The 72,089-nt window shown below is 43.6% G+C and overlaps 1 protein-coding gene and 1 long non-coding RNA gene across 3 annotated transcripts; both read right to left on the reverse strand.

Moving 5' to 3' along the window:
* Window positions 1-10,289: 10,289 nt before the first annotated feature.
* Window positions 10,290-21,988, reverse strand: LOC137435393 (uncharacterized). Of its 2 annotated transcripts, XR_013624460.1 has the most exons (6): window positions 20,577-21,988; window positions 18,351-18,507; window positions 11,795-11,949; window positions 11,552-11,704; window positions 10,706-10,835; window positions 10,290-10,478 (listed from the first exon to the last, which is right to left on the reverse strand). It is a non-coding gene; the product is annotated as an uncharacterized LOC137435393 (long non-coding RNA). The 2 variants fall into 2 exon arrangements; XR_013624459.1 differs by lacking the exon at window positions 20,577-21,988 and having other exon boundaries at window positions 18,351-18,527.
* Window positions 21,989-35,496: 13,508 nt separating this feature from the next.
* Window positions 35,497-42,707, reverse strand: LOC137434706 (uncharacterized). Its single transcript, XM_068127854.2, has 4 exons — window positions 42,603-42,707; window positions 39,606-39,678; window positions 36,588-36,718; window positions 35,497-36,436 (listed from the first exon to the last, which is right to left on the reverse strand). The coding sequence occupies exons 1-4, from the start codon at window positions 42,669-42,671 to the stop codon at window positions 36,119-36,121; spliced, it is 591 nt and encodes a 196-aa protein (XP_067983955.2). The 5' UTR covers window positions 42,672-42,707; the 3' UTR covers window positions 35,497-36,118.
* Window positions 42,708-72,089: the final 29,382 nt, after the last annotated feature.

Consider the following 72,089-nt stretch of genomic DNA (forward strand, 5'->3'; position numbering starts at 1 on the left):
GCGCTGACATGCAATTCATTGCGGACGAAACGGCTCAGCTCTTGAAAGACGGCATCATAGAACCTAGTAGGTCGCCGTGGCGCGCCCAGGTCTTGGTGGTGCGCAGCGAGGCCCATCGCAGACGCATGGTAATCGACTATTCCCAAACGATTAACCGCTTTACACAGCTGGATGCCTACCCCCTTCCGGGGATGGACGCGCTAGTGCAACAGGTGTCCCAGTATTCGGTCTATAGCACTCTCGATCTCCGTAGTGCGTACCACCAGATCCCTATCTCTAGGGCGGATCGTATCTATACCGCATTTGAGTCGGGGCAGCGGTTGTACCAATTTACGCGATTGCCTTTTGGGGTAACGAACGGGGTCGCTTGTTTCCAGAGGGCCATGGATGACCTCGTTGCGCGGGAGCACTTAACCGATGTTTTCGTCTACCTCGATAATCTTACGGTTTGTGGATATGACCAAGGGCACCATGATGCTAATCTCAAGCGCTTCCTCGAGGTCGCGCAGCGGTATCACTTAACTATGAACGAGGATAAGTGCCAATACTCCCTACGCACGATAGATCTTCTGGGGTACACCGTGACCCATGGCTCTGTCGCTCCGGATAAGGAGCGTCTGCGACCTTTGCTCGACATGGCCCCTCCCTGCGATCGGGCGTCCCTGAAGCGCGCCCTTGGGCTGTTCGCCCATTACTCCAAATGGGTGCAAAGTTTCTCCGCGAAACTTCGCCCCCTTGTGGCCCGCGACACCTTCCCCCTGAGTTCGGCCGCATTGACGGCCTTTGAAGGCCTTAAGACCGACATCGCCCGAGCCGCCATGGCGACAATCGACGAGAGCGGCTCGTTCGTCCTCGAAAGTGACGCCTCGGATCAGGCCATCGCGGCGACCCTCTCCCAAGGGGGGCGTCCCGTGGCTTTCTTTTCACGGACTCTTACCACCGCTGAGCGGAGGCACTCGTCCGTTGAAAAGGAAGCATATGCGATCGTCGCGTCTATTCGGCGATGGCGCCCGTACCTACTCGGGCGGAGCTTCCAAATCATCACGGACCAGCAAAGCGTTGCGTTCATGTACGACACCTTACACGCCCAGCGCATTAAGAACGAGAAAATCACTCGCTGGCGTATCGAACTCGCCGACTTCTGTTACACCATCAAATATCGCCCGGGGAAGGATAACCAGGCCGCCGATGCCTTATCACGACCGGCTACATGTGCTGGTATCACCTCTTTGGAGGGCCTACGGGTGCTGCATGCCACTGCGGGCCATCCCGGCATAACGCGTTTCGCTCATTTTGTGCGGAGTGGGAATCTCCCATACTCGATTGACGATATCCGCCGTATCTGTCGCGACTGCGCTATCTGCGCGGAAATCAAACCGCGTTTCTATAACCCTCCCATGGGGACTCTGGTGAAGGCTACACTCAGCCTTCCATACAAGTCTTTTGTTTCCTTCAAGTCGACTGACTTGTCCCTGAGCATGATCTTGGTCTTCTTCACACCAGACAAGTACATCGTGTTGTTTTCTTTTTTCACGGGTGCAAATAAGCTGACTGTTCCGTTGATTCTTTCGTCAACATACTCTTCGTACAAGTGTTGACCAATGTTGTCGATATTCAGGATTTGTGACGTGTGCTCCTCTGGGACATAGGCATGTGTGATCAAGTTGTATATGCTATTTCCTTCTGTGGTAAATGGATTGCCATGACTCATGATAGCAGCCTTGATCTTTTCAACCGCTGTATTGTTCAGATTCACTGCCCTCGGACTAAGTTCGTGGTGTTCTGTCACTTTGTCTGTTTTGGTGTCGAACTGATCTTTGAATTCTCTGGTCAGCCGTGACAATTCTGGAGAGGCCATAAAGAATCTCTGCCTTGCATTGGCATTATTGGAGATGCCTGGAAGTCCAGAATGAACCTTCATTGCTCTGTTTTCCTGTTCACAAGCGTGGTCTGCACCGATTGATACAAAGGGGATGCTAGATTTCGTTACTGAGATATTTCCATTCTCGAGTTCCCTGTATGTAGCCGGATGCGTCTTCCTCAGGTCATACATATCTGCTATGTATCGCGGCCAAAGACGTTTGTATTTGATACGATCCATGGAGAAAAATAGCTTGCTGAGTGCCTCACCAGATTCGAGGTGGAGTTTGAGATCTGCGTCCCGAGAAGCTTCCACAAAGAACAGAATTGTCTCCACTCGATGCAGGTAATTCATCAAGGACTTGAACATGGCTTTTTTGGATTGTTCTGTTTCCCAAGTCTTGAATATGTTCACAACATCAGCTGTAGTGATGACATTCAACAGTTTTGTGTTGGCTTCTTTCACACTTGTGGCTTTGGTGAACTTGTCCTTTTCTGAACATGCCTCGTCTATTCCTTCTGACATATCTGAGCAAACGGCTTTCAACTGTGGATAATCTTTGAAGAACAGGTCCAGCGCCATTTCATAAAGTGCTATATATGAATAAATATGAGCACGGAGAGTGCGTTTGTAATGCGAACATCTCAGGATCTGCCTTGTTGTTGAAGGTCCGTAGAGGTCGGCCTCTATCCACGCGTCATCAATACCTGAGTTCTCAATGGAAGTACCCAGGGCTCTCAAAGCAGCCATGACCACATGCAGCTCGCCAAGCCGAGGTACAACGGTACCTTTCAGGTCTGGCCTTGCATCCAGCAGCCTTATCACCTTTTCATAGAGGGCCATATCCCAGGAAATGACTGTAGGGTGGCTTGTACCAACAACTAAGTTCTTTAGCTGAGTTGTCTGAGAGATGACGGTCAGAAGAGTCGACCACTCGTGTGCTACTTCAGGTAGAAGGGGTAAGACTCCGACTTGTGTCAAACTGTGACTACCCGACAGCAATGAGTGGTATCCTGCCCAACCAGGTATATATGTGCTGTTTGATTTCTGCATTCTGGTGATCATAGAAGCAACCAACCATCCTAGATGTGTAAGGTGATACGCTGGTGATATACCATCCTTGCTGATGTGGAATGTGTCTGTTCTCTTTATGGTTTTCGGCACCGGCTTGTCACAATGAAGCATAGGAACCTGGTACGGGGTCACTGACAAACTGGTAGTGTCAGCTATGCTCAGTTGTGGCGCCAATGTTTCTCCTTGAGTGTCACGTTTTTGATAAACAGCAATGATTGTTCCATGGGTTGTCCCTTTGCCATCCACGCTGTCTTCAGCAAAGTCTGTGTTATCAGCTGCAAAAAACACAAAAGTTCCCTTCTTCAAAAATGGAGGAACATAAAGTCCTTGGAACTTCAGGGTGTTTTCCACAATGGCATTTGCTAGGGCTGTTTCGAGGTGCATAACACGACTGTACGAGACACAGTAACCTTGAGAGCAGAGACTTTCCAGGAGTTTCTTGTTTCTTGTGTCATGGTGAACTGCCAAGGCTAATCCTAGAGACTGTGGAGTTTCTTGTGATTTGGTTGATCGGAAGGTCGCTGAATCAGTTTTGGGCCTATAGTTCACTTGCTTGTCAGATTTGAATCCACCCAATAGCATCTGACTAACAGTGAGTACTTCTCTGTTAACGTGAGTGGTTCGTTTTTCAGTTTCTAGTGTTTCTGTTGGCCCCACCATAACCCATCTGATCATTGCGTGGAGTGCTGCTGGAACATCATCTGTGCTGCTAGTGACCTGTATAGCATCGGATGAGTTTTCCTGTTGGTGGAAGTTCCTGATAATTCTGCGCAATGCCTTTGCTGCTTTATAGATAATATTCAGATCGTCTACTTCACTTTCTATCATGGCAGACTGAACCATATCGGATTCGCATGCATCTGAGGAGTAAAGAACAGAAGGTTTTCTCCTGTCCTTTTGCCTAACAGACGTTACGTGTGGTAGTTCTAGAAGAATTCTCTCCTTGAGCCAGTGTCTACTATATGCAGGGAAGTGGTGCGCCAATGCATCTGTGCCACCAAGCAAGTTGATGTATGTTGTTTCAATATGTGCCATGGATAAGTATTGTTTATTCTGAGTTTGACAGTCGACAAGGCTAATCAACTCAATCAAACATGATGTTTGAAACGGATGACCTCTCTCTGTTGTTCCCTTGTTATCCTTGGTACGTAACACATGGAATACATTTGTTGTCCAACATGACTTGTGGTATTGAACATCGATTGCATGTGCATCAGTGGGTGAGATGGATGTGTTTAACCTAGTTTGCAGGGGGAGATTTCCAGACAGCTCCACAGCATCGTGTAATGCTTTCCCACCGTTTTCTGTTCTCAATGTGTACAATTTTTGCTCGTTATCTTCCTGGCAGAAAAAGCAATGTTCCTTAATGAATGGAGCTGTTGCAGAACGTGTAAACGGACTGGTGGTGGAAGTTGATGGTTCGTCCAGTTCTGTGCTTTTTCGCTTTTGTCCACGTTTTTTCTCTGTGTAGGAGCCGGCTGAAATGTGATATTGATGGCGGTCTTTGGCACGTTGTACCTTCTCTTTGTTGGTTGCATTTGAATAACAGATACGATGCCAAACTGCATTATTGAATTGCAGACTTTCACTTGTTTCATCCTTTAAGCGACTGTGAATTTTAACATATTTTCCATCATGGTAGGCTGCTCTATCATTAAGGGTTTGTAGCAAGTGTTCAAACGAGTCCGGTTTGGGCTGCTGGACAAGCGTTCCATATTTTGCTGAAGCGGTTTGACAAATTATGCAGTGCTGCCACTGTGTGGGCTGAGTCGTAACTTCACTCATCTTCTCTCAAGACCTGCAAATATATAAAACGACAACAGGTAAGTAATTGTGAGCTTCATGAGGTTTATTTTAAATGAACTATTAGGTCTGATATAATGACTATCCATGTACATGAACTGAACATGTTGAAATGATCCCATTTATGACTATGACTGTACTGAGGCGAAACATCACTCAATGTGGTATACATATTCAGAAAAAAACATGTTTCCTGAAAGTGGCCATCTTGAAAATCCGCTGTAGGCTGCCACCTGGTATCCCAGGGTAGGTGTAGATTATTTTAGATGGCTTCATGTGATTCCTCATCCCCAAAAATGTGGGTATAGGTGTTGGAATCAGCACTCTAGGTGGTTCGGATGTTGAGATATCGCGAAAAATAGGTTTCTGATGGTGGCCATTTTGAAAATCCAATATGGCCGCCAAAGAAAAATTTTCGCAAATGGAAACATGGTTTTTCGGATTCCTGGTGCTATAAGCTTTCCAAAAATGTATAGGTTTGCTAATCTCCACAAAAAAAGAACGAAATTATAAATCTGAACATAATGAACCTGACTAATAGTTTTACCGTAGCAGTCCCTCTTAAAGGTATATTTGGATTTTGTGATTATGATAAAGTTTTGTATGGGCTTAAAATTAGATTTCAACTACAAAGGAATGATAATGTAAATAGATTGCTTTTTGGGGCTCAAAATGCTTTTGGTGATAATAATAAATTTGTTATTAATGATTTGTGTTGGTATATTAGTGAATATACTCCTAATCTTAAAACGGAAGAGATGTTAAATAGAAGACTTAACTCAAAGAAACCACTAAATGTATCATACCTTAAAAGAAGATGTCAACACGTTAAACTGGAACACACTACCTACACTTGGAATTTAGGTGTTCTTCAAGGAAAGCCACGATACCTATGGCTCATTTTTAAGAAACCAGATGGAGATGAAGGCACTGATAAGAATAATGCGCTGAGTGATAATGCTAAGGTGAAACAACTTCGGGTTTCTCTTGATGGCACATTTTATCCGCGAGATAGATTGGAAATTGATTGGGAAAAAAATGATTATGCGGAAGCCTACAAGTCCTACCAAAAGGTGTGTGAAAGTAATGGTAATAATGATCCTATTTTGGATATGGTTGCGTTTCAAAAACTTTATACAATCTACGCAATTGACCTGAGTTCTCAAAAGGAAACTATAAAGTCTAATCGAGTGGATACTTCTCTATACATTGAAAGAGGGGAGAGTGAAGAGGTTAATGCATATTGTTTGCTTTTGGAGGAAACAGAATTACAGATTAATACAGATAATGGTGTTATGATTAATATCACATAGGTTTTTTCTCATAAATAAATGGTTGGGGTATATGTTAATCAAATCAATCTTAATAAATTAACATCTTGTATTCAAAATCAAAAGCCTTGTATTATTAATGTTAATACAATTCAAAGAAAAGGAGCTGTAAGAATTGATGTTTTACTCACACACACACACAAGTAAAAACACTAAATGATACTGGTTCACTTAAAATTAAAATGACGAAACCTATGTTAAAGAAATATTCAATAGACGAGTCAAGAGGAGGATTTCTCCCGTTTCTAATTCCTTTATTTGCTGGTTTAAGTGCGGCGGGAGCATTGACTGGTGGTATTTCAGCAACGGTAAAAACTGCTAACGAAAGGAAGGCACAACTAAAAGCTCAAAAAGAATTGGAAAGACATAACAAGGAGTTGGAGAAACAAATTAGTGGAAGTGGTGTAATTGTAGATTTTGCTCAAAAACTTGAAAGTCTACCTGATAAAGCTAGATTGTTGGTTGGAGATATGCTTTCCTCTATCGCTCAAGCGGGTGTTAAACTAACTAAACGGGGTAATGGATTGTATCTTTCTCATAAATAAATGGATAAATGGTTTAAACAATTTGGAAAGAATACAACGTCAAATATAGAACTAGCTAAGTATTGTAAAACACTAAAAATTGATAATGTGGTTATTTGTATGAGAGATGAATTAATACATATAAATAAGAATACAAAGAATATTATTATGAATTTAGACACACAGAATGGTTCTCATTGGGTTTGTATTCATAATAGTCAGGATAAATATTATTTTGATAGTTATGGTATGCCACCACCTGTTGAAGTAATACAATTCTTACAGAATGGTGTTTATCAAACATTTCAAGTTCAAGAAATTAATTCTAAATGTTGTGGTCAATTATGTTTATATGTATTATTTCAACTCAACAATAATGAAAATTTTTATGATATCATTTTTAATCTAATATAAATGACTTATGTTGGAAAAGATGGTTCTATCTTTGGAAAATCCTCTCAGGATATTGATTTATCAAATTATTATACAAAGGCACAGGCTGAACGACAAAAATATAGTGTAAGTAAAAATATTAATATGAAGAATACTTATAAATTAATCAATTATCCAAACCCTACAGATGCGAATGACTTAATTAGATTTAGTGATTTATCACAATATATATTTTTAAAGAAAACAGCATGTTTTGTTAAACAAGTAAAATTTACAACCACAACACCTGGTTATACTGACCATTTCCTCATTGAATTTAACTACCTGCTTACAATTGAATTTTATAAAGAAGGACATATAGTTAATATGCGAATTAATAAATGGGGGTATGATATGCCTGATGTAGGGTATAATTGGTCTTTTTCAATAAACATAGAAGACCTACATGATTTGAATCAGTCTCGTAAAGAAGAATATTATCCACTTGGTGAGGATAAGGATTTATGTGGAAGTACAATTAATAAACAACAAATACATGGTTTTAAGAAAAGAAAAATATATGATAGTATAGCGATGGTTAGCATGACAAAGAAGGAAGGTAATGAGATAAGGATAGAAAGCCGAGGAATACAAACCGATTTGGTAGTGGGAAGATGGGGTGGTATTACCTGTCATAATATTAATCTCACATATATTTCTGATACATAAATGGCAGGAAGAAGACTACAAGAGAATTATAATTTTTGTATTCAAGGATACCTACAAGAAAAGGGTGCTCAGTATTACATACCTTATGATTTGGAGCATATACATGGGAATTTTGTCATAAAAAACTGGCCTTATACTGATATTGTTAAACCCACAAATAGAGACTTGTTTAAATTATTAAATAAAAATGAACTTCTCAAAGTTATGAAATATAAAACTCTTTTAGAAATCGTCAACAAATCTTATTGGTATCCTATTATGAGAAAAATAAATTATTGATACAAGAATATCTCAAAATCCAGATGAGTATATGTATAATATTCTTTGGGGTTCAAACTCAAGGGTAGCAAGGGATGAGGAAGGAGTTGAAGAAGAGGAGGAAAGAGAGAAAAAGGAGAAGGAGCAAAGGGAGAAAAAGGAGAAGGAGGAAAGGGAGAAAAAGAAGGAGGAAAGAGCGAAAAAGGAGGAGGAAGGGGAGAAAAAGAAAAAGGAGGAAAGGGAGAAAAAGGAGGAGGAAAGGGAGAAAAAGGAGAGGGAGGAAAGGGAGAAAAGAGAGAAGGAAGAGAGGGAGGAAAGGGAGAAAAGAGAGAAGGAGGAGAGGGAGCAAAGAGAGAGGGAGGAAAAAGATGGAAATCAGTGAGATTAATAAAAGATTGAAGGTATTACAGCAAATAAATCAAACTCAACGCACTGAGGAGGAAAATAAAGAAATGAGAAGTCTAATGAAAATATTATTTTCAAGAATAACGACGTCAATGTCTTCAGTTTCAGGGAGGAGATTTAAACGAGAAAGTGGGGATAAAGAAGAAGAAGAAGGAAAAGATTATGTGGTTGATGATGTCGGTGTAATTGACTTCAGTTAGTTTTATTTATAAATAAATGGAGGAGAGAGTGAAGGCATTCCTTAGGATTCTTTATGTTTTAAAAATAAAGATTGAAATGTATATGTTAAAAACCAAAAAGGTTTTGATAGTCGGAATTTTTCTGATAAATAAATATGAGTTATTGTCTCAAATGTAAAAAGAAAACTAAATCTAAAAATATCTCTTATGTTAAAGCTAAAAATAATAGAGTTTATCAAAAAGGAATATGTCAAGTGTGTGGCTCCAAAAAGTGCCAATTCATCTCTCCTAAAAGAGGAGGAGACATACAAAAGTTTCTGTCAGGAAGTAAATTTACAACAACTGGAATTCCAGGGTAATTACACCTTCCAGGGTATTCTTTCTGTAGTCCAGGAACAAACCTGGATAAAAGATTAGATGAGGCTGACAATCCTAAACCTTGGTCTAAACCTACAAATAGGGTTGACGAAGTGTGTATGAAGCATGATATTGCTTGTGGGAAAACCACTACGTTGACTGAAAAACATAAAGCCGACAGAGAAATGTTGTATAATTTGTCTTTGATACAAAATCCAACGTTGAGAGAGAAAGTTGATAGGTTTATTGTGAGAAATTTGATAAATGCTAAATTGAAACTTGGTCTTGGTTATTCCTCAAAAAACTATTAGGCTCTAATGATGTCATCAAGACTGAGGAGCTTTTGGCTGAAGAATTACACAAACCTATAATCACCAAGTTTAAAAGAAGGAAGGTTTAGTCCAAAGACACTGACCACATATGGTCTGCTGATTTAATCGAACTAAATAATGATAAGGGATACAGGTATGCTTTAACCGTTATTGATTTGAGGAGTAGATTTGCTTGGGTTGTTCCCTTAAAAAATAAAAAGGGTGATACTTTAATGTTAGCCTTCCAACAAATATTTAATAAAAGTCATAGAAAACCAAAGAAGTTATGGACTGATGAGGGAACAGAGTTCTATAACAAAATATTTATGAAATTTCTTCACGGGGAGGATATTAAATTATACAGCACCTTTAATGAAGGAAAGGCAGTTGTTATTGAGCGTTTTAATCGTACTTTTAAAGAAAAATTATATAAAAATTTCACACAACTCGGTTCTCAACAATGGGTGTATTTAATCCAGAATATTGTTGATAATTACAATAATACAGTTCATTCATCAACAAAATCAAAACCATCAGAAACATTTACAAAATTAGAATATGAAAAGCAGATTAATTTGAGAAAGCCCAAGTTCAAAGTTGGTGATATTGTAAGAATATACAAATGGAAAAGCCATTTTGAAAAAGGTTATACACAAAAATGGACTCGTGAATTATTTAAAATCATTGATGTAATGGATACAGTCCCTTGGACTTACAAATTAAATGATATGAATGGGGAAGAAATATTAGGGACATTTTATTCACAAGAATTACAAAAAACAAAGCTAATAATTCATTAAACAACATTTCTATTCACCCCACCCAGATTAGCTAATTTAATTAGTGGTAATAAAAATAAAAATAAATATAAAAAAATCATAAGCCATGCCCACACAGACCCCGCCCACACAGACCCCGCCCACAGACCACACCCATCATCCCCCACCCTCCGTGCACCCCCACCCTTGACCCTTCACCCCCCTCATCCCACCCCCACCTTCCCCACACACAAGGGGAGGGGAGGGGTGGGATGAGGGGGGTGAAGGGTCTTTGGCAGGGGTGCACCTCCCCATTCCCTCCTCCTTTATTCTCTTTTTGTAATTAATAATTAAATAATTGTAAACAAAACAAATTTATATAAATACTATTGGAAACATTAGATTCTTTTTATTATTAAAACATTTTTCTTCTTCTTCCCAAAACAAATCATCAATATCTTCCCAACATAAGTTGAAGGTTGGTTCAGCAGATGTCTTCAGGTTTTGAATCTCTTTCTATTAAAGACAAGAGGGGAGAGATATTTATTTCATATTTACGTTCCATGTCAAAGCGTCTTGAAAAGCGCTATACAAAATAAATGTATTATTATTATTATTATTATTAATATAGGGTCGGATGCCCTTCCTGACACCAACCCTGAATCACCTCTTACGATGCGCAGGGATATGGTGTACCTATTATAAACGGTGAACCACACACACACACGTACACACATGCTTACCTCGAAAAAATCCAGCTTAGCGTCAAGATCGTTGAGTTGAAAATGTAGAGGTTCACAGGTTGGTAGAAAATAACCACTCCTGGGGAGATCAAAATCATCCCACTCAAAATTTTGGTCTTCGAGGTTAATACTGCAAACAAAATAAGGAGAAATTACTATGCTGAAGTAAGCCTGACAAAACATCACACACACGCACACACACACACACACACATTCACAGATATACACACACACACACACATACACACACACACACACATACACACACACACACACAAACACACACAATCTCGTTTTTTTCATTACTGTTCCTCACAATTCGATCTCTCTATTTTATTCACAGACACACACACACACACACACATACACATACACATACACACACACACACACACACACAAAATCTCGTTTTTTTCATTTCTGTTCCTCACAATTCGATCTCTCTATTTTATTCACAGACACACACATACACATACACACACACACACACACACACACACACACACACAATCTTGTTTTTTCATTTCTGTTCCTCACAATTCGATCTCTCTATTTTATTCACAGACACACACACACACACACACACACACACACACACACACACACAATCTCGTTTTTTCATTTCTGTTCCTCACAATTCGATCTCTCTATTTTATTCACAGACACACATGCACACACATACACAAACACACACACACACACACACAATCTCGTTTTTTCATTTCTGTTCCTCACAATTCGATCTCTCTATTTTATTCACAGACACACATGCACACACATACACATACACACACACACACATGCACACACATGCACACACCTCTCGTTTTTTATTTTCTATCATACCTTTCACATGAATTTTCTAAGAACGGTGAAACATTGAATTCATTCTGAGCCCACCATCTCGGAGGTAGGTTATTCAAACCCGTATTCAGTTCGTTGTGGAACTCTTGAGAAACAACTTGAAATTCTGCCAGGATATTTACAATATTTGAATTGCTGCAATGAAGTGGAAAAATAAATTATTAGTTGTATAATTAATCACATACAAAGCTCTCATTAACAGTGTTTAATACCAAATGAACTTACCAATGTCCTGGCGAGTATTCTTCATCAGAGGAAAGACTGGAATAAGACAAGCTCATCTTCGTTCACAATGTTTAAATGTCCCATTCGGAGACCTCTCTTTTTATAATGAACAAAATGTATTTCGGGGAACTGAAGTGCTTGTCAGCTTTTGGAAACTGAGGGCGTGTGTTTGTGAAAAACAGGAAACAAGACAAAGAGAATTCCTTGGAAGTTATCCAAGTGAAACAACGTCATTTCTCAACAGTGAGCTATTAATTAGAAAAGGTTCGAGTGGTATATAAATGGAAAACAAAATGAATGTAAAAAATATCAAATAAGTATAATTGAAAAGGCAACTGGTAAAAAAGTTCACAAAACAAATAAGAGAATTAATTTAAATACTGGTGAGTTGGATGAGACGGTGAGGAGAGTTGTAGGAGAATTAAATTATTTCCCACACATAAACAAATATTTGTAGGGTCGTTGTTTGAGTGGGTCAAAGATGATTCACCAGATGATATTAAGAGTAAAAGGTTAAAAGGTCTATAAGGTCAGAAGAATCACAGGTTCACACAGAAGGACCATTGTTTAAGTGGTCTAATGAATAAGGATAACATGTCAAAAGGTTAGAAGGTTCGTAAAGAACAGGGTGAGAGAAATAGAGGTGCTTAGGGGCAATGAGGGAGGGGAAAAATTAACATGTAAGTGAATGGGGATTTGGGGTGTCCCAGAACCAACATTATTACACTACTAAGGGGAACCCAATTTTTATTTCTTCTGAAAACCATTGACAATCAATCAGTCTAATTTGAAGGGGATTTTATTTTATTTGTGAATCACAAAGTGCCGAAAAAAACCCTAGTGTCGATTTTTGAGTTTGCCAGTGACATCACCATGTGAACTCACTGTGATCCTGCTGGCGAAAGTACATAGAGACAGTGCATTCCGAGCTGCTCAGATTCCAATAATGATTGGGGATGTTGGAGGGGGCGGGTGTGTGGGTTGGTTGTGGGTATTGTTAGCTAGGGTGATGGTTGTTAGGGGATGGTGTGGGGTGGTCGTGAGTATCGTTATTTACGGAGATAGTTGATGGGGGATTGTGTAGTGGTGGTGAGGGGTGGTCGTGGGTATTGTTAGCTGGGGTGATGGTTGTAGGGGGATTATGAGGGCATGGTGGAGGGGCAGGGAGGGTGGGGGGGGAAAGAGAGAGTGTAGGTTGGCCGTGGGTACTGTTAGCTAGGGTGATGGTTGATGGTATGTTTATTTGTTTTTTGGAAAATTGGGATGCCTCAAAGCCCAAGGCCACCTAAGTTGAACAGAGAGATGGTGTGGGATGGTCGTGAGTATTGTTAGCTAGGGTGATGGTTGATAGGGGATTATGAAAGGATGGTGGAGGAGAGGAAAGAGAGTGTTGTGGGGTTGTCGTTGGTATTGTTATCTCGGGTGATGGTTGATGAAGGATTTTGAGGAGATGGTGGAAGGGGGAGGAGGGGGGAAGAGGTGAGTGTGGTTTGGTCGTGGGTGTTGTTAGCTCGGGTGACGGTTGATATTTGTTTTTTCTGGAAAATTGAGATGCCTCAAAAACCAAGGCCACCTAAGTTGAACAGATATCCAGCAATATTACCAAAGGAAATAATCAAGAAATGCAAGTCAAATCAGTTGTATCAGCAGAAAATATCCTCCAATAAGAGATGGCAGAAAATGTGTTGTACGCTTGGAACAAGAACGCTCATAGGGTCGCCTGTAGGGCGGATACTCTGCTAGTTCAAATAACGAGCGAACTAATTATTGTGTTTACATATTATAACTAACTAATTATTGTGTTTATATATTATAACTAATTATTATGTTTACATATTATAACTAACTAATTATTGTGTTTACATATTATAACTAACTAATTGTTAAGTTTACATGTTATAACTAATTATTGTGTTTACATATTAAAACTAATTATTATGTTTACATATTATAACTAACTAATTATTGTGTTTACATATTATAACTAACTAATTATTGTGTTTACATATTATAACGAACTAATTATTATGTTTACATATTATAACTAACTAACAATTGTGTTACAATAATAACAAAAAAATATGCACGAAAAATTTGCAAATTTGCGAAATAAAGTTTTAACTTTTCATGTCACTTTTTGTTGAGGAAAACCATTGTAACCATTTTTAAATGATTCGGTAACTTATTTAATCGGTAAATCGTTTTTAAAAATCGGTTAAAACGATATTCATTTATGTTCCAGTTCATTCATTTTAGGTGGTGCAGGATCATAAGAGGACAAAGTGTCATCAAAATAATCCATTTAACACTTTGATATAAGAGGACAATGTGTCATCAAAATAATCCATTTAACACTTTGATATAACTCGATGTTCATCGGACATTTCATAGAAACCCCTAAACCTAACCCTAAAGTGGGTCCAGTACCTAACTAAAACGTTTAGGGAACGTTTTCCTGCAACAATGAAATAATGTTGTAAAACGTTTCCACAATGTTGTTTCAACGTTTTTCACGTTACTCAACAAAATTGCATGAAATACGTTTTCTCCACCTCCACCAACATCTCCCACCCCTGGAATGTTCGCAAAGTTGAGCAGAATGTTTGTAGTTCACAACACATTTATTGGTATAACGTCAGTCCAGTACCTAACTAAAACGTTTGGGCAACGTTTTCCTTCAACATTCAAATAACGTTGATATAAAAACTTCTCCATAACGTTGCTTAAAGGTTAACATGTTTGAAGGTAAAAGTAAAACGTCCTTAAAACATTTATCGAACGTTGTTTTTTTCGTTACCTAATTGCGATGTTCCAGCAACGTTGTGATTACGTTATGTGTTTGCCGGGTAGAGAGCATACCTCCGCCAGGCTGAACAGTTTATGTTTTATATCCCACTGATGGGCCGGATCTGGATTCGGACCTGAACCAAAATCTAATCGGCTTGTTCTTGTCACCTAACCAACTCATCCACCAAGTTTATTCATAACTCGTCCATAACTTTTTTAACTATCATGTTATATATCGATTTTCACCTGATCTCACAATGGTGAAGAATAACTTAGAAATTAAATATTTCTTATAGCCGAATCCATTTTCAGATCTTCACCAAAATAGAATCAATTCTTCCTCGTCAGACACACAAACTGTCCACCAAGTTTCGTCCAAATCCGTCTATAACTTTTTGAGATATCCTGCTGCATGTTTGTTTTGGCCCGATCACTCAATGGTGAAGAATCACTTAAAATTTAAATAATTCTCATGTCCGAATCCATATTCAAATATTCACCAAAATCGAATCAATTCTTGCTCGTCACACACACAACCTGTCCACAAAGATTTGTCCAAATCCGCCCACAACTTTTTGAGATATCCTTCTATGTAACGTCTTTGGCCCTATCTCCCAATGGTGAAGAAGATCTTATATGTTAAATTAATATTATTCGTGCATGTTGTTCGAGTCCTCTCTGGCATCCTTAAAAGCAATAAGTTTCCTGTTTGGAATGAGTTTCAATTTTGTTTGACTGCCAGGAAGACAGAGTAAAAATATTATCTCAATCCTCTCTGCGCACGTGTGATTGGGAGGAATTCAGAGAGGAAGTAGTGTTCAACGGCAGGTTTGACTTCCGATTCATGTTCAAAATATAAGATTCAATTGAAATCAAGTGATTCCTTCATCATAAACTGATAAGACGGATGGACGGACGGACAGACATGGACCAATTGCTAAAACCCACTTTTCGGTTTGTGCGCCTGGGGTAATGACCAGCCTATGGTGGAAAAGAAGTGTAGCCTGAGACTCAGCTTCCTCATGTGAGATTCCAATGACCAATATGTGGCTTCAAAGCTGAAAGAAGGAAAAAACCAATAGAGTTGGAATGTACTTGATTGCTCCTAGTGGATCTGCTCAATTTGCTGCGGCTTTTTCCTAGGCACTGGTGCAACCTTGTTACCCTCGCCAGAGGAGAGGGTATTGCATTTGCGTCCGTTTGTTCCTTGGTAATTTTTTTTTTTTTTCAATATATGTTGCTCACTCCGGTTTGTTTGTGTGTGTGTGTGTGTGTGTGTGTGTGTGTGTGTGTGTGTGTGTGTGTGTGTGTGTGTGTGTGTGTGTGTGTTTGTCTGTCTGTCTGTCCGCTCACTTATACTTGCCTACAGGACACAATTTTAAACCGATCTTCAGAAAACTTCACCAAATGGTAGAGTTCGTGGTCCGACAAAATCCTATATATTTTTGGGGTCCAGAGGTCAAAAGGTCAACATAGGCCAAAGGTCAACCACTTTTTTCAAATTTCTAAAATTCTCAATTTTCATCCGATTGATGTGAAATTTGAATAGGATATACGTATCGGCAAAGTGAATTCAACCACCAACTATTTTTGAGATCACAATAGGCCAAAAGGTCAACATAGGCCAAAGGTCAACAACCAGTTCAAATTTCTTAAATCCTCAATTTTCATCCGATTGACTTGAAATTTGAATAGGATATACATATCGGCGAACTGAATTCAACCACCAACTATTTTTGAGATCAACATAGGCCAAAAGGTCAACATAGGCCAAAAGGTCGACATAGGCCAAAGGTCAACCACTTTTTTCAAATTTCTAAAATCCTCAATTTTCATCCGATTGACTTGAAATTTGAATAGGATTTACATATCGGCACACTGAATTCAACCACCAACTATTTTTGAGATCAGCGTTGGCCAAAAGGTCAACGTAGGCCAAAGGTCAATCCACCTTTTTCAAATTTCTGAAATCCTCAATTTTCATCCGATTGACTTGAAATTTGAAAATGATTTACATATCGGCGAACTGAATTCAACCACCAACTATTTTTGAGATCAACATAGGCCAAAAGGTCAACATAGGCCAAATGTCAACCACTTTTTTGAAGTTTTAAAATCCTTAATTTTCATCCGATTGACTTGAAATTTGAATAGGATTTTCATACCAGCGAACTGAATTCAACCACCAACTACTTTTGAGATCAGCATCGGCCAAGAGGTCAACGTAGGCCAAAGGTCAACCACTTTTGTTGGAATTTCTAAAATCCTCAATTTTCATTCAATTGACTTGAAATTTGAAGAGGATTTACATGTTGGCGAACTGAATTCAACCACCAACTATTGATGAGATCAACATCGGCCAAAAGGTCAACATAGGCCAAAGGTCAACAACAATTTCAAATTTCTAAAATCCTCAATTTTCATCCGATTCACTTGAAATTTGAATGGGATTTACATATCAGCAAACTAAATTCAGTCACCAACTATTTTGGGGTTCAACATAGGTCAAAGGTCAACAACAATTTCAAATTTCTAATATTCTCAATTTTCATTTGATTCAATTGTAATTTGAATGCGATTTACCTATCAGTTAACTGAATTCAACCAACAACTATTTTTGAGATCAGCATAGGCCAAAAGGTCAAAATAGGCAAAAGGTCAACCACTTTTTTCAAATTTCTAAATGCCTCAATTTTCATCCGATTGACTTGAAATTTGAATTGGATTTTCATGTCAGCTAACTGAATTCAACCACCAATTACATAAGAGGTCAAAAGGATGCTCTACTGAGTGCCATTCTGCTTTGTTCTCTTTTGCCAAGTGTCGCTCTATGAGCAATTTTTCATTTGTCTGTTTGTCTGTCTGTCTGTCCGCACAGAATAAATATTATTTTCTCTGCAACCGTTGGTCCGATTGACAGGAAATTTTCACCATAGGTGCAACTCCACCTGTAGAATTTTATAAATGATAATTATGACGTCATAGGTCACGTGGTTTAGCCGCCATCTTGGAAAAAACCGAAAATTTTTGCATTTCTATATCTCCAAAAGTGCTGAATAGAAAAAATTGAGACATGGCTCATTGTAAAGAACTCTCCATGGGGAATAAAATGTGTTAATGATGATGTCATAGGTGCCTCTTATGACTTCATAATTCGACAAGTACAAAACTTCATCCAATCAAGATTAAATTTCTTGAGCGCCATGTCGGCATTAACTGGTGGAGGAAAAAAATAATGATGACGTCATCGGTCACGTGGTTCGGCCGCCATCTTGGAAAAACCGAAAAACGTTGCACCTCTATCTCCAAAAGGGCTGAAGAGAAAAAATTGAGACATGGCTCATTGTAAAGAACTCTCCATGGGGAATAAAATATGTTAATGATGACGTCATAGGTGCCTCCATTATGACGTCATAATTCGACAAGTATAAAACTTCATCCGATCAGATTAAATTTCTTGAGCATAGTCCAGGAATAAATTAGTTTAGAAAAAAAAATGACGTCATCGGTCACGTGGTTCGGCCGCCATATTTGTTTTAACACAAAAGCCTTTAAAAACCACTGAAAATACATCCTGGCGAGGGTTTGCAATCTCTGATTGCTCTTTTTCTTGTTCGTACTGTAAGGTGAACATTATAGTTTTGTTTTGCAAGTCATCGTTATACATACGTGTGGACAACAATAACTACAATCTTGCAACCTAGAGAAGGCCCTGGAATAAGCAGAGATAGACCAAAGATCATTAGAGAGATTAAATAAAAAAACCTACTGGAGTACAACGCTGAAAACTGTATCAACTAGAATACAATGAACCATGTTGATGGAAGTCTTCATTCTGCAGTCTTCGAAATAGGCTGCTCAGGTCAAGTCATCACAGGACTCCAAGGTTCTTTTGTGGGGCTGTCTCGTACTTCTCAAGCAGTTTTCTGGTTCGGTAACCACAGTTGTGCACATGCAGAGAAAAATAATGATACAATGTAATTTGACAAAAGAATAAGTGCAGATAAACACAATTAATAAAAGTATGGAGGTTTGCAGGAACTTGGGAGAGGGGTGGGGGGATGTGGAGAGGGGTTGGGAGAACATGGAGAAGGGTTGAGAAAACATGGAGAGGGGTTGGGAGAACATGGAGAGGGGTTGGGAGAACATGGAGAGGGGTTGGGAGAACATGGAGAGGGGTTGGGAGAACATGGAGAGGGGTTGGGAGAACATGGAGAGGGGTTGGAAGAACATGGAGAGGGGTTGGGAAAACATGGAGAGGGGTTGGGAGAACATGGAGAGAGGTTGGGAGAACATGGAGAGGGGTTGGGAGAACATGGAGGGGGGTTGGAAAAACATGGAAAAGGGGTTGGAAAAACATGGAAAAGGGGATGGAGAGTGTGGAAAGGGGAAGCTGAGAAAGGTGGGGCTGAGAGGGGGTTGGGTGAGGGAGAAGTTGGGAAGGAGCAGGGCAAGTGAGAAGATTAAAGAGGGTGGGAATAGGGAGAAGATGGTAGGGAAAAGTGGGGTGACGGGAAAATGGGAGAGGAAGTGGGGTGGAGTTAGAGGGAAGAAGAAAAGGGGGCTCGAGGTAGAGGGACATTTAATTGGAGGACACAGACAAGGGGTGGGGTTGAGAGGATGTAGGCATGAAGGAGATGATAAGGGGGGAGGTTCTGACTTAGAGGAGTTTGACACAGTTGACGGATAAGTGCACCAAGTTTGACTAATATCTCTTTAGCCGTTCTCAAGTTTTCGCAGAAATGACAATCTATCACAGATGGACAGCTGGACGCACAACCTGAAAACATAATGCCTCCGGTGACTTCGTCAGCTGGGGGGAAAAACAGGCAGAATTAGTTAATGATTTTTTTGGAGTTAAATGGACTTTTATTTTGAAGTGAAGAGGGAGCTGAGGAGCTTGGAAAGACAACACTCAAGAAAAAGAAAGCCATATCAGGGAAGTGTCAAAGCAGTTCAGACAGATTTGGCATGCTCACTAGCTGAGGCCTTGGGGGCAGCGAGAAGGCAGGGGGCAGGAAGGGAGTGTGGGGAGTAAGCCAGCCACTCACAAGGACAGATTTGATAATTCACCACAACACGGTACGGTAAAACACAGAAAATTGGATGGAAACACAATTAACACAAGAACAGCACTCAGTAGAGAGCATACCTCCACCTGGTTGGCCATATCACTCAATTGTGAAGAATCACTAAAAATTCTACGAGCTGGATCCGAAACCGGATCTTCACCAAAATTGAATCGATTCTTCCTCGTCACACACACAACCTGTCCAACAAGTTTCGTCCAAATCCATCCATAATGTTTTGAGATATCCTGCCATGTATCATTTTGGCCCTTTCTCCCAATGGTGAAGAATCACTTAAAAAATTAAATAATCCTCAAATGCGAATCCATATTCAGATCTTCACCAAAATATAATCGAATCATCCTTGTCACACCCCCAACATCTTCACCAAGTTTCGTCCGAATCGGTCCACAACCTTTTGAGATATCCTACTATGTATCGTTTTTGGCCCTATCTCCCAATGGTAAAAAATCACTTCAAAAATTATACGAGCCGGATCCGAATCCGGATAATTTCGTTCGTGTCACATACGCCACCTCTCTGCCAAATTGCGTCCAAATCCGTCCACAACTTTTTGAGATATTGTGTTCACAAACAAACGGACAGACAGAGGTGAAAACATAACCTCCACCCTTGGTGGAGGAGGTAAAAATGGATAAAGTGATAAAAGAAAGACGAGATGGATTTAGTCCAGAAAACTTGGCTTTAGTGAACTGCGAGGAGGAACATATGAGCCAACATCCAACATGCTCAGACTCAGAATCGGAAATGATTCTATTGTTTATAGTTTACACTAAAACACTCCACTGTTACACATGCTCAGCACACTCGGCTCGAGAACATCAGAGCAAAGAGATCGATAAGCTGGCAAAGTGTTAACACCAACAATGTCGGCTTCTCTTTGCTTCCCATGGTGGTTGACATACCTTGATCAAGGTCCTGTTGATTTCATCAGTTGTTATCCCAATCCACTGATGCTCGCCTTCACCTCAAAGTTCTTAATTTTCCAGATTATAGGACATCTGTAAGGATTAGGGACAATGGCAGCATTTGCTCATCGTTTTCATTTCATATACAATGTGCACTAATAATTATCATTTGATAATTTTTTGGCTTGTTGAAAAAAATTTGCATAAAATGCCGCTCTCACCTGGATCGTAGCTGCACTGTTGTGCTCCCTTAAGTATTTTAGTACCTGGTATGTCCATGGTATCCTGTTTGTATTATTTGACATTTGCATTTTCCTAGCGTTCGATGGATTTTCTCTCGATCAAACTTACCTTCTTCAAACTTACCTGTCATCAGGTAGACAACCGTTGACTACCTGATGGTGCGTAGGCGAGATAGGGGGCACCTCCGCGACACAAAGGTGATCCCGGGGGATGAGGCTGTTTCACAGCACCACTTGGTTGTCTGCGACATAAGGGTGAAAGGTGCGAGGAGAGCTCGGCGGGTGAAGTACCAACCGAGAATGAAGGTGTGGAGGTTGAAAGAGGTGACAGTAAGGGAGGCATTAAAAGAGAGGCTGAGTAGGGTAGAGGATGATGTGGTTGAGCTTGAAAGTGGTTGGATGTCAATGAAAGGTAGTCTGTTGGGAGCCATTGGTGAGGTATGTGGATGGACAAAAGGACCACCGAGGCACTCAGAAACATGGTGGTGGGATGATGAAGTTGGAAAGAGGATTGACGAGAAGAGGAAGAAGTTGTTTCTTGGGTTTGTTGATCTGGAGAAAGCATTCGAAAGGGTTCCACGCAAAGTATTGACATGGGCATTGAGGAAGTTAGGAGTGGAGGAATGGTTGATCAGAGTCGTGATGGCAATGTACAAAAGAGCGCGCACAGCTGTAAGGACGAAGGACGGGAACAGTGGTGAGTTTGAGGTGAAGGTGGGAGTGCATCAGGGGTCGGTACTAAGTCCACTACTATTTGTAGCTGTGATGGAGGTGCTGGCTCAGAAGGTAAAGGAGGGTTTACCGTGGGAGTTGTTGTATGCAGATGATCTGGTGTTGATTGCGGAAAGTATGGATGGACTGAAGGAAAAGATGAACTAGTGGAAGGAATGTATGGAGACAAAAGGTCTGAAGGTGAATATAGGAAAGACGAAGGTGATGGCAAGTGGTAAAGCATGTGGTGAGGTGGAAAGAGCTGGGAAGTGGCCCTGTGCTGTGTGTAGGAAGGGTGTCGGAGTGAACTCCATTCAATGTACAATGTGCGCTGAGTGGGTTCATCAAAAATGTAGTGGTCTGAGAGGGTTATTAACCAGTGTGGCAGCTACATTCAAATGTAAGGTGTGCACAAAGGGAGCTGCAGATGGAGGAAATGTTGAGTTGGATCTTGGAGACGGCGTGAAGCTGGAAGGTGTGAAAACATTTTGCTACCTCGGAGACGTGCTGAATGGAGAAGGTGGATCAGACTCGGCAACGGTTGCTCGAGTGAGATGTGCATGGAAGAAGTTTCGGGAACTGAGTGGCGTGCTGATGAGGAGGGGAGTGTCGTTGAAGCTGAAGGGAAAGGTGTATGCTGCATGTGTGAGAAGTGTTATGATTTATGGGAGCGAGACATGGGTCATGAATGTAGAGCAGCAACGAAGGCTGGAAAGGGTGGAAATGCGAATGGTTCGGTGGATGTGCGGAGTATCTTTGAGAGAGAGGAAGACAAATGATGAATTGCGAAAGATGATGGGAATAGTGCCTGTGATTGATGCTGTGAAGGGGAACAGGTTGAGATGGTTTGGTCATGTGTTGAGGAAGGATGAAAGTGACTGGTTGAGAAGAGTGATGGAAATGAATGTAGAAGGAAGTAGAGGACGGGGAAGACCGAGAAAGACTTGGCTAAAGATGGTGGAAGAAGAAATGCGGGCAAGGGGGTTAACAAGGAGAGATGCAGAAAATAGGGCAAAATGGAGAAGATTGTCATGGGGGCCGCAAGGCTAGCCCCGCTCTAGCAGGGAAAATGGCCTTAAAATGCATGTTGTTGTTGTTGTTGTCTTCATCATAAACTGATAAGACGGATGGATGGACGGTCAGACATGGACCAAATGCTAAAACCCACTTTTCGGTTTGTGTGCCTGGGGTAATGACCAGCCTATGGTGGAAAAGAAGTGTAGCCTGAGACTCAGCTTCCTCATGTGAGATTCCAATGACCAATATGTGGCTTCAAAGCTGAAAGAAGCAAAAAACCAATAGAGATGGAATGTACTTGATTGCTCCTAGTGGATCTGCTCAATTTGCTGCGGCTTTTTCCTCGGCACTGGTGCAACCTTGTTCGTACTGTAAGGTGAACATTATACGAGTGGTTTTGTTGTGCAAGTCATCATTACACATATGCGTGGACAACAATAACTACAATCTTGCAACCGAGAGAAGGCCCTGGAATAAGCAGAGGTAGACCAAAGATCATAAGAGAGATGAAATAAAAAAACCCCTGGAGTACAATGGCCGAAAACTGTATCAACGAGAACACAATGAACCATGTTGATGGAAGTCTTCATTCTGCAGCCTTCGAAATAGGCTGCTCAGGTCAAGTCATCACAGTACTCCAAGGTTTTGTTGTGGGGCTGTCTCGTACCTCTCAAACAGTTTTCTGGTGCGGTACCCACAGTAGTGCACCTGTAGAGAGAAATAATGATACAATGTAATTTGACAAAAGAATAAGTGCAGATAAACACAATTAATAAGAGTATGGAGGTTTGTGGGAACTTGGGAGAGGGGTTGGGAGAACATGGAGAGGGGTTGGGAGAACATGGAGAGGGGTTGGGAGAACATGGAGAGGGGTTGGGAGAACATGGAGAGAGGTTGGAAAAACATGGAAAAGGTGTTGGAGAGTATGGAAAGGGGAAGCTGAGAAAGGTGGGGCTGAGAGGTGGTTGGGTGAGGGAGAAGTTGGGAAGGAGCAGGGCAAGTGAGAAGAATAAAGAGGGTGGGAATAGGGAGAAGATGGGAGAGGGTGAGGGAGAAGCTGGTCGGGAAAAGCGGGGTGAGGGGAAATTATCGTAATTCTACGAGCTGGATCCGGATCCGGATCTTAACCAAAATTGAATCGATTCTTCCTCGTCACACACACAACCTGTTCAACAAGTTTCGTCCAAATCCGTCCATAACGTTTTGAGATGTCCTGCTATGTATCCTTTTGGCCCAATCTCCCAATGGTGAAGAATCACTTCAAAAATTATATGAGCCGGATCCGAATCCGGATCATTTAGTCGTTGCACATATGCTACCTCTCTGCCAAATTGCGTCCAAATCCGTCCACAACTTTTTGAGATATTGTGTTCACAAACAAACGGACAGGCAGGGGTGAAAACATAACCTCCATCCACCTTTGGTGGAGGAGGTAAAAATTGATAAAATGATAAAAGAAAGACGAGAAGGATTTAGTCCGGAAAACTTGGCTTTAGTGAACTGCGAGGAGGTACATAATGAGCCAACATCCAACATGCTCAGACTCGTAACCGGAAATGATTCTATTGTCTATAGTTTACACTAAAACACTCCACTGTTACACATGCTCAGCCCACTCGGCTCGAGAACATCAGAGCAAAGAGATCGATAAGCTGGCAAAGTGTTAACACCAACAATGTGGGCTTCTCTTTGCTTCCCATGGTGGTTGACATACCTTGATCAAGGTCTTGTTGATTTCATCCGTTGTTATCCCAATCCACTGATGCTCGCATTCACCTCAAAGTTCATAATTTTCCAGATTATAGGACATCTGTAAGGTTTAGGGACAATGGCAGCATTTGCTCATCGTTTTAATTTCATATACAATGTGCACTAATTATCATTTGATAATGTTTTGGGTTGTTGAAAAAAATTTGCATAAAATGCCGCTCACCTGGATCGTAGCTGCACTGTTGTGCTACCTTAAGTATTTTAGTACCTGGTATGTCCATGGTATCCTGTTTGTATTGTGCGACATTTGCATTTTCCTAGCGTTCGATGGATTTCTCTCGATCAAACTTACCTTCTTATGTCCATACAAGTTTGTGCAAAATGCAAGATCTTCTTTATCATTTGGGGAAAGTTATCGTCAACCACATTACAGGATGGCCAATAAGACTTATCCGCAACCTTGTTTATGGCTTCCAAACAGCTCTCACGTAGGGAGTGTTGTACCGATCCTGAATCAATCTTTCGGGCCTCTTTTCCTGTATGTGACTAGAATAAGCTTTTTCCTGATTATGTTGATGATGCAAGGAATACTCACCGATATTCAAGATCGTTCTGTCATCCTATTGAGGAATCCAATATGTGTTGACTCTTGAAATTGGACTTTGTCTGTCCCAGTCTTCCTTTTCTACCTGTTTTTATACTTCCTTTTCTCTTTGTGGAATATTTTGTTGATGCGGGTGGTACTTGTCGATTTGCAAGAATGGGCTTCCTTTGGGGCCTCATTTCCTTTTGCAAAGATGTTTTGCCAATTCTCGGGATGGTGGTCGTTGGTCCTCAGTTGTCAATCCAATGGTACTTGCTGATCGACTCTCAGAGCTGATCAAAAAGCAATGTGGCCAATGCAACTTAATTCCTGCTGCTTCTTGAACTTCATTGCATTCATGCTCTGAAGATCATCATCACTATACTGCAAGTTTGCCTCTCACTTTCCATTCTGATATTCCTCAAAGTATTTTCTGGTGTGATAACCACGGTCTTGTGCCTGAAAAGTTTCCTTTGTTTTTACACCTTTTTGTTTTGTAACTTTTTACACAACTTACCTTTGTTTCCACGGTGGTTAAGCATACCTCGATCAACATACTCTTGGTTTCTTCCATTGTTCTACCTGTCTGCCGATGCAGACAGACACCAGCAGGGCTAATTCTTAATTATACATTTTCTGGGACTTCTTTCCTGGTGCTCAAATCTTTTCTTTCGTGGATTATTTCGGCGATTGTCGGAAGGATGCTTATTGGGGGCTCAAATGATTATTCCCTCAAATTCCGTGTGTAGGATTTACCACTTCCGGTTGGAATTGCACATCTAAATCTGCTAGGAACTGCCTCTGTTCCACGAAAATATGTTGAGTCTTGCTTGGTTTCCATTGCCATATCATGCGGTTTGCACCGAGTGCGATCCTTTCTTTGATGAACCTCATTGAACTGCTGTGCTTGTCTCTGGAAATTATTGAGATACAGCTTTTTGTCGACGTCTTCAAAAAGTTCTTGGAATCTATTATTCTTTGTATGAGGACACCTGTGAATAGCTTTCCTTTGTTGGAGACATTTCTCGAACACAAGCATCATCTGCAACACAGAGAACAGCAACAAAAATTACAAATTAAGAAGCCATTCATGAAGTCGATTTCTTATTCCGTGCAAGTTGTGAATAAAAGTTTCGCAACGAGCCATTTGTCTAAATTGTGAAATTGTTGCCAGGAAGATGTAGAAACGATACCTGAAGTATGGTGCAACCGGCTATACACATTGCCAGCAAGAAGATGATGGTAACACTCAAGTTTTCAATCGTCTCTGTGTAAGCGGGTTCATTGCAAACCACTAATGAAATTGGGTTTATTGACCATATTTCTGTAAAGGACACAAAATACTTTGTTACCTTGGGGTTAGTACTTTGGCGAGGGAGAAAAGGAGGTGGGAGTTAAATCACAATTTACATATTTTGTGAAAATCTGCAGTAATTTGCTCCATTGCTAATTTCAATCAAAGACATTTGTATTCATAATCTGAACGAAGCATCATCACAACTCCTTGACTGCGGAGGTTTGTGCCGTCTTTGGGTAAATACAGGCATCTCAAGGACAATATTTTAGTGCCGCAAACTGTGCAGGTGCACATGACATTGTTGTTGAAATGTCTGTTCCTGTATATACTTCACCAGCACAACAACTTCTTCTTCAGCACAAGGCTGTGAGTAGCATCATTGGCTGAGGGTGCGGATATGCTGCTGATGTAATGCCCCCTGTTGGTCCAGGCAGGAATTTGGAATTTGGTTCAGGGTGCTCGCTTGCCTACTCTTTGAGAAGGACACCGTGGGATCTTGAACATTCCCTGTTGTTGTTTAGTATGCAGCCTGTGGCTGCTGGTTGCATCATTTCTCTGGAAGCGTGTTTGTGCCGCTGATGCAGTGCCCCAATTATAACCAGTGAACCGGTACTCAATTTGCCCACTTTGGAAGGATGACAAGTCATCGTTACACATACGCGTGGACAACAATAACTACAATCTTGCAACCTAGAGAAGGCCCTGGAATAAGCAGAGATAGACCAAAGATCATTAGAGAGATTAAATAAAAAAACCTCCTGGAGTACAATGGCCGAAAACTGTATCAACGAGAACACAATGAACCATGTTGATGGAAGTCTTCATTCTGCAGTCTTCGAAATAGGCTGCTCAGGTCAAGTCATCACAGGACTCCAAGGTTCTTTTGTGGGGCTGTCTCTACCTCTCAAGCAGTTTTCTGGTTCGGTAACCAGAGTAGTGCACCTGTAGAGAGAAATAATGATGCAATGTAATTTGACAAAATAATAAGTGCAGATAAACACAATTAATAAGAGTATGGAGGTTTGTGGGAACTTGGGAGAGGGGTGGGGGGACGTGGAGAGGGGTTGGGAGAACATGGAGAGGGGTTGGGAGAACGTGGAGAGGGGCTGGGAGAACGTGGAGAGGGGTTGGAAAACACGGAAAAGGGGTTGGGAGAACATGGAGAGGGGTTGGGAGAACATGGAGAGGGGTTGGGAGAACATGGAGAGGGGTTGGAAAAACATGAAGAGGGGTTGGGAGAACATGGAGAGGGGTTGGAAAAACATGGAGAGGGGTTGGGAGAACATGGAGAGGGGTTGGGAGAACATGGAGAGGGGTTGGAAAAACATGGAAAAGGTGTTGGAGAGTGTGGAAAGGGGAAGCTGAGAAAGGTGGGGCTGAAAGGGGGTTGGGTGAGGGAGAAGTTGGGAGGGAGCAGGGCAAGTGAGAAGATTAAAGATGGTGGAAATAGGGAGAAGATGGGAGAGGGTGAGGGAGAATATGGGAGGGAAAAGCGGGGTGACGGGGAAATGGGAGAGGAAGTGGGTTAGAGGGAAGAAGAAAGGGGGACTCGAGGCAGAGGGACATTGAATTGGAGGACACAGACAAGGGGTGGGGTTCAGAGGATGCAGGCATGTAGGAGATGATGAGGGGGATCGTTCTGACTTAGAGGGGTTTGACACAGTTGACGGATATGAAGAGGAGTTGATGATCTTGTGCAGTCCACCTCTGCAGACTGAACTTTTTATGATCCCAAATTCAGACACATGAGGACAAACCTCACAAGAGGGGTGAAATTAGGGATTATTGAATGTACGGGGGAAAGTCGTGCTGCATGTAGGTATGGGTGGATGGTGGATGGACTGAGCGTTTGTGAGTTCAACTGCTTTGTGAAGGAAGGAGGTATTGATGGAGATGAAGAGGAGGAGGAGGTATTGATGGAGATGAAGAGGAGGTATTGATGGAGATGAAGGAGATGGGGTGTTACCAAAGGAGAGATGAAGCAAATTAAGCATTTTAAAATGTAATTAAAAGGTTATAAAGTAAGAAGAAAATTTATTCAATTAGTCGGACTGTTAGTTCAATTTGGAGGTCTTGATATAATGGAAAGGATAAAGAATGAATAAGAAGGAAAACAAGACCAACACTCTTCGACGTCACGACGTCGACTGATATGCCTCCCCCCACATTATTACATCATTATAATACTTGTACTAAATTTGATTTAAATCCATTCAGCTGTTCTCAAGTTAGCACATTTTTACCTGACATGACCTTTGACCTCTTGCCCCCGAAATCGAATCAGTTTGCCTTTGAATCAGAATATATACCTGCACCAAGTGTGTTTAAGATCCCTTCAGCCGTTCTCAAGTTTTCGCAGTATTGAAAATCTGTCACGGACGGACAGACCGACAGCTGGACGGACAAACTGAAAACATAATGCCTCCGGTGACTTCGTCAGCTGGGGGGAAAAAAAACAGGCAGATTTAGGTCATGATTTTTGGAGTTAAATGGACTTTTATTTTGAAGTGAAGAGGGAGTTGAGGAGCTTGGAAAGACAACACTTAAGATAAAGAAAGCCATATCAGGGAAGTGTCAAAGCAGTTCAGACAGAATTGGCATGCTCACGAGCTGAGGCCTTGGGGGCAGCGAGAAGGCAGGGGGCAGGAAGGGAGTGTGGGGAGTGAGCCAGCCACTCACAAGGACAGATTTGATAATTCACCACAACACGGTACGGTAAAACACAGAAAATTGGATGGAAACACAATTAACACTAGAACAGCACTCAGTAGAGAGCATACCTCCACCTGGTTGGCCATATCAGTCAATGGTGAAGAATCGTTAAAAATTATACGAGCTGGATCCGGATCCGGATCTTCACCAAAATTGAATCGATTCTTTCTTGTCAGACACACAACCTGTTCAACACGTTTCGTCCAAATCCATCCATAACGTTTTGAGATATCCTGCTACATGTTTGTTTTGGCCCTGTCGCTCAATGGTGAAGAAGATCTTACATGTAAAATTAATTATTCGTGCATGTTGTTCGAGTCCTCTCTGGCATCCTTAAAAGCAATAAGTTTCCTGTTTGGAATGAGTTTCAATTTTGTTTGACTGCCAGGAAGACAGAGTAAAAATATTATCTCAATCCTCTCTGCGCACGTGTGATTGGGAGGAATTCAGAGAGGAAGTAGTGTTCAACGGCAGGTTTGTCTTCCGATTCATGTTCAAAATATAAGATTCAATTGAAATCAAGTGATTCCTTCATCATAAACTGTCCCGGTGTGTACCCTGGTTAGAATAGGTACACCGTATCCCTGCGTGTCGTAAGAGGCGACTAAGAGGGTTGGCGTCAGGAACGGCATCCGCCCGTAAAAACATTGCCTCAAAAAGAGAACCATGACAATTACAACTACATGTGGGCAGGGTACAGCCCGAAGTGGAGATCGGTTTCTGGGGTTTGAGACGTGGAATGTAGGGACAATGACAGGGAGATCAGGAGAAGTGGTGGAAGTATTGGTCAGAAGAAGAGTGGACATATGTTGTGTGCAAGAGACGAGATGGAAGGGAAGTGGTGTGAGAATAGTGAAGGGTAGGCAGGGACAGAAATACAAGTTTGTGTGGCAAGGGTGCCCGGAGGGCGTGAATGGTGTTGGTGTCCTGTTTTCTGAGTAGTTTGTAGACAGTGTGGTGAGTGTGACTAGAGTGAGTGATAGGTTGATGATGGTCAAAATGATGATTAGAAAGCTCTTGGTGAACGTCATCTCGGGATATGCTCCGCAGGTTGGTCGGACGGGCGCTGCTTTTTTTTTTTATCCCAGTGTGTACCCTGGATTAGACTAGGTACACCGTATCCCTGCGTGTCGTAAGAGACGACTAAGAGGGTTGGCGTCAGGAAGGGCATCCGGCCATAAAAACATTGCCTCAAAAAGAGAACCGTGACAATTACAACTACATATGGGCAGGGTACAGCCCGAAGTGGAGATCGGTTTCTGAGGTTTGGGACATGGAATGTAGGGACAATGACAGGGAGATCAGGAGAAGTGGTGGAAGTATTGGTCAGAAGAAGAGTGGACATATGTTGTGTGCAAGAGACGAGATGGAAGGGAAGTGGTGTGAGAATAGTGAAGGGTAGGCAGGGACAGAAATACAAGTTTATGTTGCAAGGGTGCCTGGAGGGCGTGAATGGTGTTGGTGTCCTGTTTTCTGAGGAGTTTGTAGACAGTGTGGTGAGTGTGACTAGAGTGAGTGATAGGTTGATGATGGTGAAAATGATGATTGGAAAGCTCTTGGTGAACATCATCTCGGGATATGCTCCGCAGGTTGGTCGGAGCGATGAAGAGAAGGACAAGTTCTGGTGTGCGATAGAGAAGCTGATGGAAAACGTGAAAGACGAGGAAGTTGTTGTGGTAGGAGGAGACCTAAATGGACATGTGGGAAGGATTATGGATGGTTTTGATGGAGTTCATGGGGGTTACGGATATGGTGTGAGAAATGGAGAAGGTGAAAGGATTTTGGAGTTTGCTGATGGAGCTGATTTGTTGATTTGTAATACTCAGTTCCAGAAAGAGGATAATAAGCTTGTTACATACACGTCAGGTGGGTCGACGACAACCGTTGACTACCTGATGGTGCGTAGGCGAGATAGGGGGCACCTCCGGGACCCAAAGGTAATCCCGGGGGAGGAGGCTGTTTCACAGCACCACTTGGTTGTCTGCGACATAAGGGTGAAAGGTGCGAGGAGAGCTTGGCGGGTGAAGTACCAACCGAGAATGAAGGTGTGGAGGTTGAAAGAGGTGACAGTAAGGGAGGCATTAAAAGAGAGGCTGTGTAGGGTCGAGGATGATGTGGTTGAGATTGAAAGTGGTTGGATGTCAATGAAAGCTAGTCTGTTGGGAGCCGTTGGTGAGGTATGTGGATGGACAAAAGGACCACCGAGGCACTCGGAAACATGGTGGTGGGATGATGAAGTTGGAAAGAGGATTGACGAGAAGAGGAAGAAGTTCAAGGAGTGGCAGAAGGCGAAGGGTACGGGAGCAGAAACAGCAGAGCATGAAAGTTATAAGGCAGCCAGGACGGCTGCAAAGAAAGAGGAAGCAAAGAGGCAGGAGACATGTCGGAAATATTCGGAGAACGCTTGGATTCGGAAGAGGGTCAGAAAGCGGTATTCAGGATTGCAAAGCAGATAGCGAAAGAGAGGTGTGATGTGATGGGGGTTAGTTGCTTGAAGGATGAAGTGGGACAAATCGTTGTCGACCCAGATGGAATTAAAGGAAGATGGAAAAGATATATGGAAATGCTGTTGAATACAGAGAATGAATGGGATGGCAACATAGAGAGTAACCCAGTTTTAGGACCGGCAGAGAAGATAACTGAGAGGGGAAGTTGAGGAAGCGATAAAAGCAATGAAGGGTAGAAAAGCGGGAGGGCCGACGGGAGTTGTGGGAGATATGTTGAAGGCAGCAGGAAGTTGGGGTGTGAAGAGAATGACAGAGATCTGTAATCTGGTGGTGAAAGAAGGCCGCATTCCAGTGGTTTGGGAACTGAGTACCCTCGTCCCTCTATACAAGGGGAAAGGTGACCCTCTGGAGTGTGGCTCGTACCGAGCGATAAAGTTATTGGAGCATGGAATGAAGGTATTGGAAAGGGTGTTGGAGAGGAGGATAAGGAAGAAAGTGAAGATCGACAAAATGCAGTTTGGATTTATGCCAGGAAGAGGAATGACAGACGCGCTTTTCATTGTGAGGCAGTTGCAGGAGAAGTACATGGAGAAGAGGAAGAAGTTGTTTCTTGGGTTTGTTGATCTGGAGAAAGCGTTCGATAGGGTTCCACGCAAAGTATTGACATGGGCATTGAGGAAGTTAGGAGTGGAGGAATGGTTGATCAGAGTAGTGTTGGCAATGTACAAAAGAGCGCGCACAGCTGTAAGGACGAAGGACGGGAACAGTGGTGAGTTTGAGGTGAAGGTGGGAGTGCATCAGGGATCGGTACTAAGTCCACTACTATTTGTAGCTGTGATGGAGGTGCTGGCTCAGAACGTAAAGGAGGGTTTACCGTGGGAGTTGTTGTACGCAGATGATCTGGTGTTGATTGCGGAAAGTATGGATGGACTGAAGGAAAAGATGAACAAGTGGAAGGAATGTATGGAGACAAAAGGTCTGAAGGTGAATATAGGAAAGACGAAGGTGATGGCAAGTGGTAAAGCATGTGGTGAGGTGGAAAGAACTGGGAAGTGGCCATGTGCTGTGTGCAGGAAGGGTGTCGGAGTGAACTCCATTCAATGTACAATGTGCGCTGAGTGGGTTCATCAAAAATGTAGTGGTCTGAGAGGGTCATTAACCAGTGTGGCAGCTAAATTCAAATGTAAGGTGTGCACAGAGGGAGCTGCAGATGGAGGAAATGTTGAGTTGGATCTTGGAGACGGCGTGACGCTGGAAGGTGTGAAAACATTTTGCTACCTCAGAGACGTGCTGAATGGAGAAGGTGGATCAGACTCGGCAACGGTTGCTGGAGTGAGATGTGCATGAAAGAAGTTTCGGGAAGTGAGTAGCGTGCTGATGAGGAGGGGAGTGTCGTTGAAGCTGAAGGGAAAGGTGTATGCTGCATGTGTGAGAAGTGTTATGATTTATGGGAGCGAGACATGGGTCATGAATGTAGAGCAGCAACGAAGGCTGGAAAGGGTGGAAATGCGAATGGTTCGGTGGATGTGCGGAGTATCTTTGAGAGAGAGGAAGACAAATGATGAATTGCGAAAGATGATGGGAATAGTGCCTGTGATTGATGCTGTGAAGGGGAACAGGTTGAGATGGTTTGGTCATGTGTTGAGGAAGGATGAAAGTGACTGGTTGAGAAGAGTGATGGAAATGAATGTAGAAGGAAGTAGAGGACGGGGAAGACCGAGAAAGACTTGGCTAAAGATGGTGGAAGAAGAAATGCGGGCAAGGGGGTTAACAAGGAGAGATGCAGAAAATAGGGCAAAATGGAGAAGATTGTCATGGGGACCGCAAGGCTAGCCCCGCTCTAGCAGGGAAAATGGCCTTAAAATGCATGTTGTTGTTGTTGTTATTGTCTTCATCATAAACTGATAAGACGGATGGACGGACGGTCAGACATGGACCAAATGCTAAAACCCACTTTTCGGTTTGTGTGCCTGGGGTAATGACCAGCCTATGGTGGAAAAGAAGTGTAGCCTGAGACTCAGCTTCCTCATGTGAGATTCCAATGACCAATATGTGGCTTCAAAGCTGAAAGAAGCAAAAAACCAACAGAGATGGAATGTACTTGATTGCTCCTAGTGGATCTGCTCAATTTGCTGCGGCTTTTTCCTCGGCACTGGTGCAACCTTGTTCGTACTGTAAGGTGAACATTATACGAGTGGTTTTGTTGTGCAAGTCATCGTTACACATATGCGTGGACAACAATAACTACAATCTTGCAACCGAGAGAAGGCCCTGGAATAAGCAGAGGTAGACCAAAGATCATAAGAGAGATGAAATAAAAAACCTACTGGAGTACAATGGCCGAAAACTGTATCAACGAGAACACAATGAACCATGTTGATGGAAGTCTTCATTCTGCAGCCTTCGAAATAGGCTGCTCAGGTCAAGTCATCACAGTACTCCAAGGTTTTGTTGTGGGGCTGTCTCGTACCTCTCAATCAGTTTTCTGGTTTGGTACCCACAGTAGTGCACCTGTAGAGAGAAATAATGATACAATGTAATTTGTCAAAAGAATAAGTGCAGATAAACACAATTAATAAGAGTATGGAGGTTTGTGGGAACTTGGGAGAGGGGTTGGGAGAACATGGAGAGGGGTTGGGAGAACATGGAAAGGGGTTGGGAGAACATGGAGAGGGGTTGGGAGAACATGGAGAGAGGTTGGAAAAACATGGAAAAGGGGTTGGAGAGTATGGAAAGGGGAAGCTGAGAAAGGTGGGGCTGAGAGGGGGTTGGGTGAGGGAGAAGTTGGGAGGGAGCAGGGCAAGTGAGAAGATTAAAGAGGGTGGGAATAGGGAGAAGATGGGAGAGGGTGAGGGAGAAGATGGTCGGGAAAAGCGGGGTGAGGGGAAATTATCGTAATTCTACGAGCTGGATCCGGATCCGGATCTTCACCAAAATTGAATCGATTCTTCCTCGTCACACACACAACCTGTTCAACAAGTTTCGTCCAAATCCGTCCATAACGTTTTGAGATGTCCTGCTATGTATCCTTTTGGCCCAATCTCCCAATGGTGAAGAATCACTTCAAAAATTATATGAGCCGGATCCGAATCCGGATCATTTAGTCGTTGCACATATGCTACCTCTCTGCCAAATTGCGTCCAAATCCGTCCACAACTTTTTGAGATATTGTGTTCACAAACAAACGGACAGGCAGGGGTGAAAACATAACCTCCATCCACCTTTGGTGGAGGAGGTAAAAATTGATAAAATGATAAAAGAAAGACGAGATGGATTTAGTCCGGAAAACTTGGCTTTAGTGAACTGCGAGGAGGTACATAATGAGCCAACATCCAACATGCTCAGACTCGTAACCGGAAATGATTCTATTGTCTATAGTTTACACTAAAACACTCCACTGTTACACATGCTCAGCACACTCGGCTCGAGAACATCAGAGCAAAGAGATCGATAAGCTGGCAAAGTGTTAACACCAACAATGTGGGCTTCTCTTTGCTTCCCATGGTGGTTGACATACCTTGATCAAGGTCTTGTTGATTTCATCCGTTGTTATCCCAATCCACTGATGCTCGCATTCACCTCAAAGTTCATAATTTTCCAGATTATAGGACATCTGTAAGGTTTAGGGACAATGGCAGCATTTGCTCATCGTTTTAATTTCATATACAATGTGCACTAATTATCATTTGATAATGTTTTGGGTTGTTGAAAAAAATTTGCATAAAATGCCGCTCACCTGGATCGTAGCTGCACTGTTGTGCTACCTTAAGTATTTTAGTACCTGGTATGTCCATGGTATCCTGTTTGTATTGTGCGACATTTGCATTTTCCTAGCGTTCGATGGATTTCTCTCGATCAAACTTACCTTCTTATGTCCATACAAGTTTGTGCAAAATGCAAGATCTTCTTTATCATTTGGGGAAAGTTATCGTCAACCACATTACAGGATGGCCAATAAGACTTATCCGCAACCTTGTTTATGGCTTCCAAACAGCTCTCACGTAGGGAGTGTTGTACCGATCCTGAATCAATCCTTCGGGCCTCTTTTCCTGTATGTGACTAGAATAAGCTTTTTCCTGATTATGTTGATGATGCAAGGAATACTCACTGATATTCAAGATCGTTCTGTCATCCTATTGAGGAATCCAATATGTGTTGACTCTTGAAATTGGACTTTGTCTGTCCCAGTCTTCCTTTTCTACCTGTTTTTATACTTCCTTTTCTCTTTGTGGAATATTTTGTTGATGCGGGTGGTACTTGTCGATTTGCAAGAATGGGCTTCCTTTGGGGCCTCATTTCCTTTTGCAAAGATGTTTTGCCAATTCTCGGGATGGTGGTCGTTGGTCCTCAGTTGTCAATCCAATGGTACTTGCTGATCGACTCTCAGAGCTGATCAAAAAGCAATGTGGCCAATGCAACTTAATTCCTGCTGCTTCTTGAACTTCATTGCATTCATGCTCTGAAGATCATCATCACTATACTGCAAGTTTGCCTCTCACTTTCCATTCTGATATTCCTCAAAGTATTTTCTGGTGTGATAACCACGGTCTTGTGCCTGAAAAGTTTCCTTTGTTTTTACACCTTTTTGTTTTGTAACTTTTTACACAACTTACCTTTGTTTCCACGGTGGTTAAGCATACCTCGATCAACATACTCTTGGTTTCTTCCATTGTTCTACCTGTCTGCCGATGCAGACAGACACCAGCAGGGCTAATTCTTAATTATACATTTTCTGGGACTTCTTTCCTGGTGCTCAAATCTTTTCTTTCGTGGATTATTTCGGCGATTGTCGGAAGGATGCTTATTGGGGGCTCAAATGATTATTCCCTCAAATTCCGTGTGTAGGATTTACCACTTCCGGTTGGAATTGCACATCTAAATCTGCTAGGAACTGCCTCTGTTCCACGAAAATATGTTGAGTCTTGCTTGGTTTCCATTGCCATATCATGCGGTTTGCACCGAGTGCGATCCTTTCTTTGATGAACCTCATTGAACTGCTGTGCTTGTCTCTGGAAATTATTGAGATACAGCTTTTTGTCGACGTCTTCAAAAAGTTCTTGGAATCTATTATTCTTTGTATGAGGACACCTGTGAATAGCTTTCCTTTGTTGGAGACATTTCTCGAACACAAGCATCATCTGCAACACAGAGAACAGCAACAAAAATTACAAATTAAGAAGCCATTCATGAAGTCGATTTCTTATTCCGTGCAAGTTGTGAATAAAAGTTTCGCAACGAGCCATTTGTCTAAATTGTGAAATTGTTGCCAGGAAGATGTAGAAACGATACCTGAAGTATGGTGCAACCGGCTATACACATTGCCAGCAAGAAGATGATGGTAACACTCAAGTTATCAATCGTCTCTGTGTAAGCGGGTTCATTGCAAACCACTAATGAAATTGGGTTTATTGACCATATTTCTGTAAAGGACACAAAATACTTTGTTACCTTGGGGTTAATACTTTGGCGAGGGAGAAAAGGAGGTGGGAGTTAAATCACAATTTACATATTTTGTGAAAATCTGCAGTAATTTGCTCCATTGCTAATTTCAATCAAAGACATTTGTATTCATAATCTGAACGAAGCATCATCACAACTCCTTGACTGCGGAGGTTTGTGCCGTCTTTGGGTAAATACAGGCATCTCAAGGACAATATTTTAGTGCCGCAAACTGTGCAGGTGCACATTACATTGTTGTTGAAATATCTGTTCCTGTAGATACTTCACCAGCACAACAACTTCTTCTTCTTTTACATGCAGCACAAGGCTGTGAGTAGCATCATTGTCTGAGGGTGCGGATATTCTGCTGATGTAATGCCCCCTGTTGGTCCAGGCAGGAATTTGGAATTTGGTTCAGGGTGCTCGCTTGCCTACTCTTTGAGAAAGACACCGTGGGATCTTGAACATTCCCTGTTGTTGTTTCGTATGCAGCCTGTGGCTGCTGGTTGCATCATTTCTCTGGAAGCGTGTTTGTGCCGCTGATGCAGTGCCCCAATTATAACCAGTGAACCGGTACTCAATTTGCCCACTTTGGAAGGATGACAGGCTGAGTCAACCCCTTTGGCGTTAATTGAACGATCGACCGGGATTCAAAATCAGGATCCTAGGATCCCAAGCCAGCACCCTAACCGCTAAGCCAACACCAGGCTACATCCACAAACTAATACCGGTAGATGGGATGCCCGTTTAAAGTTCATCCGAGGGACTGCACACACATTGATGCTTCACCCTGCCTGCGAGACAGTTTGTAGCCGGGATGACATTTGAACTGTCAAGATGGCTCATCGGCGAGTGTGCGTAATTCTAGTCAATCCTGCCAGCTCTTTTGTTTGGTAGAAATCCTGTTTCTTTTAATGTGTAAATTACACAGTAAAAAAAACATCTTTAAATCACATATCTTGAACATGTTTTACTTGTCGCATGGCAGCACATAAAGCAAAGAGCATGTCCTATTTCACATGTGATGTGACCGCTGTGAAGTGTCTGCAACTTAATAACTTGTAGGTAAAAGAACAAAGCAAATTAATACAAACATAACTAGAACGGCACTTGGTAGAGTGCATACCTACGCCAGGTTGTACAGTTTATGATTTGTATAGCACTGATAGGCCGGATCTGGATTCGGACCTGAACCAAAGTCTAATCGGCTTGTAATTGTCACCTAACAGCACAAGGGCCAATCAGCTTCCTCCCAATTATCAGCAAAGTCATGGAATCCATCATTGCTTCTGACATCAAATCCTTCCTCTTCTCCAATGGCTTGATCTCTGATCATCAATTTGGATTCAGACCAGGTCATTCTACTCTGGACATGCTCCTTCTGCTGTCTCAACAATGGATGGAGGTCCTCAATGCCAAACAGGAAATCAGAGCTGTCTCACTTGACATATCATGTGCCTTTGATACGGTCTGGCACACTGCTCTGCTCACCAAACTCTCCTCCTATGGTATCCATGGAAACCTCCATACATGGCTTGCAGACTTCCTTTCTGGTCGTAGCCAACGTGTGGCCCTGAATGGATTTCTCTCATCTCCCCTTCCTGTTCAGGCTGGAGTTCCCCAAGGCAGTGTTCTGGACCCTGTCCTTTTCTGGTATTCATTAATGATGTCTCGGACTCTTTGGAAAATCCTCTTTATCTCTTTGCTGATGACTTCACTCTCTGCCGCTCCATATCTCAACCCTCAGATCGGCAGGCAGCAGCCCCTTCACTCTCTGCAGACCTGGACAAAATCACAGACTGGTCAAACAAGTGGAACATGTCCTTCAATCCTGACAAATCTCACACTCTCACTTTGTCTCTCCAAAAAGACTGACTGGACAATCCTCCCATCTACTTTCTGAACAATCCTCTTGAAGAAGTTCTGTCACTCAATCTCTTGGGTCTCACAATCTGCCATGATCTTTCCTGGAAAAACCGCATTTCCAAGCTGGCCTCCAAAGTGAGTCGCCGACTGGGCATCCTCTGTCATGCGACGTCCTTTCTGGGCACTTCTGAGCTCCTCACCACATACAAAGCTTTCATCCGCAGCTCAATGGAATACTGTTCTCCCCTCTGGGCTGGTGCTCCTGCCTCACACCCTGCTCGGCTTCAAGCAGTTGAAACCAAAGCTTTCAGAATCATTGGAATCTCCTGCGATGAAGCTGATTCTGAGGGCCTTTCACTCTAGCACCGCAGGAAGGTAGGTGGACTTTCTGTGTTCTACCAACACCTCTCCGGCCTTGCTCACCCTGCCCTGTCTCTGCTGTTGTTGATCTTTGGCCTATGTTGATCTTTTGGCCAACGTTAACCTCAAATATAATTAGTGGTTGAATTCAGTGTCCTGATATGCAAATCCTTTTCAAATCTCAAGTAAATCGAATGAAAATTGCCAATTTTAGAAATTTGGCCTATGTTGGCCTTTTGGCCTATTTGACCAAAATAATTGGTTGTTGAATTCAGTGACCTGATATGTAAATCTTCAAATTTCAAGTCATTCGAAATAAAAATGAGAATTTAAGAAATCTGATAAAGTTGTTGACCTATGGCCCATGTTGACCTTTTGACATCAAAATCAATAGCCTTCATTATGACCAAATCTACCATTTAGTGAAGTTCGGTGAAGATCGGTTTTAAATTGTGACCTGTAGACGACTGACAAACAGACACAGAAACAGACAGACAGACAGACAGAATAATGCACAAAATCAACCAATATACTTGAAAAATGTTCGACTTTCACAAGTAACAAACAGACAAAGGTAAAAAAAAAAAAATTCACAAGTGACAAACAGACCACCTTCAGTGGTGGAGGTAAAAAGTTACTTACTTTGATAGAGTTGATATAATATTGAAGACCAGCCATTATTACAGTCCTGGTTCTTCGTCCATGAGTATAGCTCCTGTAAAGTAAAAGAAAAACAAAGAAAAGAGAAATCGCAATATTACATTACTATTATATAGCACTAGCAGGGGTACCTGGCATGGCCGGGTCTCCGTGGTTTGTGGGTGCCAAAAACACTTCCACTATAGATTGGGGTCATGGTTAATTTAATACTACTTTTCACATAGCTACAATGGCTTAGATACTACAGAACGATTTTTTAAAATAATAATAACAAAACTTTTTTTTTAAATGTTTTTTCCCCAAAACACTCCCCGGTATCACTGATGAACCTCTGAAAATTTAACGAAGATCCATTTACCCATCACTGACAAAAATGGCGACACACACACACAGACAAACAGCTTCCTTATAGAATACAATATGTGCAAGCCAATGTATCACACACAAGTTTAAAAAACATAGGGGCAATACCCCTGGTGGATTAAACAGTACACTACAATGACAAGAGGTATTTTAAACCAATTTCAATGGTTTCTAGAAGACAGGGCAGCATGTAGAATCAAGCTAACATAATCATAAGACTTTAAACAAACAAACAAAAAAAATAACTATTTTGGGGGGAAACAACCCATATCCCCACTCCCATCCCGTATACCTCCTCAGACCCCAATTTTTCTAATGCCTTGAACAAACATTGGTACATCACGGATGATGAAGGTTGTGGTGAAGTTTCATTGAAATTGTGTGTGCAGGTTCAGAGAAAAGAACAAATACCTATTTTGGTGGGCAACCCCGCAGTTGACCCTACAACACCCGATTTTTTTTAATGCCGTGAACAAACTTTGGTACAACACGGGTGATTAAGGTTGTGGTGAAGTTTCAACGAAATATTGTGTGTAGTTTCAGAGGAAAAAGCAAATTCCTATATTGGGGGGGTCAAACCTGGATCCACTTTGACCCCCGGTAAACCCCCTTAGACCCAGATTTTTTTAATGTTGTGAAATGTTGTGAACAAACTTTAGTCACAACAGAACAAATATCATTTGTGCCAAATTTGGTCACAATCCCTTCAGCGGTTTCGGAGAATAGTCAGGTTCACTATGTCAATAAATTATATTTCGTTCAAAATCATGGTAGATTAGCAAACCTATACATTTTTGGAAAGGTTATAGCATAAGGAAACTAAAAATCAATGTTTACATTTGGAGAGATACCTGTATGGCGGCCATTTTGGATTTTCAAAATGGCCACTGTAAAATACATATTTTGTTCTATTTCTGCCTCTAATTACCCTAAAAACTTTTTAAAATATACTAAACCTATATTTTCAGGGACAAGGAATCCAATGAAAGTATCAAATTAGTGCTATGGGGAATGGTAAGACACGAATCAAAGGTTTAGAATTGCAAAATACTGTCTTTATATTCGCGATAAGTTGCATAATCAAATACATGTTATCATTTTGTACAGGCAGTTAATAACATCAAAATGTGTCACAATAATTCATATCACCAAACATACACAGGCAGTCAGCAAAATCATATATACACATGCAGTCAGTATAACTTCACATCTACACAGGCAGTCAATGACAAAATATACACAGGCAGTCAATGGCATCAAACATACACGATTACAGAATATGCCATTTAGAGTTCGTCATCACTGTCCTGTGTGTCGTATCCGACAATATAGTCCGCATCGTTTTCACAGTCCGTTCCACACAAGCAAAGGTCGGTCAAATTGATTGGCAAATCGAATTGGTCGAATGGTCGATCGAATCGAATTCGATGAATCGAATCGAATCGATCGAATGGTCGAATGGTCGATCGAAACGATTGGTCGAATGGTCGAATTGGTCGAATGGAATTGGTCGATTGGTCGAATTGGTCGAATTGGTCGAATCGAATTGGTCGGAATTGGCAAATGTAAACATTGATTTTGAGATTTTCCATGTAATAACGTTTCCAAAAATGTATAGGTTTGCTAATCTACCATGATTTTGAACGAAAAAACATCGTGAACCTGACTAGAAGAAGTTTCAAGTGTTTACGGACAGACTGACGGACGGACTGATGGACTGACGGACTGGCTGACTGACGGACTGGCTGACTGACTGATGGACTGACTGATGAACTGACTGATGGACTGACTGACGGATTGACTGACGAACACACTGACAGACTGACGGGCTGACTGACTCACTGATGGACGGGCGGACTGACTGACGGACTGACTGACTGATGGACTGAATGACTCGCTGACGGACTGACGGATGGACAATGCCCCATCGCATAGGCTCCTCTGAGCTTCGTTCCAGGTGAGCTAACAAGAAGTATGAAATTTATGTAACGGTTCATTGCACAAACACTCGCAAAAGTTGCTCCAGTGCAAACCTATAGAAGCCAAATTCAGGACCTTTGGAGGTAAATGCGATACCTGAGGCACAAAGGTTCTGTTACTCTGTGGGTCTGAAGTCTGAACTAATCTATGAATCTTCCCACCCGGATTTCTTCAACTGGTCGATCTTTCCTTCCTCCTGGACCCGGTAATCATCAACTATCCGTACAACTCGTCCTCTGTTCCTCAGATCTGCCCATCTCAGCTCATTATTTCCTTCTCAAAACTCTCATCTCCCTGGATTTTGTTTGATGGCATCATATATTGATTCCACCTGGGAATACCTTTACAAAGAATATTCTCCCTCTTGCTCTCATGAAACAAGTTTATCCTTCCTGTCTGCGGCCCCAACAAATCCTAACAAAGATGGACCGAACGAACCCGAGACCCCCAGCGTGTATTCACCCGGAAGCTCCAAAATGCGATAAATATTCGGTGGAAAAAGAAAATGGTAACCCGAACACACCAACTTGGTGCGATGATGTCCAAGCTCGGCGGATTAGAACCCGCGAACAATACCCGGCGCTCATGGGGTTAAACTTAAAGGGAATGAGGAACTCATTTCCGGTTAAAACTTACCTTTGTGAAGTACGAAAGCATCACGACGACGTCAGCAAAAAGCAAGAGCACAAAACAAAGCTCCCACATTGTTCGCTTGTGCAAGGATGAGATCTTCCACGTGCGGAGAGTCTGAGACAAAGGAGAACAATGAGCGTTTGTTCAAAGAGAGCAATATGACGTAACAATCACTGATGATGTTCTTCTTCTTCTTGTGTATTGTACGAGTGATGTTAATTTAATGGTAATAACAATAAAAACATTTCAAAGTGTAAAGGAATGAAGGGACGTTACTCCAAAAAACTACAACAAGGTCGGGATGATCACAAGAAATGATCATGTGAAACCATCCCTACATCTTTCTTTGATAATGGTTGTCCCGAGAAAAGACGTGTGTGCGTGTGTGTGTGTGTGTGTATGTATGTGTGCGCACGTACATGTGTGTGTGTGTGTGTGTGTGTGTGTGTGTGTGTGTGTGTGTGTGTGTGTGTGTGTGTGTGTGTGTGTGTTACTGTGTTACTATGTGTGTGTGTGTATGTTACGGTGTGTGTGTGTGTGTTACTGTGTGTGTGTGTGTTACTATGTGTGTGTGTGTGTGTATGTTTGTGTGTTACTGTGTGTGTGTGTGTGTGTGTGTGTGTGTGTGTGTGTGTGTGTGTGTGTGTGTGTGTGTTACTATGTGTGTATGTGTGTGTTACTATGTGTGTGTGTGTGTTACTGTGTGTGTGTGAGTGTATGTGTGCACGTACATGTGTGGTTGTGTGTGTGTGTGTGGTTGTGTGTGTGTGTGTGCGCACGTACGTGTCTGTGCGTGTGTGTTACTATATGGGTGTGTGTTACTGAGTGTGTGTGTGTTACTGAGTGTGTGTGTGTGTTACTGTGCGTGTGTGTGTGTGTGTGTGTTACTATGTGTGTGTGTGTGTGTGTGTGTTACTATGTGTGTGTGTGTGTGTGTGTGTTACTGTGTGTGTGGTTGTGTGTGTGTGTGTGTGTGTGTTACTATGTGTGTGTGTGTGTGTTGCTGTGTGCGTACATGTGTGTTGTTGGTTGTTATCTCCATTTGCGGATTTCATGAGATGGAACGGAGTCCTCCCAGGACCCAAAATATCCACCTCCTCTTCGGTAAGGGATCACAGTTCATGGACCAAGCTGTTCAACTCTTTCAGAGTTTTGTTCCCAGGGCTCTTTTCAGGATCGTCACCGAACCCCGGATTGCCTTTCGTTGCAGTTCATTGGTGGTAATATTCCCGGGAATGTTTTTTAAAATCTCAGTGAGGTTCTTCTTCATCATTCGTGTTGCACCAATAATTATCACTGGTACAATTTCGATGTTCTTCAACTTCTAAGATATGTTGACCTCATTTTTGAGGTCCTGGTATTTGGTCATTTTCTTTGATTTCTGCGTTGTTTAGGCCAAAATCGCTGGGTACTGATATCTCAATCAGCATTGCTGTCTTTTCCTTTTTCTTCCTGAGTACAATGTCCGGACGCAATGCTTTGTTTTCTATGTTCACGCTGGATGGAATCATGAGGTCGTACGTGAGCACGCCGTCCTCATTTTCAATGATTGCCCGTGGTTCGTGTTTCCATGAGTTTTCTGGTACTGGGATGTTAAAATTTTTACAGAATAGTGTGACTCGGCGCGCTCGGCGCGCCTCACCGCACGTCGTTTCAGAGGGATAGGTATATTTGACCATTTTGGCGTCTTTTGGGTCTTCATGGTGTTTTGGATCTTCAGGGCCATTTGGGTCTTGAGAGTCTTTTGGATCCTCTGGGCCTTTAAGGGTATTTTGGGTCTTTGGGGTGTTTTGGTTCTTGGGGGTATTTTGGGTCTTCGGTGTCTTCAGGGGCTTTTGGGTCTTTTGAGTCTTTTGTTTCCTCTGGGCCTTTAAGAGTCTTTGGGGTATTTTGGTTCTTCAGGGTATTTAAGAGTATTTTGGGTCGATAGGGTCTTTAAGGGTCTTTGGGGTCTTCAGGGTTTTTTTGGGTCTCCAGGGTGTTTTGGGTCTTCAGGGTCTTTTCGGTCTTCGGTGTGTTCAGGGCATTTTGGGGTCTGAAGGGTCTTTTGGTTAATCTGGGTCTTTTGAGTCTTCAGGGTCTTATGGGTCTCTGGGGGCATTTGGGTCTTCAGGCTATTTTTGAGCATCAGGGCCTTCAAGGGTATTTTGGGTCTTCAGGGTGTTTTGAGTCTTCAGGGTGTTTTGGGCCTTCAGGGTATTTTGTGTCTTCTGGGTCTTTTGGGTCTTCCGGGTGTTTTGGGTCTTAGGGGTGTTCTGGGTCTTCAGGGTGTTTTGAGTCTTCAGGGTGTTTTGGGTCTTCAGGGTATTTTGGGTATTTTGGGTCTTCGGGGTGTTTTGGGTCTTCGGGGTGTTTTGGGTCTTCGGGGTGTTTTGGGTCTTCGGGGTGTTTTGGGTTTTCGGGGTGTTTTGGGTCTTCGGGGTGTTTTGGGTTTTCGGGGTGTTTTGGGTCTTCGGGGACATTTGGGTCTTCAGGGTCTTTTTCTTCCTGAGTACAATGTCCGGACGCAATGCTTTGTTTTCTATGTTCACGCTGGATGGAATCATGAGGTCGTACGTGAGCACGCCGTCCTCATTTTCAATGATTGCCCGTGGTTCGTGTTTCCATGAGTTTTCTGGTACTGGGATGTTAAAATTTTTACAGAATAGTGTGAATAGGGCCTTCAAGGGTATTTTGGGTCTTTGTGTTGTGATGAAGGTTTTGGTGAAGTTTCATTGAAATTGTGTGTGCAGGTTCAGAGAAAAGATCAAATACCTATTTTTGTGGGCAACCCCACAGTGGACCCAACAACGCCCGATTTTTTTTTAATGCGTTGAACAAACTTCGGTACAACATGGGTGATTAAGGATGTGGTGAAGTTTCCTAGAAATAGTGTGTGTAGTTTCAGAGGAAAAAGCAAATTCCTATTTTGGGGGGTCAAACCTGGACCCATTTTGACCCCCGGTAAACACCCTTAGATCCCGCTTTTTTTAATGCCGTGAACAAACTTTAGCCACAACACAACAAATATAATTTGTGCAAAATTTGGTCGCAATCCCATCAACGGTTTTGGAGAAGTTTCAAGTGTTTACGGACTGACTGGCAGACGGACTGACTGCCGGACTGACTGACTGTCGGACTGACGGACTGGTTGATTGATTGATTGACTGACTGACTGACTGATTGACTGGCTGACAGACAGACAGATGGACGGACTGACTGGCTGACGGACGGTGGGACGGACTGACTGATGGACGGTGGGACGGACTGACTGATGGACGGTGGGACGGACTGACAGACTGACTGATGGACTGACTGATTGACTGACGGACTAACTGACTGACTGGCAAATGGACTGACTGATGGACAGACTGACTGACTGATGGACTGGTTAACTGACTGATTGACTGACTGATTGCCTGACTGATGGACAGACAGACTGACTGATGGATGGACTGACTGATGGATGGACTGACTGACTGATGGATTGACTGAATGACTCACTGACGGACTGACGGATGGACAACGCCCCATTGCATAGGCTCCTCTGAGCTTCGTTCCAGGTGAGCTAACAAGAGGGATGAAATTTAAGTAACGGTTCATTGCACAAACACTCGCAAAAGTTGCTCCAGTGCAAACCTATAGAAGGCAAATTCAGGACCTTTGGAGGTAAATGCGATACCTGAGGCACAAAGGTTCTGTTACTCTGTGGGTCTGAAGTCTGAACTAATCTATGAATCTTCCCACCCGGATTTCTTCAACTGGTCGATCTTTCCTTCCTCCTGGACCCGGTAATCATCAACTATCTGTACAACTCGTCCTCTGTTCCTCAGATCTGCCCATCTCAGCTCATTATTTCCTTCTCAAAACTCTCATCTCCCTGGATTTTGTTTGATGGCATCTTATATTGATTCCACCTGGGAATACCTTTACAAAGAATATTCTCCCTCTTGCTCTCATGAAACAAGTTTATCCTTCCTGTCTGCGGCCCCAACAAATCCTAACAAAGATGGACCGAACGAACCCGAGACCCCCAGCGTGTATTCACCCGGAAGCTTCAAAAAGCGATAAATATTCGGTGGAACAATAAAATGGTAACCCGAACACACCAACTTGGTGCGATGATGTCCAAGCTCGGCGGATTAGACCCCGCGAACGAAACCCGGCGCTCATGGGGTTAAACTTAAACTTAAAGGGAATGAGGAACTCATTTCCGATTAAAACTTACCTTGGTGAAGTACGAAAGCATCACGACGATGTCAGCGAAAAGCAAGAGCACAAAACTAAGCTTCCACAATGTTCGCTTCGCTTGTGCAACTATGACGTGAGGAGAGTCTGAGACAAAGGAGACAACGAGCGTTTGTTCATAGAGAGCAATATGACGTAACAATCACTGATGATGTTCTTCTTCTTCTTATGCACTGGTGATGTTAATTTAATACACTCGGAACCCGTTGATATGCGATCCAGGAAAATCGACCGTGTGTTCAGGTGAGACCGTGTATTACCTTTCTTACAGCGCGAGCGTGGTGGCCGCCATCTTGGATTGTGTCGGGTGACGACGAGTGAAACTCAGTACTCAGTCAAATTTTAAAAAGATACTTTTTCGTAATAAAACAACACATATATAATAATACTTATACAATTTTTATTATACAAAACAATGTACAAAAAACATAGAAATCAAGAAATATTGTTCAAAATACAAATTCATTTGCACGGGTTCGTGAGGAAAACGCGTTGCCTTGCGGCGTCGTGCAGCTCGAGGGTTTTCCTTTTGTCCCGCCTCCCATGATGCCTTGCGCGAAGAAGAACAAGATGGCGATTGGATTGTATTGGGCCGATTGGATTCGATCACTGAACTGAAAATATATAGAATGACCATTGCCATTCACACCACACAGGTGGAGATGTAGCTACCGGGCGCCATCTTGGTTGGCACTCGATGCTGGGCGGTGCGATGGTGATTTACGTCACGCGTTTGCACGTCATTCAGAACGAAAAGCGATTGCGTTTTTTCACCTTTTGTGCGATCGTTTTTCAATAGGAAACCCGTCACAGTTACTACAACACTTTCCTTTATCCTTTCCTTTTCACAAAAAAAAATTCGAGAAAAAATATTGTTAATTTGGGAGCGTGAAGAACTCGGGACATTTTCATGAAACTTGCGAAGAGTCTGTCCGAATTATTTCACAACGATTTGTTTTTGGTCAAAATTGAAAACATGAATTTAGCTGTCCTTTTTTTACGTATCAAAATAATGCAAACTAAAGTGATGAAATGTAATCAACTTTATTAAGTAGGCCCAAATGGCCAAAACCCAAACTACGGTACTTTATGTACAGTACTTCCATAGCACTATGGACGATGAATTAAACGTCTTTGAAACAGCTGTGAAACGTCTTTCCACAACCCTTCCGTAACCGATTGGAGCAGTTTATTTCCGCACAAAATGCCATTTTAACAGTTGTCTGGCTTTTAAAATCTGGGACACGTTCAAAACAAACGAGATCCGCGAAGCGAGTCGGTCGAGTCGCGCTGGCCAAGATGGCGACACGGCGGCTTCACTTTTCACGGAGTATGAGCGTTCTATATATTTTCAAATCAGTGGATTCGATTGCTCGAAAAAAACGTTTTCAAGTGATGTAAATGATGTGAACGCCGTAGAAACTGAAGGTGATATGATTTAAGTTGAAAAGGATGCCATATTTATACGGGAAGCACTGACTGAGATTAGTCGGGGAGAGAGACAGGTGTCAATGCGTCTTGACAATTTGCAGTTCCCGGGCCCGGCCAGGGGAGATGAAAGGTTAAATCAGCTTACGTAGATAAAAACTTGTGTCAACATCATCTATCTATAATTCCAGTAATCTCTGTGTGTGTGTGTGTGTGTGTGTGTGTGTGTGTGTGTGTGTGTGTGTGTGTGTGTGTGTGTGTGTGTGTGTGTGTGTGTGTGTGTGTGTGTGTGTGTGTGTGTGTGTGTGTGTGTGTGTGTGTGTGTGTGTGTGTGTGTGTGTGTGTATGCGACCGCTGTTTCTCGACAACTACCGGTCCGATATACTTGAAACTTGCCAGGTATATTGCTGGGGACCCGAGGATGTGCCTTTTCAAGGTTTTAAATTAATCGGACAAGTAGTTACCGAGCTATGGCGATTTCTTTACCAAACTCCGCAAGCCGTTCGCTTTGGACCAAACCATTCCATGTAAATAGAGGGGGGGGGGGGGGATTGTCACCGTACTCGCAAGCCGTTCGCTTTGGACCAAACCATTTCATGTAAATAGAGGGGGGGGATTGTCACCGTACTCGCAAGCCGTTCGCTTTGGACCAAACCATTTCATGTAAATAGAGGGGGGGGATATAATTTTAGATATATATATAGTACGGGCATGGCGGCATGCCCTAGTATTAATAACGAGCGTTACGCCAAGGTCCCCCGTCGGTGAGGTGATGTGAGTTGACAAAGTGGAAGACGCAAAGCGGCCATCTTGGATTTTGACGTGGCGACCCAATTTTTCAATAGCGTTCTTCCTTATGCCTAGATACACCCACACACCAAATTACAAGTCGGTACTTCGCTTATTTTTCAAGATATTCCGCTCACAAGGTTCAGACAAACATGGCGGCGGCCATCTTGGATTTTGACGTGGGTTGCACCGACACACCAAATTAGAATTCGGTCCTGCGCTTACGCACACACGCACGCACGTACGCACGCCCGGACGCACGCACGCATGCACGGATGGACGGACGGACGGACGGATGCATGGACGGACGCACACACGGACGGACAGACGGACGCACGGACTGACGCACACACGGACGGAGGGGAAAACCATAGTCCCCCTTTCGCTCCGCGGTGCGACGGGGGTAAATAACTTGTCAAATGTTAAGTAAACCAGAGGTGTTATGATCGTTATGTTGGTGTTATGAGAGCGAACTTTTACGCGCGTGATTTTAAAAAAATCAAGATGGCGGCTGCCGTGTACAATGTACCACATGCTCGACTCTTGTCATTTTTTTATTTTTTTCCTACGAATTTATCAAAAATTTTGGGTGCCAGGGGTCGACCGTGTGCTATCCGAAATCGCATATGAATGGATCGTAAATTAACGGGTTCCGTGTGTAACAATAAAAACATTTTTTAAGTGGAAAGGAATGTAGGGATGTTACTCCAAAAAACTACAACAAGGTAGAGATGATCACAAGAAATGATCTTGTGAAACCATCCCCACATCTTTCTTTGATAAATGGTTGTCCTGAGTAAAGACGTGTGTGTGTGTGTGTGTGTGTGTGTGTGTGTGTGTGTGTGTGTGTGTGTGTGTGTGTGTGTGTGTGTGTGTGTGTGTGTGTGTGTGTGTTACTGTGCGTGTGTGTGTGTGTGTTACTGTGCGTGTGTGTGTGTGTGTTACTGTGCGTGTGTGTGTGTGTGTGTGTTACTGTGTGTGTGTGTGTGTGTTACTGTGTGTGTGTGTACATGTATGTATGTTTGTGTGTGTGTGTGTGTGTGTGTTTGTTTGTTACTGTGTGTGTGTGTGTGTGTGTGTGTGTGTGTGTGTGTGTGTGTGTGTGTGTGTGTGTGTGTGTGTGTTTGTTACTGTGTGCGTGTGTGTGTTACTGTGTGTGTGTGTGTGTTTGTTACTGTGTGTGTGTGTGTGTGTGTGTGTGTGTGTGTGTGTGTGTGTGTGTGCACGTGCGCGTACATGCATGTTTGTGTGAGTGTGTGTGTGTGTGTGTTTGTTACTGTGTGTGTGTGCACGTGAGCGTACATGCATGTTTGTGTGTAAGTGTGTGTGTGTGTGTGTGTGCGTGTGTTTGTTTGTTACCGTGTGTGTGTGTGTGTGTGTTACTGTGTGTGTGTGTTTGCTACTGTGTGTGTGTGTGTGTTTGCTACTGTGTGTGTGTGTGTGTGTTACTGTGTGTGTGTGTGTGTGTGTTTGCTACTGTGTGTGTGTGCGTGTATGTTTGTGTGTGTTACTGTGTGTGTTTTTGTTACTGTGTGTGTGAGTGTGTGTGTGTGTGTGTTTGTTACTGTGTGTGTGAGTGTGTGTGTGTGTGTGTTTGTTACTGTGTGTGTGTGTGTTTGTTACTGTGTGTGTGTGTTACTATGTGTGTGTGTGTTACTGAGTGTGTGTGTGTGTTACTGAGTGTGTGTTTGTTACTGAGTGTGTGTGTGTGTGTTACTGTGTGTGTGTGTGTTACTATGTGTGTGTGTGTTACTATGTGTGTGCGTGTGTGTGTTACTGAGTGTGTGTGTGTGTGTGTGTGTGTGTGTGTGTGTGTGTGTGTGTGTGTGTGTGTGTGTGTGTGTGTGTGTGTGTGTGTTGCTATGTGTGTGTGTTGCTGTGTGCGTACATGTGTGTTGTTGGTTGTTATCTCCATTTGCGGATTTCATGAGATGGAACGGAGTCCTCCCAGGACCCAAAGTATCCACCTCCTCTTCGGTAAGGGATCACAGTTCATGGACCAAGCTGTTCAACTCTTTCAGAGTTTTGTTCCCAGGGCTCTTTTCAGGATCGTCACCGAACCCCAGATTGCCTCCAGGTGTAGTTCATTGGTGGTAATATTCCCGGGGATGTTTTTTAAAATCTCAGTGAGGTTCTTCTTCATCATTCGTGTTGCTCCAATTATCACTGGTACAATTTCGATGTTCTTCAACTTCCAAGATCTCTTGACCTCATTTTTGAGGTCCTGGTATTTGGTCATTTTCTTTGATTTCTGCGTTGTTTAGGCCAAAATCGCTGGGTACTGATATCTCAATCAGCATTGCTGTCTTTTCCTTTTTCTTCCTGAGTACAATGTCCGGACGCAATTCTTTGTTTTCTATGTTCACGCTGGATGGAATCATGAGGTCGTACGTGAGCACGCCGTCCTCATTTTCAATGATTGCCCGTGGTTCGTGTTTCCATGAGTTTTCTGGTACTGGGATGTTAAAATTTTTACAGAATAGTGTGACTCGGCGCGCTCCGCACGCCTCACCACACGTCGTTTCAGAGGGATAGGTATATTTGACCATTTTGGCGTCTTTTCGGTCTTCATGGTGTTTTGGGTCTTCAGGGCCATTTGGGTCTTCAGAGTCTTTTGGATCCTCTGGGCCTTTAAGGGTATTTTGGGTCTTTGGGGTGTTTTGTGTCTTCGATGTCTTCAGGGGGCTTTTGGGTCTTAAGAGTCTTTTGTTTCCTCTGGGTCTTTAAGAGTCTTTGGGGTATTTTGGTTCTTTGGGGTATTTAAGGGTATTTTAGGTCTAAAGGGTCTTTGGGGTCTTCAGGGTTTTTTGGGGTCTTCAGCATGTTTTGGGTCTTCAGGGTCTTTTGGGTCTTTGGTGTCTTCAGGCCATTTTGGGTCTTAAGGGTCTTTTGGTTCATCTGGGTATTTTGAGTCTTCGGGGTCTTTTGGGTCTCCGGTGACATTTCGGTCTTCAGGCTATTGTTGAGCCTCAGGGCCTTCAAGGGTGTTTTGGGTCTTTGGGGTGTTTTGGGTCTTCGGGGCATTTTGGGTCTTCAGTGTGTTTAAGAGTCTTTGTAGTCTTCAGGGTGTTTTGAGTCTGCAGGGTGTTTTGTGTCTTCGGGGTATTTTGGGTCTTCCGCGTCTTTTGGCTCTTTAGGGTGTTTTGGGTCTTCGGGGTCTTTTGGGTCTTCGGGGTCTTTTGGGTCTTCGGGGTGTTTTGGGTCTTCGGGGTGTTTTGGGTCTTCGGGGGTGTTTTGGATCTTTGGAGACATTTGGGTCTTCAGGCTCTTTTTTAGCCTCAGGGCCTTCAAGGGTATTTTGGGTCTTTGGGTTGTGGTGAAGTTTCATTGAAATTGTGTGTGCAGGTTCAGAGCAAAGATCAAATACCTATTTTGGTGGGCAACCCGCAGTCGACCGCACAACGCCCAATTTTTTTTCAAATGCGTTGAACAAACTTCGGTACAACATGGGTGATTAAGATTGTGGTGAAGTTTCATAGAAATAGTGTGTGTAGTTTCAGAGGAAAAAGCAAATTCCTATTTTGGGGGGTCAAACCTGGACCCATTTTGACCCCCGGTAAACACCCTTAGATCCCGCTTTTTTTTAATGCCGTGAACAAACTTTAGCCACAACACAACAAATATAATTTGTGCAAAATTTGGTCGCAATCCCATCAGCGGTTTCGGAGAAGAAGTTTCAAGTGTTTACGGACTGACTAGCAGACGGTCTGGCAGACGCACTGACTGACAGACAGACAGACGGACTGACTGACGGACTGACTGAAGGACTGACTGATGGACTGACGGACTAACTGAATGACAAATGGACTGACGGACTGACTGATGGACGGACTGACTGACGGTCTTGTTGACTGACTGATGGACTTACGGACTGACTGACTGATTGACTAACGGGCTGACTGATGGGCAGACTGACTGATTGACTGGCTGATGGACAGGCAGATGGATGGACTGACTGACTGACGGACGGACTGACTGACTGACTGACGGACGGACTGACTGACGGACGGACTGACTAACGGGCTGACTGACGGGCAGACTGACTGATTGACTGGCTGATGGACAGACAGATGGATGGACTGACTGACTGACTGACGGACGGACTGACTAACGGGCTGACTGACGGGCAGACTGACTGATTGACTGGCTGACGGACAGACAGACAGATGGACGGACTGACTGACTGACGGACGGACGGACGGACGGACTGACTGGCAGACAGACGGACTGATTGACTGACGGACGGACTGCCTGATGGACGGACGGACGGACTGACTGACTGACGGAGGGACAGCTGACTGATTGACTGAATGACTCACTGATGGACTGACGGATGGACAATGCCCCATCGCATAGGCTCCTCTGAACTTAATTCCAGGTGAGCTAACAAGAAGGATGAAATTTAAGTAACGGTTCATTGCACAAACACTCGCAAAAGTTGCTCCAGTGCAAACCTATAGAAGGCAAATTCAGGACCTTTGGAGGTAAATGCGATACCTGAGGCACAAAGGTTCTGTTACTCTGTGGGTCTGAAGTCTGAACTAATCTATGAATCTTCCCACCCGGATTTCTTCAACTGGTCGATCTTTCCTTCCTCCTGGACCCGGTAATCATCAACTATCTGTACAACTCGTCCTCTGTTCCTCAGATCTGCCCATCTCAGCTCATTATTTCCTTCTCAAAACTCTCATCTGCCTGGATTTTGTTTGATTGTGTAGCGGTTACCGCTGGATGCACACAATCGCCTTGCACCGGCCAGAACACGGCCAGACGCGCCTCTCCCGGGCATGCCCGCTCTCGCCTTTCCAGGGCTCGCCCAGAGCGTCCGGGCATGCCCGCTATCGCCTTTTCAGGGCTCGCCCAGAGCGTCCGGGCATGCCCGCTATCGCCTTTTCAGGGCTCGCCCAGAGCGTCCGGGCATGCCCGCTATCGCCTTTTCAGGGCTCGCCCAGAGCGTCCGGGCATGCCCGCTATCGCCTTTTCAGGGCTCGCCCAGAGCGTCCGGGCATGCCCGCTATCGCCTTTTCAGGGCTCGTCCAGAGCGTCCGGGCATGCCCGCTCTCGCCTTTCCAGGGCTCGCCCAGAGCGTCCGGGCATGCCCGCTCTCGCCTTTCCAGGGCTCGCCCAGAGCGTCCGGGCATGCCCGCTCTCGCCTTTCCAGGGCTCGCCCAGAGCGTCCGGGCATGCCCGCTATCGCCTTTTCAGGGCTCGCCCAGAGCGTCCGGGCATGCCCGCTATCGCCTTTCCAGGGCTCGCCCAGAGCGTCCGGGCATGCCCGCTCTCGCCTTTCCAGGGCTCGCCCAGAGCGTCCGGGCATGCCCGCTATCGCCTTTTCAGGGCTCGTCCAGAGCGTCCGGGCATGCCCGCTCTCGCCTTTCCAGGGCTCGCCCAGAGCGTCCGGGCATGCCCGCTCTCGCCTTTCCAGGGCTCGCCCAGAGCGTCCGGGCATGCCCGCTATCGCCTTTTCAGGGCTCGCCCAGAGCGTCCGGGCATGCCCGCTATCGCCTTTTCAGGGCTCGCCCAGAGCGTCCGGGCATGCCCGCTATCGCCTTTTCAGGGCTCGCCCAGAGCGTCCGGGCATGCCCGCTATCGCCTTTTCAGGGCTCGTCCAGAGCGCACGGGCACGCCCAGCCTCGACTTGCCAGGCCGCAGCCAAACACGCCCGGGCAGGTCCAGACTCGCCTTTCCAAGGCTCGCCCTTGACACCCGGGCATGCCCGGTATAGCTTTTGCCGGGCAAACTTCCCGACATAAATGTGTATATATATTGCTGCCCGATAAACGGGCGGGCTGGTCAGAATACCTGAGCTGTTTTGTTTCAATAAAGCAACTCGGACGAATTCCGTCTTTGGTCGCGTCAATTCTTTCGACTCGCGTTGGAGCGCAGTTCCTTCATGTGCATCTTATATTGATTCCACCTGGGAATACCTTTACAAAGAATATTCTCCCTCTTGCTCTCATGAAACAAGTTTATCCTTCCTGTCTGCGGCCCCAACAAATCCTAACAAAGATGGACCGAACGAACCCGAGACCCCCAGCGTGTATTCACCCGGAAGCTCCAAAAAGCGATAAATATTCGGTGGAACAATAAAATGGTAACCCGAACACACCAACTTGGTGCGATGATGTCCAAGCTCGGCGGATTAGAACCCGCGAACAATACCCGGCGCTCTTGGGGTTAAACTTAAAGGGAATGAGGAACTCATTTCCGATAAAAACTTACCTTGGTGAAGTACGAAAGCATCACGACGACGTCAGCGAAAAGCAGGAGCACAAAACTAAGCTTCCACAATGTTCGCTTCGCTTGTGCAACTATGAGATCATCGACGTGCCGAGAGTCAGAGACAAAGGAGAACAACGAGCGTTTGCTCAAAGAGAGCAATATGACGTAACAATCACTGCTGATGTTCTTCTTCTTCTTGCGTATGGCACAGGTGATGTTAATTTAATAGAAATAACAATAAAAACATTTTTTAAGTGTAAAGGAATGTAAGGCTGTTACTCCAAAAAACTACAACAAGGTAGGGATGATCACAAGAAATGATCTTGTGAAACCATCCCTACATCTTTCTTTGATAATGGTTGTCCCGAGAAAAGACGTGTGTGTGTGTGTGTGTACATGTATGTGTGTGTGTGTGTGTACATGTATGTGTGTGTGTGTGTACATGTATGTGTGTGTGTGTGTGTGTGTGTGTGTGTGTGTGTGTGTGTACATGTATATTTGTGTGTGTTTGTTACTGTGTGTGTGTGTGTGTGTGTGTGTGTGTTTGTTTGTTACTGTGTGTGTGTGTGTGTGTGTGTGTGTGTGTGTGTGTGTTTGTTTGTTACTGTGTGTGTGTGTGTGTTACTGTGTGTGTTACTGTGTGTGTGTGCTACTATGTGTGTGTGTGTGTGTGTTACTTTGTGTGTGTGTGTGTGTGTGTGTGTGTGTGTGTGTGTGTGAGTGTATGTTTGTGTGTGAGTGTATGTTTGTGTGTGTGTGTGTGTATGTTACTGTGTGTGTGTGTGTGTTAATGTGTGTGTGTATGTTTGTGTGTGTGTGTTTGTTACTGTGTGTGTGTGTGTGTGTGTGTGTGTTTGTTACTGTGTATGTGTGTGCGTGTGTGTGTGTGTGTGTGTTACTACGTGTGTGTGTATTAATGTGTGCGTGTGTGTGATTGTGTGTGTGTGTGTGTGTGTGTGTGCACGTACATGTGTGTGTGTGTTACTATGTGTGTGTTACTGAGTGTGTGTGAGCGTGTGTTACTATGTGTGTGTGTGTGTTACTGTGTGTGTGTGTGTGTGTGTGTGTCTGCACGTGTACATGTGTGTTGTTGGTTGTTATGTCCATTTGTGGGTTTCAGGAGATGGAACTGAGTCCTCCCAGGACCCAAAATATCCACCTCCTCTTTGGTAAGGGATCACAGTTAATGGGCCAAGCTGTTCAACTTTTTCAGAGTTTTGTTCCAAGGGCTCTTTTCATGATCGTCACCAAACCCCGGATTGCCTCCAGTTGTAGTTCATTGGTGGTAATATTCTCGGGGGTGTTTTTTTTTTATATCAATGAGGTTCTTCTTCATCATTGGTGTTGCCCCAATTATCACTGGTACAATTTCGATCTTCTTCAACTTCCAAGATCTCTTGACCTAATTTTTTAGGTCCTGGTATTTGGTCATTTTCTTTGGTTTCTGCGTTGTTTAGGCCAAAATCTCTGGGTACTGATATCTCAATCAGCAATGCTGTCTTTTCCTTTCTGTTCCTGAGTTCAATGTCCGGACACAATGCTTTGTTTTCTATGTTCTCACTTGATGGAATCATTAAGTCGTACGTGAGCACGCCGTCCTCATTTTCAATGATTGCCCTTGATTCATGTTTCCATGAGTTTTCTGGTACTGGGATGTTTAAACTTTTACAGATATGCCAATGAATCGCTTTGCATACTTTGTTGTGCTGTTGTGTGTAAAGTTGTTCTGATAATAGTTTTTTTCATCCCGAGAGCAGGTGACGAGTACTCTCTTTCTGTCTTACAGAATCTACACTTGTCCGTCTGGATCAGTCCCACCATCTTTTTAAATCCATTGGTGTAGTGTCCTTGATCTTGGGCATTTATTATGATTCGTTGCCGTCCCAGTTGAGCTGACATCTTCTTAGCCATTCCAATGAGCCTTATTTGTCTTTCCCCACTCTGTCCAATTCTCTTTACGGCATAGCCCAGAGGGCAAAGCCATCGAGAACAGTGTTTGTCCGTCTGTGTCTATGTCCCCTCAAACGTATACCAATCAGAGCTGAGGATCTGGTCACATGACAGGGTGATGTGATTACGTCTGATGTCATTGTGGCATACTGCGACTGACTCTCCACACACCGCCATTTTGATTTATATGCCGTTCATATCACAATCGCCATGCTTTACCTTTAGGTTTTTCTTTTAGTGTGAAACACAAACAAACCGATTGTTAAAATGACGATCAAATATCGAAAGCATCGGCGTTACGGCTCTTCCAACAAAACGGTACATATACGCCTTAGGGTTCATGCCTCAATTTCGGACCGCTTTGGACAAATTAAGCCCAGGTTTCTTAATACAGTAGTGTACTAGTGTATCGTTTCAGTCGTATCATTTTTGTAATAGTAATAATATAGTAAATATGACCATAACGCTTTAAACCTAATGTCGTGAATACAAAGTTAATTGATTGAATCGGTGTATGTTTCATGAATCGAAGTTAAGCGGTGTACGGACTAACAACGGTCGAAGTAAGTAATTTGCCTCGGTTATTTGATAGCACGTTATTAACCCAATCCTTGTGAGGTATATAGAATACAGTAGATCTTCCCTCATTTCTGAAAGTAAAACTTAGGCTACCTCACGGATGGCGGGATTCCTCCAAATTTCTTTGTTTAATGTTAATGTTTAATGGAGGCATGAAGCACCTTCTTCCAATTATCAGCAAAGTCATGGAATCCATCATTGCTTCGGATATGAAATATTTCCTCTTCTCCAATGGTTTGATCTCTGATCATCAATTTGGATTCAGACCAGGTCATTCTACTCTGGACATGCTGCTTCTGCTGTCTCAACAATGGATGGAGGTCCTCAATGCCAAACAGGAAATTAGAGCTGTCTCCCTTGACATATCACGTGCCTTCGATACGGTCTGGCACCCCGCTCTGCTCACCAAACTCTCCTCCTATGGTATCCATGGAAATCTCCACGCATGGCTGGCGGACTTCCGCTCTAGTCGTAGTCAACGTGTGGCCCTGAATGGGTTTCTCTCATCTCCCCTTCCTGTTCAGGCTGGAGTTCTCCAAGGCAGTGTTCTGGGCCCTGTGCTTTTTCTGGTCTTCATCAATGATCTCTCTGACTCTTGAAAACCTCTCTATCTCTTTGCTGATGACTCCACTCTGCCGCTCCATTCCTCATCCCTCAGATCGGCAGTCTGCAGCTTCCTGACTCTCTGCAGACCTGGACAAAATCACAGACTGGTCAAACAAGTGGAACATGTCTTTCAATCCTGACAAATCTCACACTCTTACTATGTCTCTCCGAAAAGACCGACTGGATAACCCTCCCATCTACTTTCTGAATTATCCTCTCCAAGAAGTTCTGTCACTCAAGCTTTTCGGTCTCATGATCTGCCATGATCTTTCCTGGGAAAACCACATTTCAAATCTGGCCTCCAAATCCAGTCGCCGATTGGGCATCCTCCGTCGTGCGAAGTCCTTCCTTGGCACACCGGAGCTCCTCACCACATACAAGGCCTTCATCCGCAGCTCAATAGAATACTGCTCTCCCATCTGGGCTGGTGCTCCTGCCTCACACCTAGCTCGTCTTCACGATGTTGAAACCAAAGATTTCAGAATCATTGGAATCTCCCGCGATGAAGATAACTCCGAGGGCCTTTCACTTACTCACCGCAGGCAGGTTGGTGGTCTTTCTGTCTTCTACCGACTCCTCTCCGGCCTTGCTCCCCTAGCTCTCTCTGGGCTCTGTCCAACAAATATTCCTACAGGTCGCACAAGATCTGCCTGCAACCCTCTTGTGGTTAAACTGCCAAAATCAAGACTCTCTGCTCACCTTCACTCCTTCATTCCTCTTTTCTCCCGCCTCTGGAATATACTCCCTCACTCTCTTCAATCCCACTCCTCCCTCCAGTTCTTTAAAACAGCTGTTCACCACCATCTCTTATCTTCCCCCATCCAAAACCTTGATCTTTTCTACCCCCGCTAATTTCACCGCAGATCCACTTTTTTGAAATACCAACTTCTGTCCTGGAAGTTATTTCAGTGTCCTTGTGTTTTATACGTCCCCCACCCTCCCCCCCCCCATCCCACGCCTCCTCGCCCCAATCCCTCTCCCTCCCACAGATCTCCCGATGTCCCTGCTCTCAAATGTTGTGTTTGTGTGCTTCCCCTTCTCTCCCCATCTTGTCTACCGCTCCCCTTATTATATACTTTGCATGTCTGTGTAATTTTTTTGTGTGATAAATGTTAGCTCTTCCACGAGCCTCGATTCTGTATACAAAAAAATAAAAATAATAAACAGCATTAGCGACTGTTTAAAAAGCTTATCATGTGTGTTTGTGGTTTATAATATATTAGAAATACTTGTCTGTATTTCCCTGCTCTTTGGTCATTCTCCCAATTGTTGGTGTATATTTCTTGATATTTCTTTTAATATATTGCTTTTGTCTTTTTTGCAATTGTTGGGGCTGTATTTGTTGCGGCATCTTCTATTCACACCTGTTTCAGGAAATTATTTGCAAGGTGAGTTTGGGATACCTTTTCAGGATTGTAGTGTTCATGTTTGTTTACAAATTGCATCTGGTAGTTTGTTGGGCATTTCACATACCCATCTCGTCCTACACTCGTCGCTCTGTGCACCTGGTTTAGTGCCTTCAGGCCGCTCCCTCCCTCTCGTCTTCGCAGGAACATTCGCGGGATGCACTGGTTTTTGTGAGACATTTTGTGGATGGTAAGGAGTTTTCTTGTTTTGATGTCTAACTTGTTGATTTCTGATTGGGGCCAGTTTATTATTCCACAGCTATATTGGAACACTGGTACTGCGAGCTGGTTTATGGCTTTGATTTTGTTTTTTTGGGGAGATGTATGTTTTCAGGATCAGCTTCGTTCTGCACAGGTATTCTTTGGCGATTGTTTTGCGCATTTTTTGTGACATATTTGGTGGCCCTCTTTTACTCCAAGTTATCAAGGGAGGCACAAAGCACCCTCCCTTTATATGGGATCGTTTCTCTGTATGCAACTTTAACATACACAACAACACAGCAACAGGCATTTTAAGGCCATTTTCCCTGTTAGAGCAGGGGTTAGCCAAACTTTAGCCAAATGCAACTTTAATATGGACTCTGAAAATTCCTTTCTTAGCTTTTACTGGACGAAATTGTCTGCAAAATTCAGAAGTAAATGCTTTGTATGTCGAGGTAATATGTTCCAAATTTCAGCAACATCCGTTTCCGCATTCTTGAGTTTTATTAAGAAAACTCTCAAATTCACGCTGGTGTCTGTCAATCCGTATATGATATTGCTCATATCATAAAGGCCATACATTGAAACTACCTGAAACTTGGAATATACATTGGCCAATGCGTCTAATTAATGGTTTCAAAACAAATTCCACCTAAGTGCCATAGTTTTTGCTTTACAATTAAATATATGTAAATATATTGTTGCGGTTTTGCGAAGCCCGTTCCCTTACCAAGGGGAGATTAAGCCCCTTGTTCTCCTTGGGTCTTCGTACCGCGAGACTGAGTCGCCACTTCCGGTCAGACGTGGGAAACGGTCTTGGGACAATTTTCGCATGTACCTAAGTACCCACGCTGCCGTGGAAGCGGGGATCGAGTCTCGCACGAACCGCATGTAATTGAGTACACCCGAGCGGATGGCGTACCACGTGGTCCGTGCTGTTACCTTGCTATTGGAACCCGATCAGAGCGATATAATTTGTACCACGCTAAATCAATGATGGAAGGGACGAAACGGCCGAATCAAAGGAAGAACAGGTTTAATTATTATTTACAATGGTTGGTAAGAAGAAGAGACACAGGGCAGTCTTAAGCAGTCTTAACTTAAATCCCCAGACAATGGGCCCACTTACACACACAGGGAGATGAAGGAAGAAATGTTCATGCGCCGAAAGCGCCGGCTTTGGTCGTCCAGGAACAGCTCACCTGGCGTGGCCCTCTGGCGGTCACTGCACGTATCCCGGCGAAGACAGGCAGGCAGGCGTGAAAATCCTCATGGCGCATATCTCAGCAAAGGCAGGCAGGCAGGAAAATATGTGCGTCTGTGGCCCGGCACGGCTGTCTTTCACAGCGCGATTAATACAACTGCGTGCTTTCACTCTCGTAACCGACACAGCGCAGCTCGTCTGCACTCCTCGGGGATCTGACTCCAGCTCAACTGAGAACTCAACTCATAACTCAACAGAGGACCCCGGCTCATAACTTATCTGCCTCCCTTCTCATAACTTTGCGCATCTCACCCGAGCTCCTAACTCAACGGAGGATCTGACTCCAGCTCAACTCCACTCATAACCCAACCGAGCGCATCTCCCCTCATAACTGAGAACCGACTCATAACTCATGCGCATCTCATGACTCAACGGAGCGCCTCTCCCCTCATAACTCGTCTGCCTCCCTTCTCATAACTGAGGCGGGGGCTCTGGGCACAGGGTTGTATCGTCCCGCCCTGGCCTGATCGAATGTTCCAAACCCCGCCTTTTGCCGCAGTGGTAAGTCACTCCCTCGAGCCGTGATTGGCAGCTCGTGCCTTCCGGTCACTCCCACTCCTCCTGCCCCGCCTTCCTTCGGCCTTGATCGACTTGTTCAGGCCGGCCTCGTGGTATTTTGCGCCAAAACCCAAAGCATCGAGGCCTCATAAGCATCGTAAAGGACCTATCTCTCCTTGTCCTACTCAACGCAAAACCAAACACAGGAAAGGTCTACGCTTACATTTACTATGAAATAACTGAGCTTTAAACGAGGCTACGTGTTGTAGTGTAACTAAACTTTGAGGGGAAATTAACCTTTATTGTAAAAACACAAAACTGCAACAATATATATCCATATTGTTGTGTTTATGGGGGTAGGTTCGAGAATACCATAGGAAAGGTAGGATTGCATAAGAATAGTATGGACCATGTGACGTGTAGTAGCATCTCAATGCACATAAGTAGGGAAAATGTAGCTTAAGGTTGTGTTTAAATGTGCATGACACAAGGGGTGATGCCGTGTTAATTAGTAGTACAGATTAAGGATGATTTCCCCTGTTCGTAATGCCCTCCTGTTTGGGCACCAATTTGATTCATACAGCTGCAGAAAGAAGACAATGTATTTTGTTTGCCAGATGTAGGGCACCCCTTTATATGAACTTTTCTAGAGCATCACTTGGTTCCTCCTAAGAACACAAGGGTAGTCCAGCATGCACACAAGATTTTTTGAAAGTCCTATTCTTTTTTATTGTTTGGCATTTTCTACAAGCTATGGAATGTCCCTTCTATTCTATACTTTGCCACATGGCACATCTATCTATAATTCCAGTAATCTCTGTATGTGTGTGTGTCTTTGTGTTTGTCTGTGTGTTTGTCTGTGACCGCTGTTTCTCGACAACCACAGGTCCGATATACTTGAAACTTGCCAGGTATATTGCTGGGGACCCGAGGATGTGCCTTTTCAAGGTTTGAAATTAATCGGACAAGTGGTTCCCAAGGTATGGTCACCGTACTCGCAAGCCGTTCGCTTTGGCTTTGCGAATGGACCAAACCATTTCATGTAAATAGAGGGGGGGTTCTACCGTACTCGCAAGCCGTTCGCTTTGGCTTTGCGAATGGACCAAACCATTTCATGTAAATAGAGGGGGGGGGGGGGTTCTGTGGTCGTTACTGCCACGTGGTTTCAAAGTTTTTTTTTGTTGTTGTTGTTTGCACGCATGTTTTTTTGCACCCACGTACGGGCACGCCCTAGTACCATATAAAGAAGCCTTTTCTATGCCCCTGGCATTTTCCCCAAGATTTTTATGATGCTTAGTTTTCTAACTGTTGTATTGTTGTTTCAAGGTCAATTTTTATGTTGTCTGTTTTTGTTGGTTTACCTTGTACAAATGTGCACTTGGTGCACTTGTCTCGTCCAAATTCCATTTGAATGTCCTCGGAAAACCATTTTACTAGTTACCCTCGCCAGAGGAGAGGGTATTGCATTTGAGTCCGTTTGTGTTTGTTTGTTACTTGCCGAAAAAGATTCCGGCAAGTATGTTGATCGGTTGATTTGTCTTTGTCTGTCTGTTTGTTCGCAGTACTACGTCTACACCGTTGCACGTAGAATCGCCAAACTTTACACACATATTTTTCTTGACCTGGAATAGACTGTGCCCAATTTTTAACTCTCTAGGGCCTCTAGCCCCAAGGCCTCTATGATGACGTCATAATTTGATAATTCGACAAGTACAAAACTTCATCCAATCAAGATGCAATTTCTTGAGCGCCATGTCAGCATAAACTGGTGGAGAAAAAAAAAATGATGACATCATCGGTCACGTGGTTCGGCCGCCATATTGGAAAAACCGAAAATCTTTGCACCTCCATATCTCCGAAAGTGCTGAATAGAAAAAATTGAGACATGGCTCATTGTAAAGAACTCTCCATCGGGAATAAAATATGTTATTGATGATGTCATAGGTGCCTCCATTACGACCGCATAATTCGACAAATACAAAACTTCATCCAATCAAGATGCAATTTCTTGAGTGCCATGTCGGCATAAACTGGTGGAGAAAAAATAATAATGATGACGTCATCGGTCATGTGGTTCGGCGGCCATCTTGGAAAAACGGAAAAACTTTGCACCTCTTTATCTCAGAAAGTGCTGAACAAAAAAAATTGAGACATGGCTCATTGTAAAGAACTCACCATGGGGAATAAAATATGTTAATGATGATGTCATAGGTGCCTCCATTATGACATCGTAATTCGACAAGTACAAAACTTCATCCGATCAAGATGAAATTTCTTGAGCATCATCAAGGAATAAGTTAGTTTAGAAAACAAATAATGATGACGTCATCGGTCACGTGGTTCGGCCGCCATGTTTGTGCAAAATGGCCGATAAAAAGTGCATTACGGCAAGTCCTCAGTCTCTGACCAATTTTTCATCTGTTTGTCTGTCTGTCCTCACAGAATAAATATGATTTCTCTGCAACCGTTGGTCCGATTGACAGGAAATTTTCACCATAGGTGCAACTCCACCTGTGTAATTTTTTATGATAATTATGACGTCATAGATCACGGGGTTTGGCCGCCATCTTGGAAAAACCCAAAAACTTTGGACCTATATATCTCCGAAAGCGCTGAATAGAAAAAATTGAGACATGGCTCATTTTAAAGAACTCTCCATGGGTAATAAAATATGTTAATGATGATGTCATAAGTGCCTCCATTATGACATCATAATTCAACAAGTACAAAACTTCATCCGATCAAGATGAAATTTCTTGAGCGCCATTTCGGCATAAACTGGTGGAGAAATTTTTTATGACGTCATCGGTCACGTGGTTCGGCCGCCATTTTGGAAAAACCGAAGAACTTTGCACCTCTATATCTCCGAAAGTGCTGAGTAGAAAAAATTGAGACATGGCTCATTGTAAAGAACTCTCTATGGGGAATAAAATATGTTAATGATTATGTCATAGGTGCCTCCATTATGACGTCATAATTCGACAAGTACAAAACTTCATCCGATCAAGATGAAATTTCTTGAGCGCCATGTCGGCATAAACTGGTGTTGAAATTTTTTATGACGTCATCGGTCACGTGGTTCGGCCGACATCTTGGAAAAACCAAAGAACTTTGCACCTCTATATCTCCGAAAGTGCTGAGTAGAAAAAATTGAGACATGGCTCATTGTAAAGAACTCTCTATGTGGAATAAAATATGTTAATGATTATGTCATAGGTGCCTCCATTATGACATCATAATTCGACAAGTACAAAACTTCATCCGATCAAGATGAAATTTATTGAGCATAATAACCACATTTAGAGGCCATTTTATTGAGCATAATGTAGGAATAAATTAGTTTAGGAAAAAAATAATGACGTCATCGGTCACGTGGTTCGGCCGCCATATTTATTTTAACACAAAAGCCTTAAAAACCACTGAAAATACATCCTGGTGAGGGTTGGCAATCTCTGATTGCTCTTTTTCTTGTTTTAGTTGTTCTGTCATTTTTTTGTCATTTGGTGAGAAGAGCTTTAAATCATCCATGTATAGTGGATGTGTCACCATTTCTCTTTCTTTTGATGTTCTTCTATTGGTTGTTAGGGTGTACTTGTGTCCTTGTTCATTGATGAGGTTACTTAGTGGGTCCAGAGCCAGACAAAACAAAAGGAGGGAAGGACTGTCTCTCTGGAAGATTCCACACCATATCTTCACATCTGGTATATGGACATATCCTTCTAAGTGCTGTAATAGCAATGTGGTATTTCAGAGCTCCATTGCTTTCTTAATCGGTTTGATTTTGTATATTTGCATGCATTTTATCATCCACGAATGTGGAACACTGTCAAAAGCTTTCTTATAGTCTATCCAGGCGGTGGACAATTTAGTTCTTCGCAATTTTCAATTTTCAAGTATGGCCTTGTTCAGTAGTCGGTGGTCAATTGTTCCACAACAACCTCTCTTATATCCCTTTTGTTCTGCCTCTAAACCTCCTTGCTGTGTTAGACGATGGTACATCATTTCTGTGATGTTTCTGTATGTGATTGGTAGGCATGTTATTGGCTGGTATTTGTAGGGAAGTCGGGTTTCCTCCGTTTTTTGGGATGAGGAAGGTGTTGCCTTCTACGAGCCACTCATCCACTGCCTTTTCCTCTGGGATCAGTTCGTTAAATGTACTGGCGTAGTTATTGCGAAGAGCATCAAGTCGTTTTAGCCAGAAATTTTGAATTCCATTTGGGCCTGAGCTTTTGAAGTTTGGCATTTATTGAAGTTGTTTTTTAAATCTTCTCTTCATCAATTAATCAATGGGGACATTTCCTCGAGATGTTGCTTCTTCTTTTCCAAGTTTGAGATCCATTCTGCTTCCTTGTTATGTTCTTTTCAATCTTCAAAATTACTTTACAGAATTTTTCCGGTTTTTCTTTTTCAGGGGGAGTTGACACATTCTGCTTCTGTTTCCCCAATTCATGGTAAAATCTCTTTGGGGTACTTTCAAACATGTGGTTTTGTTTTCTCCTGTTTCCTTCTTCATATTTTTTAGCCGTGTCGCAGATGCTGCTCATAGAGTGCACTCTGCTGTTGTTGTTGTTACCACCTCTTCTTCTTCTTCTTCTTCTTGTTCTTGCAGAGAAGACAAAACCTCAAAGCTCCACCCATTCTGGGAACAATAGCTCCACCCATTCTGGGAGAGCCTTCATATAAACAAATATCCACCATTTTATTAATTCGCATAGCTTTGAGGCCTGTTTTGTAGGCCCGTGGTGTCTTACTCTCACACAGTTTTCTTTCAAATCAAATTCGATATATCATTTCATTTTTCACAGTCGCCAACATAGTTTTAGACTCGATTGAAAAAAACGGGAAGAAAATGCGATGAAAGTTGCCCTTTATAGAACGAAATGAATTCTCAAAGGCCTGTAACTTCAAGTCCATTGACATATATCTATCTATAATTCCAGTAATCTCTGTGTGTATGTTTGTTTGTACGTTTGTTTGTTTGTTTGTATGTCTGTGACCGCTGTTTCTCGACAACTACCGGTCCGATATACTTGAAACTTGCCAGGTATATTGCTGGGGACCCGAGGATGTGCCTTTTCAAGGTTTCATATTAATCGGACAATTACTTACCGAGCTATGTCCAAAAAACGATTCAACCAATCAGAGAGCAGCGAGCTATCGCGTGTGCCGAACGTGGCGGACACACTCTGCCTCGGATGGCACATTTGAGAGCGTATTCATTTATTTCACGTTTGCAAACTATGTTGCCGTTAAACTATGTTTTAAAACTAATAAAAACTAATTTGCGATTCATCGTAACTGCGATATACGACCTTCCGGACAGTGAGGACTGCACTTCCGGCATCCAATCACAGAACGCGTTATTGCGTAGGCGTGGCCGATGTGAGAGCGAGCTGATGCTGAGCCCAGCGCGTGCGCCATTACGGTACGTAATTCGATTTCTTCCGGAGAAAATAATAATTTCTCGATTTCTTATGCGCATTATTTCTCCCAATTCAGTCAGAGCGAAGGGCGGAAGCGAAGAGCGTTGTTTTTTTTGTTTACGGGCGTACGGGCGGGGTAGAGCGTACGGGTAGCGTTTTTTTTTTTTTTTGGCACATTTGAGAGCGTATTCATTTATTTCACGTTGGCAAACTATGTTGCCGCTATGTTGGCGTTAAACTATGTTTTACAACTAATTAAAACTAATTTGCGATTCTTTCGCTTTCCTGTGCATTTGTGCACGCTATGGCGATTTCTTTACCAAACTCCGCTAGCCGTTAGCTTTGGACCAAACCATTTCATGTAAATAGAGGGGGGGGATTGTCACCGTACTCGCAAGCCGTTAGCTTTGGACCAAACCATTGCATGTAAATAGAGGGGGGGGGGGGGGGATATACTTTTAGATATATATATAGTACGGGCATGCCCTAGTATTTTTTAAATCGCGGCATGCTCAGTCATACACCGCCCGAAATAACAGACGGGAAAATGCCGAGATATATTAAAAATTCGTCCATTTGATGACAATCGTCACGATGAAATATTTAATTTATACGTCGTCACAATAATGTGGAGAGAGGAGCATAGCTTCGTTCACGTGTCGCCACACACGGGAAATTGCCGAGATATATATTTTGTTCAATCGCGGCATGGTCAGTCATACACCGCCTGAAATAACAGACGGGAAAATGCCGAGATATATTAAAAATTCGTCGCCACACACGGGAAATTGCCGCCGAGATATATTTTCACTTTGCATAAAAATAACATCAAGTAATCGAATCAATAGGAATGTCCTGTGCTTATAACATCGACGTTATAGGCACAGCTGCATCTAGGCATTGTGTAACATCGACGCGGCTTTTGTTTTAATTAAAACTTTTTGTACTTGTTTTTTTAAATCTTCCTTGCTTTCATTTATATTTTGAGTATGTTTTCAGAACCCAAGCACTCGAGGTCTTTGTCTTCAATTTTGTGTCTGTTTTTTATTCTTCGGATTCTCTTTTTTAGTTTTGGGTGTCTGTTTTTCTTTTCTTGAACTGTTGTACTTGTCCCACCTCCTTCTGCAGTTGCTCTCTTTGTGTCTCTAATCTCTGTCTCCAAGGTGGAACTTAGTTTCTATTTGTCTCGTTTCGAATTTCTATTTCGTTTCCGAGCTTATGCGATGGCGCGTCGTCTGTCCGTTAGTCCGTCAGTCTGTAAACACTTGCAACTTCTTCTCTGAAACCGCTGATCGAATTGTGACCAAATTTGGCAGAAATGATATTTGTTATGTTGTGACTAAAGTTTGTTCACAGCATTTGAAAAAACGGGGTGTAAGGGGGTCTATTGGGGGTCAAAGTGGATCCAGGTTTGACCCCTCAAAATAGGAATTTGCTTTTTCCTCTGAAACTACACACACTATTTCGATGAAACTTTACCACAACCTTAATCACCCATGATGTACCAAAGATTGTTCACGGCACTAAGAAAATCGAAGTCTGAGAGGGTCTATGTGGGGCCTGTGGGGGTCAAAATGTCTCCAGGTTTAACCCCTCAAAATAGATATTTGCTTTCTTCTCTGAAAGTACACAAGCAATTCCGATGAAACTTGACCACAACCTTCATCACCCGTGATGTACCAAAGTTTTTCACAGCATTTTAAAAAATCGAGTCCTGAGAGGGTCTACTGGGGGTTGCCCCCCAAAATAGGTATTTTCCCGTTAGTTTTTTTGTTTAAAGTCTTATGATTATGTTAGTATGATTCTACATGCCGCCCTGTCTTCTAGCAACCATTGGAATTGGGTTAAAATACCTTTTGTCAGTGTAGTATACTGTTTATTCCACAAGGTGAGCACCAGGGGTGTTGCTCCTATGTTAATTTTTTTCTTCTTCTGGTGTTGTTTGCCCATTACTTTTTCTTCAATGAATAGTGCCGCTGCGAAACACACGACATCGATTTCCTTCAAGGTGAATGATTTTGAAATCACTTTTCTAATTTAATGGTTGGTTCGCCTCACTCAGGTTTTTGTCTGTTTATTGTTTTTATGTGATAAAGTGTGCCTGCCTGCGTGTGTGTGTGTGTGTGTGTGTGTGTGTGTGTGTGTGTGTGTGTGTGTGTGTGTGTATATGTGTGTGTGTGCCTTCACATACTGAGATACTGGCTCACCTTCACATACTGAGGTAATGACTCACTTTCACACACTTATCAAGATACCGCCTCACCTTCACAAACTTGGAGAAACCGCCTTACCTTCACACACTTATCGAGATACCGCCTCACCTTCACACACTTGGAGATACCACCTCACCTTCACACACTTATCGAAATGCTGCCTCACCTTCGCATACTTGCCGAGATACGGCTCTCCTTCACAGACTCATCGTGATATCTCCTTACCTTCACACAATTACAGAGATACCGCCTTACCTCCACACACTTATCGAAATGCTGCCTCACCTTCGCATACTTGCCGAGATACAGCTCTCCTTCACAGACTCATCGTGATATCTCCTTACCTTCACACAATTACAGAGATACCGCCTTACCTCCACACACTTATCGAGATACCGCGTCACCTTCACATAATTAGCGAGATATCGCCTCACCTCCACATGCTTGGTTACCGAGATACCTCTTCACCTTCACATACTTACTTACCAATATACTGCCTCACCTCCATTTGCTTATGGAGATACCCCCTCACCTCCACCCACACCAAGATACCGCCTCACCTTCACATGCCGAGATACCGTCTCACCTTCACATACCAAGATACTGCCTCACCTCCACATACCGAGATACCAACTCACGTTCACGTACCAAAATACCAGCTCACCTCCACACACTTATCAAGACATACCGCCTCACCTTTACATACTTGCTGATATAACCCCTCACATCCACCTGTTTATCGAGATACCGACTCAACTCCACTCACTTACTGAGATACCGCCTCACCTTCACATACATACCAAGTTACCACCTCATCTTCCCATAGTCACTGTGCTTGCTTACAAGTTACCACCTCACCTTCCCATAGTCACTGTGCTTTCCTACAGGTTACCACCTCACCTTCCCATACATACAAAGTTGCCACCTCACCTTCCCATACTCACTGCGCTTACTTATCAAGTTACCACCTCACCTTCCCAGACTCACTGTGCTTACCAAGTTATTACCTCACCTTCTAATACTCACTGTGCTTACTTACCAAGTTACCACCTCACCTTGCCATAATCACTGTGCTTACCAAGTTACCACATCACCTTCCCGTACTCACTGTGCTTACTTACCAAGTTACCACTTCACCTTCCCATATTTAGTCCTTCCGACCACCTGACCAGTTGTTTGAAACAGCTTTCTCAATTTCATGTTTTTCCCCAGATCAGTGTGAGAATTCTTCTTTAGTTAGAAAACTTTATCTTGTGTTTGTGTATTTTAAATTACCTGGTGTTCCCACCGAGGCACAAAATTGTCACCTGTTCTCAGTGACCACGTGGCTTCCATGGAAACTTAATTATGTTTAGCATGTTTTCTTCAAGGTGTCAAAAGCGACCATAAGGGACGTTATAATTACGATTATCATGTACAAATGCGTTATAATTACGGTTGTAAAGCGCGGCGTTACGCGCGCTGCTTGTGAGCAAGGAGGAAGCGGACAAGCAGTAACATATAAACGCCTATATTCAAGACTACACTGTCACACTCCGGGCTGGGCGCCCGGTGTCTCTCATGAGGCCACGCCTACCCCTCGGACGTGGCCACCGCCCACTTGGTGCGTGGAATGATGTCACCACGCCAGTGGGCTTTTGTGTCCGCCACACGCGCCCCCCCAGAATTCCCGCGCACCTGGAGGGCCAGTTTGCGGGGCAGACGAATGACCCGGCCGAAGCGCCCCCTGGCGATCGGCGGCGTCCGGGGTGCAGGGATGCCAGGTGGGATGCCCCTGGCTGCTCCTGGGATGGGTGCAGGACCGGGGGGCGGCGTGGCGGCGGGGCTGGGCGGTGCCGGGGGTCCGCCCGCAGGAGGGCGGCCCCGACGTGGGGGTCGGGCCACTGGCGGTGGATGGTCCACATCGAGGTGGGCCGGCTTGAGGCGGTCTACCGAAACGCGGTCAGGAGTACCGCCGATGTCCAGGGTGAAGTGCTTCGCCCCGGTCTCCAGCACGCGGAAAGGCCCGTCGTACGGGGGCCGCAGTGGTGTCCGATGGGCATCGTGGCGGACGAAGACGTACTCCGCCGTGCGAAGCTCCGGGGCGACGTGCGTCGGTGGGTGCCCGTGGCATGCCGTTGGCACCGGGGCGAACCTCTGGGCGGTCTCTTGCAGAGCGGAGCGCTGCTGTGCCGCGGACCATGGTGCCGTGGAGTCGGGGAGGAACTCGCCCGGCACCCGCAGCGGTTGCCCGAAGACCAACTCCGCCGCGGATGCGCGCCGTCCGGAGGCCCAGCAGGACCCAGGGGAGCCTGTCGACCCAGCCGCCGTCGCGGAGGGTGGCCCGGAGCGCGGCCTTCAATGAGCGGTGAAATCGCTCACACAGGCCGTTAGCCTGGGGGTGGTAGGCCGTGGTTCGGTGCAGCCGGACCCCGAGCCCCTGCGCAACCGCCCCCCAGAGCTCCGAGGTGAACTGGGGGCCGCGGTCGGATGAGATGTCTGAGGGGGCGCCGAACCGGGCGACCCAGGTGGCGATGAAAGCCTGCGCGACATCGGCCGCCGTTGTCGACGCCAAGGGCACGGCCTCCGGCCACCGGGTGGTGCGGTCCACCATGGTGAGGACGTGGGTGAAACCCTGCGAGGGGGGCAGAGGTCCCACCAGGTCCACGTGGACGTGGTCAAACCGGCGTTCCGGCACCGTGAAC

This window comes from Myxine glutinosa, chromosome 9 (genome assembly GCF_964187855.1).
Source record: "Myxine glutinosa chromosome 9, kmMyxGlut1.1, whole genome shotgun sequence".
Taxonomy (NCBI): Eukaryota; Metazoa; Chordata; class Myxini; order Myxiniformes; family Myxinidae; genus Myxine; species Myxine glutinosa.

Bases quoted from the DNA above. Each gene is read 5' to 3' on its own strand.
- LOC137434706 (XM_068127854.2), bottom strand. From the start codon at position 42,671: ATGTGGGAGCTTTGTTTTGTGCTCTTGCTTTTTGCTGACGTCGTCGTG. The intron at 36,719-39,605 runs GTAAGTAACTTT...TGTCCTTTACAG, and splicing joins ATTATATCAACTCTATCAAA to AAATATGGTCAATAAACCCA. The intron at 36,437-36,587 runs GTATCGTTTCTA...TCTGTGTTGCAG, and splicing joins CCGGTTGCACCATACTTCAG to ATGATGCTTGTGTTCGAGAA.